The sequence below is a fragment of the Zingiber officinale genome, chromosome 1B, assembly GCF_018446385.1.
Source record: "Zingiber officinale cultivar Zhangliang chromosome 1B, Zo_v1.1, whole genome shotgun sequence".
NCBI lineage: Eukaryota > Viridiplantae > Streptophyta > Magnoliopsida > Zingiberales > Zingiberaceae > Zingiber > Zingiber officinale.
The window spans coordinates 140,854,192-140,926,280 of NC_055986.1; the positions used below are offsets into that span (position 1 = coordinate 140,854,192).

Here is a 72,089-nt window from a genome sequence, read left to right on the forward strand (position 1 = left end):
GTTTGAGGGGTAATCTTGAAGGGGAAATTAGGTATTTCAAGAGGGTAGGATAGATTGTATACATTAATCTTTATATCTAATGAGGTTGAGAAGTAGTGATTTCTATGTTGATTTTCCGAGGGACGCACGTGACAGACAAGCCCATGTAAGGATAATATAGGGTTCATTCCTAATTGATCGCATTAGATATATTTCAGTCCTAGGCCGGTTGTCTATTGCAAGAGGGAACCGGTAACCTTCTACAAATGATGGACAATTGAAAAATAAAATTTGGTAGATCATTATATTGAATAACATTACAAAGAAACCAAAACTCCTAGAACATACTGATTAAGGCCCAATTTTGTCGCGAATTGGGCATCAAATGATGAAGTACCAAACCCCTCCTACACTAATGTAGCATAGGAATGACTCGGGTCGTCCGCCAACGAAAGTAACGATAGGATGGTAATCTAGGATCATATGTTATTTCTATTTTTGGGATTTTCAATATTAAAATGGGGTTTGGGTTTTTGATTCTAAATCTAACAAATAAAAAGCAAGACAAGTAGGAAATTACTCTAATGCGGAATGAAATCTAACTAAGTGCGAATAATTAATCCACAATGCATTGTCACACTACACTATGGATTAATCATCAACACGATTAAACTAAGGATTGAAATAGCAAAGCATCAAATAAAATCTAACCTACATAATGAAAGACAATGCAAGTAATAACGCTATGTCTACCCTAACTATCCATTGAAGATTTTCCTACATCGTATTGTCACGCTACGATACAAGAATATCCATCAATGGGAATAACATGAAACATAATAAAGACTCAAACATGCACAAAGAAAGCAATGGTTAAACAAAAGCAATTAAACTAAACACCATAACAACGATTAACCAAAACCTAGTTATACACAATTGATAAACTTGCACCACATTGTCATACTATGAGACAAGATTAACAATCATGCATAAATGAAATACAAAACTAAACAATCAAACATAGATAAGAAAAATAACACCTAAGTTAAACAAGAAAGTAAACTAAATTAACTGAACATGAAACATTCAAAAGGAAAGTAAACTTAAACTATCCAAACCACTCTCCTACGATCAACCATCAATCGACTACCTCCGTCATCACACGGAGACCCGGATTTGGAACACCAGCCCCGGTGGACAGCAACACAATGACAGAACCTTTGATCTATAACTCTCAACAGCCACACAAAATTAAGAAAGAACAGTGATGTACTGTAAATTGACACACTGAGATGCCACTTGCTTCTGCCGGAATTGTAGACTGAAGTTGCTAGAGTTCCTGCCTTCGGAACACCGTCCGCAGGAAGCCACAACACTGCTCAGTGATGGAAGCAGAAGAAATTCGCCGGAGAAGAAGGGACAGCCGGCTTCCTCTGTTGGAACCCGCTGCTTTCGGAACACCGTCCGCAGGAGAAGCTACACTGAGGAAGGGATGAAGAGGGATGCTTGCCGGAGAAGAACGCCTCGCCGAATAGAAACCCTTAGTTGAGGTCGTCGCTTCAAAGGAGCCACCGGCGTTTGCTGCCGTCGCCGCTTGGAGCAGATCGCAGAAGAGGAGGTTGGGAAGAGCTGGCCGGCCGGCGGCAAGGGAAGAGAAGAAGCCGCCGGCCGGAGAAAAGGAAGAAGAAGAGAAAGGGGCGCTGTGCCCTAGCAGACGCGAGAAGGAGACGCGAGCAGTGAAGGTGGCTTTTCGCTACTGTGCCGTGCGTGAGGTAAGGGAAGTTTCTTAGTGGATCGGGTTTGGGAAGGAATGGGATTTTGGGTTTTGGGTTTGGATTAATGAGAAGATCCGGATCCAATAAGATAAATAGAATTGGGCTTTAAGATTAGGCTTTAAAAGTTGAATTGTTGGCTCAAATTGGACTCTTCTCTTGATCTAAATTGGAGATGAATTGGACTTGGATGAGGATGATCTTTATGGACGTTCCAGATTACTTTAAATCAAGATGAAGGGCTAGATCACTTGATCTGACTGAAGGGGTAGGATCTCTCTAGATCAGGATCAACGGTCCACATTAATTCAGCTTGATCTTCCTCATTTTGCCTCCAAATCAAGCCAAATTCAATCCAGTTCGACCCAAATCTATGACTCTTTGAATTTACTACAAAATCACATTCAAAATATAAGAAATAATGTCATAATGTAGGAAAATTATAATTAAGTCCAAAATATGTCCCTATTCGCAAATCATGATATAAACACAACAATAAATATGCGAAAAGGTAGAAAATGTTAAGTACAAGAGCCAAAATAATGTATAAAAATACTCATTATCACATACCTTTATCATTGCCCTTATTCTTGTTTCTTATTCTTTTATTTCTTTGTTTACCTTTCATAGTTACACTTAGACTTTGTAAATCAATTGATTGGTTGTTTAGCTAACTCGCTTTGAGACATTTTTAGTGCTTATTCCAGTCCCTGTGGATTCGATATCTTTTATTATTACGTGCGACATATCAGTACACTTGTGGAGGTCAACACCGGTGCCTCCCTCCGCTGCCGATGACGCCTCCAGTAGCTGCCAACACCGCCTCCAGCGGATGTCGCCTCCGGCAACCGCCGTCGCCTCCTCCCGAGGTCATAGTCGCCGTCTCCAGTGGACTCCGTCACCCTCCGAGCAGTCGCCGCCTGCGTATTGTTTGTTTGCTCCAACCTTTGAGTCGAGATGGGGTTTCGTCCATCGAGCCGTGTTGTGTTTAGCTATTCATATTGTTATCATACTTGTGAGTTACTTGTATCATCCAGCCTGCGAGCCGCTATCATGTCCGGCATGCGTGCCGTGTGCCGGCCTGCGTGTCGTTATCATATCCGGCCTACGCGCCGTCTTTTTGGATCTTTGTTGTACCGGATTCTGTATTGCCGCCTTCAGATCAGGCTTCTCAGCTGGCTCACATCCATCTACTTGTTAGGGCCGCGGCGGCTCGATCAGCACTGCGATCAGCTCACCGACCCATCCGAGGGCGCCCCCCCCCCCCCCACCCGGGGCCAGGGTACGTCACCGTTTTCATGCTTTTATTCATTTCATCGTCCTAATGTTCAACTGCTTATATATTCATGGGACTTGCCTCGAGCATCGGGGTACCAGAGACCTAGGTAACCCGGTCGCTGGCTGTAGGTAGCGTTGACCGGAGGTCCTCTAATGACTTCGTCAACCCAGAAGACAGCTCACCATCCGAGTCATGGAGATGCGGTCAACATTCCAGACACGTCGTTCCAGCAAGTCCGTCTTCTCAGATTCCCGACAGGAACAAACTTGACGGTAATTATTTGAGTTTAACTTGTTTGACTTTATTTTATCATTTGATTTATTTGATTCTTTAGTTTTAAGTTAATGGATTTGGTTTTAGATAATGAATTTCAATTTTGAGTACATAGAATTTATTGAGTTCTACTTGTGTGGTAAGACACGCTTTCGGAACCCAAGCTTTAGTCAGGTTTTTGTTTTGACTTATCAGTGATATAAAAGTTTTGTTTGATAAGCTGGACTTGTATCCGAGTCCGGATTTATTTTATACAACCTTTTGGATTTTAAAAATTAAGTCCAAGTTTTTTGATCTGGTTGTAAAGGATTCTAATAATCCTTTAAGATTATTAATTCCATTTTTTAAATTTGTATTTTCCTCCTCAAGTTTTATATCTTGATTTGGATTCCTTTTTTCAACTTGTTCCTTGAGACGTTGATTTTCCTCCAGACGTGATTCAGATTATTTTTCATGTTTAATTAATTTTTTATTTAAATATGATAATTCTAAAGAACTTTGAGGTTAGGATAGAAGATACCTTGTTCGAACCTTCGAAAATGAGTGCGGACTCGTGGCTTGATCCGTCTTTGGACTCGTCATCTTATTCCGACTCACTTTCTGATTCCGATCCTGTTGCAATCAGCGTGAGGTGGTTGTGGTGCTTTTGATCTTCGGCATCCGATTCTTCTAAAGATGATTTGTCCCATGTCTCCTTGAGTGCCTTTTTCTTTCTAGTTGTTTTGGATTTGTTGTCTTTCACCTTTGGGCACTCGTGCTTATAGTCTCCTTTCTTGTTACACCCATAGCATGTGATCTTCGCCTTCATGTCATTTGACTTGATTATCATTTGTAGGTCCTTCTTCGATAAGTTGCTCTTTCTTCTTGTGGAAATTTTTCTACCATGTTCACAAGTTGTTGTTCTTCGTCTTCTGAGTCAAATTCAGATTCTGGCTATGGTTTGTTCTTCTGTTTAGCTTCTTTTAAGGGACATACAAAAAGAGTAATACCTTTCTCAACTTGTTTTGAGTTAATCTGTTCATGGAATTCAAGTTCACAAAACAATTCATCGAGTTTTAATTTAGATAAGTTTCTCAAAATTTTATAAGCATCCACGATAGATGCCCACAGTGCATTTCGAGGAAACGCGTTTAGAGCATACCTTATCAAGTCTCGGTTCTCCATTTGATGACCAATTGTATGAAGCACGTTGAGGATGCGCTTTATCCTTGCATGTAGTTAACTTGCAGATTCTCTTTCCTGCATTTTTATGTTAAATAATTTACTTAAATAAAGGTCCCTTTTTGTTATCTTTGCGTCGTTGGTTCCCTCGTGAAGTTCAATAAGTTTATCCCACAGCTCCTTTGCACCAATTTAGTTTATATCGAAAAAGATTAAAACAAAATAGAAAGAAACAAATATCACCCCTTTTGCCTGATTGGTGGTTGTACCAATTCAGAGTAATACCTGCTCTGATACCACTTGTAGGATCAGAAAGAATGCTAGAAGGGGGGAATGAATAGCGATCATCAAAAAATTGATTTTAAAATAGATACGAAACATAAGAATAAAAAGCAATGCTAACACAACCAAGTTTTTTTCTTGGTTTGGAGCCTTCAAAGACTCCTACTCCAAGGCCCGCACTCGTCAAGTGCTTTCATTGGGCAATCCACTAATAGTTCAAAATGGTTACAAATTGCAAGTACAAGAACTATATATAAAAATTATTGATAATAAGAAACTAATTAAAGTTGAAGTTCGGTTGTCAATGGTGCGTAGCAGCTTTACGGGAGCCTTTTCGGAGCATCGAGCAAAAGAGAAATTCGTTGCAGTTGTTGTTCTAAAGATCCGTATTGAAGGCCTTTAAATAGGTCCATTCCGGGCGCTTGGAACACCTCTGAGCGCCTGGAACCCCTCCGGGCGCCTAAACCACGTGGCTCGGTCAATCGACACTCTGCACATAAGCTTATGGATCAATTTTCGGGTCCGGGTGCCTGGACCGAGTCCGGGCGCCTGGATCACTTGGGCGCCCACGGCCCTGTCTAGGCCAGCCTCGTTCAGGCACCCGTACCTCGGGCGCCCAAACTCCTTCCAGGCGCTGGACCCCTTTTCTTCAGCCTTTCCACCTGCAAGAAAATATTAGTCCAGGCAATCAAAATATATTTTACCCTACAAAACAGAGTTAGCACAACATAATAGATTATGAGTAGTAATTAGATCCTGTCTCCCCAAGACCAAGATCTAGTCAAGGTCTCAGCTTAGGTTTCCTAAATGGACCTAAGTTGGACCGACACCTACAGTTCCCTCAATGGGGAACGCATCTTCACTGGATCTCTCCTCTAGTTGCTTACCTTTACTTACTACTTACAGTCACTCGACTTACCTCTGATCCATCAAGTCTTCCCGCCAGTTGTCAGGTCCGCATAATTAATTAGACTTCGGTCGGTTGTCAGGTCCCGCGGACCCAACCGGACTTTCTGCTAGATATCGGGCCCCACAGACCTATCTGGACTTTGCACCAGCTATGGGCCCCGTGGACCTAGCTAGATTTCCCATCAGCTATCGGGCCCCGCGGACCTAGTTAGATTTCAGCCTAGTGTTAGGTCCTTCAGACCAGTTAACTCCTGCACACTTGGTAGAAACGTTAGACAAACAACTTATCTAACTTTAACCTATTTGTCATATATCAAAACTAGACTGTTAGTGCAACCTGCACCAACAGACTCAATCATCTACTTGGCATACTCTTCGCATTATCCGATCATCCGTCTGTTTGCTCGGCCCCCGACTCGGCACTACCTGCCTATTCACTCGGCACCATTCGACCACCCACTCAGCATTCGCCTGATCGCTCATTTGGCATTCGACTGATCGCCCGCTTGACATTCGTCTAATCATTCACTCGACATTCGTCCAATCGCCTACTCAACATTTGCCCGATCGCCTGCTTAACATTCGCCCGATTGCCCATTTTACATTCGTTTGATCGCTCACTCGGCATTCGTCCGATCGCCAACTCGACATTCGCTCGATCGCCTATTCGGCATCCGCTCAGCACTGCTTTTCATTACTCATTCAACATCGCTACCACCGTTCGATCAACACAACTTCCATCGCTTGCTCGACATCATTTTTTGTTGTTTACTAGACTCCATTTTTCGTCACTCGTATGGCACCACTACTATCGCAATCATGTGCTTGGCATTATATGATGGACCCAATGATTTGACTCTGTAGTCAAGAGTGATTCAGGCTTTACGACAGGTTGTCTAGTTAGTCGGACATGCGCCTCCTTCGACTATACTTGAAGGGGAGACTTGTGATTTAGATGCATCGGAGGGACCCCACATGAATTAGGGAGAGTGGGGGAGGGCATTTTGGTCATTCTACTGTACATCCTCTTTTTAGGTCTTTGGGCTTGGACAAAAGGGGGGTCTTTGTGGTTTCAACCACCACCACCACAACGCAAGCTAATGCCACCTTCATCATCTACTAGCATCCACGTCGCCAACAATAGCCCCATTCTTCTCCCTCTTCCTAATCTCCACTGCCTCTCACGCAAGAGGCCGCTACTGTGCCGCCTCCCTCGGACGTCGTTGCCACACCCTCCTCTCCTCTCCACCACCCAGCCAAATTCCACCGCCTTTTTGTTTCCACATGGGCCCAGCATAGCAGCCGCATCCTCACAGGAATGCTGACAACCTCTCGCCTCAACTAGCGGTCGCCGCCATCTCACCGCTACAAGCCACTACCACCACCAGCGGCCACCGCCTCCGGCGCCACCTCCAACGGTCGCTACCACCCTCTAACACCGCTTTCAAGTGGCCAGTGCTTACCTCTAGCAGCCTCTACACTGCTGCACGCTTTTAGCATCAATCCAACCCCCGATCCGTGTTGGCATGCACTTTTGATATGATCCAACACCACGGGCGTGCACCTCGCTATTGTGTTCTGGTCTTTAAGTCGATATGATGTTCCAACTTTCGATCTGATATTGTGTTACGGCCTTCAAGCCGAGGCTATATTCCAGTCTTCACGTCGTCCAACCTGTTGGAACCCCAAGGTAGTTTTGATGTGATCAAACAAGTTAGGTTAGGTCCTATTGGATTTAACCATGTGTCTAAGTGTATAGGAACTTAGGAGCACAGGAAGTCGAGCAAAAGACGCAGCTAGCAAGAAGGACGGCACGGGAGAGAGCCGGTGGGGTTGGTGCGTTTAAGGAATGAGGTGCTGCGGAAGAGTATGCTGGCGAACGAGAAGGGCGCGTAGCATTTCCGACGGACGAAAAGCCAGAGCGGAAGGTTGATTGAGAAGGCCGGAACTTGAGTTCGGGTGAACCCTATTTTGGATGGTTGAAATCACCCAAGCGAGTGGAACCGGAGCGGAAGACCTTAATCGAGGTGAGCCGAATAGGAGCGGAAGACCCGGACGAAAAAAGTCAATTGTGTTAACTTTCCTGGTCCAAGCGCTCGGACCAGGTCGGGGCACCCGGACTGGTTGGGGCACCCGGAACCAATCCGGGGCACCCGAACCATCCGGGCGCCCGGAACTCAAACTTTACCCGAATCAACGTGTCGTTTAACCGTTGCATTGGGGATAGAATTCTATCCCATTCCAGTCGCCTGGAACTCTTTCAGGCTCCCCGACCAGGGCTATAAATACAACCCCGATTCAAGAGGTTCAATAGAACACTTGTGATTCATTCTAGATTTGTTTTGTTCTGTAATTGAGTACTTCAACTGCTATAAGAGGCTTTTCTGCTAGAAGGAGATTATTTACTAAGCTCCAACTTCCTTGGATTAACAACTTCCCCGGTTGTAACCAAGTAACTCTTCCGTGCCTCTTTTTTTCAGCCATTTATTTTATTTATGCAAGTGTTAGATTAATTAAGCCGTAAATTCAAGAAAGGTTCTTTTTATTTGTCAGGGTTATTCATCTCCATCTAGTCGGCCGCCAATGGTCCTTCACGACCTGTGTGTCGTGTTCCAGCCTATGTGACATGTTCCAACCTGTGTGTCGTGTTTCAACCTGTGTGTCATTATCATATCCCGGCCTACGTGTCGCAATCATATTTCGTCTTACATGTTGCCTTCCGGATTTATGCCGCATTTAGCTTCGTGTCGTCAAATCTAGCTTCTCATCTGGCTCACATTCATCTATTCTTCACTACAAAAAAATATAGTTTTACCAACGGGCTTACCGACGGAAACAATTTCCATTGGTAATATTGGAAATCACTGACGGAATTAAATATTCCGTCAGTATTATTTCCATTACCGATGGAATTAAATATTCCGTCAATGATTTTCAGACATTACCGAAGGAATATTTGATTCCGTTGGTAATCTTTTTTTAAAAAAAAAAAAATTGATTCACCGACGGAAAAAGACTTTCCATCGGTAAAAAAATCTTTACCGACGGAATCTAGATTCCATCGGTAAAGCCGACTAAAAAATGAACCCTAAACCTTTCCTTTCTTTCCACGCGCGCACGGCAGCAACTTCTTCCTCCTCCCCGATTTCGCCGGTAAGAGCTCTCCCTCATTTTTCTTTTCCTCTCTCTGTGGCCACCAGCGCCCGGCTGGCCTTTGTGGCGGCCGGTGCTGGTCATTACCTGCCACCAGTGGCCTGCTGGCCGCTGTGCCAGCTAGCAACAGCCTGCTGGCCTACTGGCCGCTGTACAAGCCGGCAGCGACCTCCTGGCCATTGTACCGGCCGCCAGCGGCCTGCTGGATGTTGTGCCGACCGCCAGCGAAATGTTGGCTGTTGTGCTGGCCTGCGCCGGTTGTCTTTCCACTTGTTAATTTTTTGATAAATTTTGTGCTAAATTATTTTTATTCTGTAAACAGGTAGCATTTGCTGCTCTTCTCCGGTAGACTTTCACATCTTCAGGTATAATTTATTTTATTATATTTTATATTATTTAACATGGTTTAATTTAGATATATGTTATGTTTGTATATTAATCTGTAACATAATATCATTCTTTTGTTTGTTTTGTGTTTGTACGTTAATCTAAGCTAATTTCTAATTCTCAATTTATTAGTTTTAGGTGAAAATATCTATGAACAAAGCTTGGATGTATAATCGATTAGAAAATGGATTTATTAGAGATGATTTTATTGTTGAAGTTGAAGAATTTGTCAACTTTGCTAAAAGTCATCCAGAATGTATGAATGGTGCAGAATTAAAGTGTTCGTGCAATCATAAAAATTGTCAAAATAGAACTTTCCGTGATAAAGATACTGTAAAAATGCATATATGTAGGAATGATTTTGTGCCAAATTACTATAATTGGTACTGTCACGGAGAACCTTATTTGTATGAACCAATTGGGCCTTCCGGTGGTTCATCATCTGGCACAACTTTTACTGCGCATGACTCATCAACTTATGATATTGGAATGCAATCAATGGTTCATGATGCAATGAATGCCGCAGTTGATTATTCCAATATAAACGAAAGACCTACACCTGAATATCAGCAACTATATGAAATGTTAAAGGCTAGTGAAAGAGAAGTGTGGGAAGGCATTCCCTCAGGTCATTCGTAATTATCAGCTACTGCAAGGTTATTGAATATGAAAGCAAAACATCATTTTTCTGAAAGATGTTACGATGATATTTGTCAATTGATGTCAGAGTTACTTCCTGCTGACAACATAATGACAGATAGTTTTTACAGTACCAAGAAATTGGTTAGAGGTTTAGGTTTGCCGGTAAAAAAGATTGATTGTTGTGTAAACAACTGCATGGTATTTTGACATGAAGATAACGAACTGGGTCAATGTAAAATCTGTACTCACCCTCGTTATAAGAATGGTACTCGCATACCAGGGAAGAAGAAGAAAAATATTGCTTGGAAAGTGATGTATTATTTCCCTTTAATTGCTAGACTTCAATGTTTGTATGCATCTGTCGCTACAGCTTCTCACATGACGTGACATCATGAACATGAGCATGAAGGAGGTATTATGTGTCATCCTTGTGATTCCTCTACATGGAAACATCTTGATACTGTATTTTCCTCGTTTGCAATGGAATCACGTAATGTGAGATTGGGACTTTCCGCTGATGGATTTCAACCATTTGGTCAATCGGGATAGCAATATTCATCCTGGCCAGTTATATTAACATCATACAATTTACCATCCTGGATGTGCATGAAAGATGAATTTATGTTCCTTACTGTTCTTATTCCTGGTCCAACCAATCCTAAAGAGAATATAGATGTTTTCTTGCAACCGTTAATTGCATAATTAAATGATTTATGGAATATAGGGTCAGTGACTTATGATGTTGCAAGTAAATCTAATTTTAGATTGCATGCTGCATTATTATGGGCGATCAGTGATTTTTCAGCATATTCAATGTTGTCAGGATGGAACACGGCGAGTAAATTAGCGTGTCCACACTGCATGACAGATTCTGATGCCTTTTCATTACCTTGTAGTCAGAAAGTATCCTGGGTTGATAATCACCGAAAATTTTTACCTATTGATCACCCTTTCAGGTGGAATAAGAAAAACTTCCTAAAAAATGTTGTAGTCAGAAAACCTCCTCCAACATTCCATACATCAAGTGAAGAAATCATTGAACAAATAGACAGTTATGGATTTCTACCAGTATCTCAATCTGGTTCTGATGAGATAAATAGATACATTATTAGGATGTGCCAGTGTGGTTGGAAAAAATGAGTATTTTTTGAGAGCTCCCCTATTGAAGTATCTACTCATTCGACATAATTTAGATGTCATGCATGTTAAGAAAAATTTCTTCGATAATATCTTTAACACTGTGATGAATGTGCCTGGAAAAACTAAAGACACTGCAAAATCTCGTGAAGAATTAAAAGAATTAGTAAACAGACTAGAGTTGCATCAAAATGAAACAACTAATAGATTTCCAAAGGCTTGTTATACATTAGACAAAGACAAGAAGCAGACTTTATGTAGTTGGTTGAAGGAAGTAAAATTCCCAGATGGGTATGCCTCAAATATGTCTCATTGTGTAGATATGAATAGGTTAAAGATATTTGGGATGAAGAGTCATGACTGTCATGTATTCATGCAAAGACTTATTCCAGTAGCTTTCCATGATTTACTTCCGTATAATGTTTGGCAAGCTCTCACAGAATTAAGTCTATTTTTTAGAGATTTGATAGCGAGGTGTATTACGATGGATGATATGCTTCGGCTAGAAATAGACATTCCTCTCATATTATGTAAGTTAGAGCACATATTTCCACCCAGTTTTTTTGATTCAATGGAGCATCTGTCGGTATATTTGCCATTTGAGGCACAAATAGATGGTCCTGTGCAATATAGATGGATGTATCCATTTGAACGGTTTTTGAGAAAATTAAAGAATAATGTTCATAACAAAGCAAGAGTTGAGGGCTCAATATGTAATGCTTATCTGGTTGAAGAAGCATCTTCTTTCTGCTCCTATTATTTTGCTGATAATGTCAAAACCAGACATCGCAAGGTTCCAAGAAATTATTATAATGCTCAAGCAATAGACCATTCGATGCTTTCTATTTTTAAGTTTCCTGGCAAACCAATGGGTGCATCTATTTCTAGATTCTTAACTCTAGAAGAATACCATGCTGCAAGAATATACATACTCTTAAATTGTGAAGAGGTCAAACCATACATAAAGTAAGTTGACTTCTCTAATTTAAAAATGATCCCCCGTTTAAGTTGTTGCTTGATATCCCATTTACCTTAAATTTACCTTCTTCTCCAGCTTATATGAACAACAACTATATCTACAAAATCCATCAATGGATACAGATGTCGTAGCTGAAATGTTAGAGGTTGAATTTGCATTATGGTTTGAAATATATGTAAGTTGGAGATTTTATCAAATATTTAAGTTTATGTGGGTTAAGTAGTGTTCTAATGTCAACTAATTGTGTAGGTTAAAGACCGTAGAATTTCAAATGTGAGAGATGATAGGATCATGAATCTTGCATCAGGACCCCTTCGTAAAATAAAGGTCTACTCTGGTTTCTATGTTAATGGCCTCAAATTCCACATGGCACTACGAGATTCACGGAGATTAACCTATAATTCTGGTGTTTACGTCAAAGGATCTATGGACAACAATAACACTCAGTATGATTACTATGGTAGACTTGAGGAAATCATAGAAGTTGAATATCCTACATTACCTATTAAGAGGTGTGAGCTATTTAAATGTTCATGGTATGATCCTACCCCAAGAATAGGTACCAGAATACATCCAAAGTATATAATTTAGTTGAGGTTAATACAAACAAAAGGTTCAACAAGTTTGAACCTTTTATTTTCGGGGTACAAGCAGCACAGGTTTTCTAACTTGAATACCCTACGAAGAGAAGAAGACCCAGTGAATGGTTGTCTGTTTGTCGAATGAAGCTGATGTGCGTAGATTGTATACACTTATTGGCATGTTTTGACGCACATTCACATACTTTGAGCAAGCTTGATCTATGCATTTTCATACTTTCAGCTTTCCTTTTTAGCATATTTGCTCTCTTTGTTCGGAAATCTGCTTTTGTGCATTTTCTGTACACAGGAGTTGAAATTAGTGAAGATTTCATGTTCGAAGCCAAATCTATGAGCAAAGCAAGGGAAGAAGGTGCCCTACCTGAACCACACACTGCCCTGCTCTGGGGGGTTGCCCAGGACGTGTGGAGATCACGGGCCAGAAGGTTGCAGCAGGAAACGAAATGGTCATGGCCGTGTGAACCTCACACGGCCGTGCAAGGATCTGAAGAACCTAAACATGAGAAGAAGCCTAGGTCGTGTGCATCACACGGCCATATGAGTTTTCCAGAGACAGGAGAAGTCTCGGCCGTGTGTCTCACACGCCCGTGTGAGGTTCTCAATGGCAGGGAAGGAAGCAGGTTGTGTGCATCACATGGCCGTGCCAGATTTTCAGAGGCTAAGGCAGTTCAGTCCGTGTAGATCTACATGGCCATGTAAAGGGGCCATTGTCGGATGTTTTCCACGGTCGTGTCTCACACATGGCCATGCAAGGCTGGCAGAGAGGAGAGTGGACAGGGTCGTGTGAACCTCACACGGCCGTGCCACGGGGTCGTGTGACACCCAAACTTCACCTCTATTTAAACTCTTCTTCAAGATTTGAAAAGGGATCTTCTCCCTCTTGGGAGAGAGCGAGATTTGAGTCTTTACTTCCAATCTTGGGAGGATTTCTGGGTGATCTAAAGGTAGATCTTCAACGGATACAACTTCGGCAGCGTGGATTTGATCCGAAGACCAAGCTTCATCTTAGATAAGTTTTCTTTCTCTCCTCTTCTTGGATTGGGGATCAAGAAATGCTTGTAATCTTTGTATTTTCATATTTCTCTCTTCGATTCATGGAGTAGATATCTTTGTTTTAGGATGAGGGAGTATTTGTATGATGAATTGATGTAAACTCTTGTGGATTTGTCATTGTCTTGCTTCTATGATATTGTCTTGTTTGTATCAATTCAATCTTGAATGAATTGTTGTGCTGTGGATCTAATTCTCATTTTATATTGATTGTTTGAATGTCATATGGATCTTATAAAGATTATCTCCTACTCGATTTTTCGAGGAAAGCACGCGAAAGGTGCAAGCCCGTGTAAGGACGTTTGAGGGATAAGATTTAGGGAAACATAGGGTAATTCAAGAGGGTAGGATAGAATTAGGAATTAATCTTTATATCTTATGGGTTGAGAAGTATGATCTTTGTGTTGATTTTCTGAGGGATCTTCGTGACAGGAACATGCCCGTGTAAGGACAACATAAGTTCATATCTAATCGATCACATTTAGGTATAGATTTCAGTCCTAGGTCGGTTGTCTATTGCAAGAGAGAACCGGCAACCTTCTATAAATGTTGGACAATTAAGAAATAAGATTTGGTAGATCATTTACATTGAGGAATCTTACAAATAAACCAAAACTCCTAGAACATTCCTTTATCATAGCTCATAATCTTGTTTGTTGATCTTTCATTTCTATGTTTACTTTTCATTAGTTACATTTAGCTTTTGGAAACCAATTGATTAGTTGTTTAGCTAACTCGTGTTGAAACATTTCTAGTGCTTATTCCAGTCCCTGTGGATACGATAATCTTTTATATTACTTGCGACATTTCCGTACACTTGCGGAGAGCGAACAAGTTTTTGGCGTCGTTGCCGGGGACTGCGCTATAACATTAGGAATTATCAATTGAGTTAGACTAAACATAACTTTTCTTTCTTTCTTTTCATTTACATAGTTGTAACTAATTGTTAGAATTCTATTTCTATAAGTTTTTCATTTCTTGTATAACATTCTTGTCAATTTTTTTCTGTTGTGATTCTAATTCTGCATTTTTTATTCTAACGTCTTGTCTGATCTTTTCTATGTTTTTGAAATTCCTTCGTGACCTTCCTAATTCTTTCTGAATTCGGTAACTGTAACTTGTATCTCTTGTACCTCTTTTCTTTTGTACACCAAAAATAGTTTTCAGGTCGTTAGGAGATTATGAAGCCCCAAGGTCTGCCAAGGGATTAGGACCCGTTGTTTACCTTGAAATTCAAGCAAAAAGTTTTACGCTTAAACCTTCCTTCATTTCAATGGTTCAGAAAGTCCAATTTGGAGGCCTAGAGATTGAGGACCCTTACTCACATCTCATGGAATTTTATAGATATTGTTATACTTTGAAATATGAGGATGTTCCATCTGATATTATACAACTATTGGCCTTTCCTTTTAGTCTACAGGGTGCTGCAAAGAGATGGTATAATTCCCTGAAATCTCAAAGTATCAAAACCTGGGATGAGTTAGAACAGAGATTCTTGGGCAGATATTCCTCCCCCCCCCCCCCCCAGAAAACTACTTATTTGAGAAGTCAAAGTCTGAATTTTAAACAACTTGCTTGGGAAGAGCTACATCAAGCCTGGGAAAGATATTCATCTCTTTTACGGTCATGTCCACATCACGGTATTGAGGGATGGTTAATTATGCACTTATTCTATGAAGGGCTTTCTCTCTCAAATAAGAGTCAACTAGATATAGCCTCTAAAGGATCATTTCTTAAGAAAAATTTAGAGGAAGCCAGTGGGATAATCTGCAGGGTCGCATCAAATTTTAATGATTGGTTAGGACAAAACGACGCAATTCTAACGGTTAATACAGTGGAAGAAAAGGAAAATAGGGAGAAAGGAATCACTCTGAATCAGAATGATCTTCGAGTATTATTGCCTTGGTGTTTTGAGTCTTTTTTAAAAATATTCAATGAAGAAGCAGTTTCAATGGAGGAGAAGAAAGGGGATGATACTTTTCTAGAAGATGAAGAAGATTTGGAGAAAGGATCCCAAGATGAAGAGATTAAGTTGATAGAGCAAGAGCTAACTGTGCCAGAAATAGTATCACCCCAACCTGAGCTTAAGCCATTGCCATCAACTCTAAAATATGAATTCCTCGGACCAAATTCCACTTTTCCAGTTATAATCAATGTTAGTCTAACTGAGTCTGAAACACAAAGGTTGGTCGAAGAGTTCAAGCTGCATAGAAAAGCAATTGGATACTCTATTGATAATATAAAAGGGATTAGTCCTTCCCTTTGCATGCATAGGATTTTACTTGAGGAGGGCTACAAAAATTCAATTGAGCACCAGAGGAGGTTGAATCTAAATCTGAAAGAGGTAGTAAAAAAAGAGGTGCTCAAACTTCTTTATGCTGGTATCATTTATACAATTTCAGACAGTGAATAAGTGAGTCCAGTACACGTAGTCCCAAAGAAAGGGGGAATGACTGTTATCAAAAATGAGGATAATAAATTGATTCCAACACGAACAGTAACGGGGTGGTGAATGTGTATTGATTATCGAAAGCTGAACAAGGAAATGAGGAAGGATCATTTTCCCTTACCTTTTATTGATGAAATGCTTGAGAGATTGGCTAAGCACTCGTATTTTTGCTACTTGGATGGATATTCAGGATTTTTTTTCAAATTCCAATTCATCCCCAAGATCAAGAGAAGACTACTTTCACATGCCCCTACGGCACTTTTGCTTATCGTCGTATGCCATTTGGGCTTTGTAATGCTCTAGCCACTTTCCAGAGATGTATGATGGTAATTTTTTCAAATTTAATAGAGAAAATTATGGAGGTATTCATGGATGATTTCTCAGTATACGGGAATGACTTTGACACTTGTTTATCTAATCTCTCTACAGTTCTTCAAAGATGTGAAAAGGCGAATTTAGTGTTAAACTGGGAGAAATGTCATTTCATGGTTAGAGAAGGAATTGTTTTGGGGCATAAAATATCAGAACATGGGATTGAAGTGGATCAAGCAAAAGTAGAAGTGATAGAAAAACTACCCCCACCAATTAATGTAAAAGGAGTGAGAAGTTTCCTAGGGCATGCCGGATTCTATAGGCGTTTTATCAAGGACTTTTCAAAAATTGCTAAGCCTTTAACAAATTTGCTAATCAAGGATGTTGAATTTTGTTTTGACAAAGAATGCATGGAGGCCTTTAGTAAAATTAAAAGTGCCCTTATTTCAACCCCGGTAATTCAAGCTCCGGATTGGAATCTTCCATTTGAGATAATGTGTGATGCAAGTGACTTTGCAGTAGGGGCAGTGTTAGGACAAAGAAAAAATAAGATTCTACATGCTATACATTATGCAAGTAAAACGCTTGATGCAGCTCAAGTGAATTATTCCACTACTGAAAAAGAACTTCTAGCCATAGTATTTGCATTTGATAAGTTTAGATCATATCTGGTGGGTTCAAAGGTAATAGTTTATACTGATCATGCAGCTATCCGATATTTACTAAGCAATAAAGATGCTAAACCACGACTTATCAGATGAATTTTATTACTTCAAGAGTTCAACCTCGAGATTAGATATAAGAAGGGAGCGGAGAACGTAGTGGCTGACCACTTATCTAGAATTTGGTAAAATAAGGAAAAGGATGCAAATTTTGACTTACCTATTGATGATATTTTTCCTAATGAGCACCTTCTAGCCTTATCGAGTGCTAAAATACCATGGTATGCGGATTTTGTAAATTTCCTGGCAAGCGGAGTCCTACCCCCAAATTTCTCCAATCAGCAAAAGAAAAAAAAAATCAGATGTGAAGAATTATATTTGGGATGAACCCCTCCTTTATAGGAAATGCAATGATGTGATTTATCGAAGATGTATACCTGAGAAAGAAGTCCGGGATATCCTATTTCATTGTCATTCTTCTTCTTATGGAGGGCATTTGGGGAGCTCTAAGATGATAGCAAAAATCCTTCAAGCAGGCTTTTATTGGCCCACTTTATTCAAAGATGCCAAGAAATTTGTACAATCATGTGATCAATGTCAGAGGACTGGAAATATTACTAGGAGGAATGAAACGCCATTGAATTACATACTTGAAGTAGAATTATTTGATGTATGGGGAATAGACTTCATGGGGTCATTTCCCTTTTCATATGGGAATAGATTTATCCTTGTAGTAGTGGATTATGTGTCCAAATGGGTAGAAGCTATAGCCTCTCCTACAAGTGATGCGAGAAAAGTTATCAAATTGTTTAAAAGCATAATTTTTTCGAGGTTTGGCGTGCCTAAGGCAGTCATTAGTGATGGGGGATCACACTTTATAGAAAGACAGTTTGAGAATTTACTCAGAAAATATGGAGTGAACCACAAAGTAGCAACGCCATATCATCCACAAACTAATAGGCAAGCTGAGATCTCCAACCGTGAAATTAAAGTCATACTAGAGAAAACAGTATCTACTTCACAACAGGATTGGTCATTGAAGCTAGATGATGCCTTATGGGCATATCGTACTGCCTACAAGACTCCTATTGGGATGACTCCATTTCGGTTAGTTTATGGGAAACCTTGTCATCTTCCAGTAGAATTAGAACATAAAGCCTATTGGGCAATTACAAATCTAAACATGAATCTCAAGGAAGCAGGGGAGAAAAGGAAGCTTCAGTTGAATGAGCTTGATTAATTGAGATTGGATGCATATGAATATGCTAGATCTTATAAGGAAAGAATAAAGAAGTGGCATGATCAACACATTCTCCGAAAAAGTTTCAAGGAAGGAGATCTAATTTTATTATTTAATTCAAGGCTAAAGCTTTTTCCAGGAAAGCTTAAATCAAGGTGGACAGGTCCGTTTGAGGTTAAAAAGGTTTATCCTTTTGGAGCGGTAGATATTTGGAATAAAGATCTTGAATTGATTAAGGTAAATGGCCAACGGTTGAAGGAATATGTGCACGGTATGAAATTGGAAGAGAAATAAAGGTTGTATTTTTCTGAACCTCGTCCTCCAGATTGACTTTTTAGTTAAGTCCTATTCTAGGTTTCAATTCTTCATTAGTAGTGTTTTACTTGGTTTTTTTTGTTTTCAGGTTGAATTTCACTTCCATGAGTTGGCCATAACTTCTTCATGGGCATGGAAGTGTGAGAGGAGCTAGAATGGAGGAGAAGTGTCAATTGGAGCAAAACATAGCATGGTCGTGTGCTGCCCATGGCCAGGCTTACGGTGCAGAAAAGGGAGATGCTTGGGTCGTGTCTACATGACACGGCCGTGTGGAGTCTCCAGAGAAGAAAAGGTAGGTGGTCGTGTCCCAGACACGGCCGTGTGAAGAATCCAGAGGAGGAAAGCTTCTCGGTCGTGTCTCACACACGGCCGTGTGAGGGAACCAGTGCGAAAGCTTGCACTGGCTGTGCCATCTGACACGGCCGTGTGAAGAATCCAGAGGAGGAAGCTGTTGGGGTCGTGTCCTAGACACGGCCGTGCATGGATACCAGTGAGGAAGAAGGAGATGGTCGTGCCAATTGGCACGACCGTGTGACTCAACCCGAGAAGGAGAGGGATAGGGTCGTGTAGATCTACACGACCCGTGTGGGGAAACTCTGCCAAGCCGTGTCTGCTATACACGGCCAGATCTAGGTCGTGTCCCCCACACACCCCCTTCATCTTTGCACCCCCTTCTCTCCAAAACTCCTCTTTCCTCAAACCTCTCCTCCAAGTTCTCTCAGATCTAGTTCTAAACCCTTCTTTTCTTCATAAATTTCATCTAGATCTAGATCCTTCTCTTCTCCTAGATCTAAGATCTCCATTTCCTTAACCTAAGATCTTGTTCTTTGAGACCCATTTCCTCAAGATCTAATTCCTTTAAGCATAAATAGTACCCACACCTACTTAAGCTAGATATTATGTCCAATCTTTTGAAGAAACTACGCAAGGGAGGTGGTGGTTCAAGTAAAGACAAAGGGAAGGAGCCAAGCAAGGATAAGGGGAAACAACCAGTCAAAGGCAAGGGGAAGAGGACATCACGCGATGAAGGTAATGACAATGAATTCAATATTGTATTTAGAAATGATGATCATATAACTAGATTTGCAATTCTTGTCAATAGAAAGATTGTGTGTACTAGGTATATGGACTCAACTATTTTAGATATGATGGGAATTAGGGATGATGTAGATTGGATGATAGGGTTCTTAGATTGGAGTGATATGTTGTACTCATATCTACCAACTTATCCTCGCCTTGTTCTGGAGTTTCTAAGTTCGTTAGATGTCCATTTTACCAATGAGGACGATTATGTTGGCAAAATAACTTTTAGATTAGTGAATCAAGAATTTCAATGGACATTTAGTAGCTTTAATACTTGTTTTGGATTGTCTTCCGGTAGTTCTCGAAGGTTTGATTCTAGATTTAATTGGAACCATTTTTGAAATTCAATTACTGGATTAGATCATCCTTATGAGCCCTCTAGAGCCAAGGCTTCACATACAAAACCCTGTTTTTAGATATCTACATAGAATTATGAGCAAAACTATTTTTGGTAGGGGTGATAGTGATGGAGTCGTCAAAAAGGTAAAACTTTATTCTCTATGGGCTATGCTATATAAGGTTGATTTTGATTCCGGTTTTCATTTCCTACAAACCTTAATGAGAACTGCGAGGACATCTTCGGGATCAATAGTGCTTGGTGGTTTGATTACCCAAGTAGCCATTAACTTGGAACTTGATTTAGAAGGGTTGGAAGTTATTCATGGCAATGATATGATTGACATGAATACATGTCTTGCCATGAAGATGATCGTTCGGGTTGAGAATGGGTTTGCATTTCCTAGGAGGAATGATTTTCCTCTACCTCTTCCTTGTCCCGATCGAACTTCAATTCGCAACCCTACTAATTGGGTAATCACCGATGTCAACCCCGAAAATGTTCCCTCTATATCCGGAGACACAGAGCCGCACATTGAGCCCTCGACATTTGGACACCCGCAGCCTTCCGAACATCCGGATCATGCTAGGCATTCTTTTGCCTATGGTACGGATCCCTCCAGATTTGACTTTTCTGATTTTCGTACTTCTCTAGAATTGCTTCACGAGAAGCATGATGCCCAACGAAGAATGTTGGAAGGTTGCTTCTCTTTATCGGATAATCAATTTAGAGAAGTGCAAGAGCACTTTCAGTTCACGAGGAACTTTCAGGGTTAAGTGGCCGAATTTGTCCAGGATTATGATACGAATCAAGCTAGAATGAGGGATTTTATGCAAAGCATGAGTGTTACTAGTCAACAAGTAGATGCTTTGTTTGAGTATCATATAATCCTGAGTGAAACTCCAGGTTTCCCTAGTTTTCCCATTGGCCAACCACGTCGTAGGCACCCTTTTCCTCGTCCACCTCCACCTCCACCATATTGATTTCATCGGGACGATGAAAAGTTTGAGTCTTGGGGGGTGTCAAACCTGATTTCTTTTTGCGTTCTAGTTTTCAGTTTTTGCTTGTTTTCTTCATGTCTAACTTTTGTTTTGCATTCTATTTTGATTGTCTTGCTTGAGTGCTTTGTGGCATACATCTTGAGAACATCAAAACTTCACTTATATGCTTTCTTGTCTTCAAGATTAAATGTTAGCACGTTTATTATCTAGATTCATGATGTTATAAATGATGCTAGTAGTATGCCTAGTGTACCTCTTTTCTATATCTTGAGTAGCATGAAATAAATTAAGTATCTTATGGAGATGAGTTTTAGTTTTGGCTTGACCTTAAGGATCCTACTTTCACTACACTTTGACTTGATGCTTGAATGGTTGATATCATTGAAATAGTCATGATTCATCTTGTTTGTTTAGTACTTGGTTTCCATGGTGATTTTTCAAACTTCATTTTGGTTACTAGATGAGGCTCAACTCATGCAAGCTCATTTGGAAAAATCAAAATATCCCAACATTTGTACTAAAAGTACACTTGTGAAATAAGATTTGCACAATGCAAATGCTTATGAAAAAAAAAATTGAAAAAAAAAAGCAATGAAAAAAAAAGTGAATATGGGATATAAAAAATAGTCGTCGTGAGTGGAATCTAGCAAGTCACCCCTTTGAGACCGAGTTGGGTTACTGGGGAAATGACTGCTTAGCTTCTCTTGAGATTGAGCACACCTTTGAGACCTTAAGTTGATTGAGAAATATGAACCAAGTGTGTGGCAAGTAAGTGCCTATCACTGGTTACTTGTCTATCACTGGAAACATTAGGAATTCAAATTTGATGACGACTTGACTAGAACATAGATTGAAACTTGAAGGGTTTTAAGTACTTTTTGCACTGAGCACAAGATACTTATGCTTGAGCCATACTTGACTTTGTTTTCATGATTATGCTTGTTAGTGAAACTTTTTGATAGAGTTAGGAAAGTACATTATGGTTTATGAATGTGTTGTAGAACATATGAATGTAGATTGCAGCATTTTGCTTGAGAACAAGCAAAGGTTTAAGTCTGGGGTGTGATGTGCGTAGATTGTATACACTTATTGGCATGTTTTGACGCACATTCACATACTTTGAGCATGCTTGATCTATGTATTTTCGTACTTTCAGCTTTCCTTTTTAGCATATTTACTCTCTTTATTCGGAGATCTGCTTTTGTGCATTTTCTGTAAACAAGAGTCGAAATTGGTGAAGATTTCATGTTCGAAGCCAAATCTGTGAGCAAAGCAAGGGAAGAAGGTGCCCTACCTGAACCACGCACTGCCCTGCTCTGGGGGGTTGCCCAGGCCATGTGGAGATCACGGGCCAGAAGGCTGCAGCGGGAAACGAAATGGTCATGGCCGTGTGAACCTCACACGGCCGTGCAAGGATCTGAAGAACCCAGACATGAGAAGAAGCCTAGGTCGTGTGCATCACACGGCCATATGAGTTTTCCAGAGACAGGAGAAGCCTCGGCCGTGTGTCTCACACGGCCGTGTGAGGTTCTCAGTGGCAGGGAAGGAAGCAGGTCGTGTGCATCACAGGACCGTGCCAGATTTTCAGAGGCTAAGGCAGTTCAGGCCGTGTAGATCTACACGACCATGTAAAGGGGCCATTGGCGGATGTTTGCCACGGCCGTGTCTCACACACGAGAGAAGAGTGGGAAGGGCCGTGTGAACCTCACACGGCTGTGCCACGGGGCCGTGTGGCGCCCAAACTTCACCTCTATTTAAACCCTTCTTCAAGATTTGAAAGGGGATCTTCTCCCTCTTGGGAGAGAGCGAGATTTGAGTCTTCCCTTCCAATCTTGGGAGGATTTCTGGGCGATCTAAAGGCGGATCTTCAACGGATTCAACTCCGGGAGCATGGATTGGATCCGAAGACCAAGCTTCATCTTAGATAAGTTTTCTTTCTCTCCTCTTCTTGGATTGGGGATCAAGAAATGCTTGTAATCTTTGTATTTTCGGATTTCTCTCTTCGATTCATGGAGTAGATATCTTTGTTTTAGGATGAGGGTGTATTTGTATGATGAATTGATGTAAACTCTTGTGGATTTGCCATTTTCTTGCTTCTATGATATTATCTTGTTTGTATCAATTCAATCTTGAATGAATTGTTGTGTTGTGGATCTGATTCTCATTTTATATTGATTGTTTGAATGTCCTATGGATCTTATAAAGATTATCTCCTACTCGATTTTTCGAGGGAAGTACGCTAAAGGTGTAAGCCCGTGTAAGGACGTTTGAGGGATAAGATTTAGGGAAAAATAGGGTAATTCAAGAGGATAGGATAGAATTAGGAATTAATCTTTATATCTTATGGGTTGAGAAGTATGATCTTTGTGTTGATTTTCCGAGGGATCTTCGTGACAGGAACATGCCCGTGTAAGGACAACATAAGTTCATATCTAATAGATCACATTTAGGTATAGATTTCAGTCCTAGGTTGGTTGTCTATTGCAAGAGAGAACCGGCAACCTTCTATAAATGTTGGACAATTGAGAAATAAGATTTGGTAGATCATTTACATTGAGGAATCTTACAAAGAAACCAAAACTCCTAGAACATTCCTTTATCATAGCTCATAATCTTGTTTGTTGATCTTTCATTTCTATGTTTACTTTTCATTAGTTACATTTAGCTTTTGGAAACCAATTGATTAGTTGTTTAGCTAACTCGTGTTGAAACATTTCTAGTGCTTATTCCAGTCCCTGTGGATACGATAATCTTTTATATTACTTGCGACATTTCCGTACACTTGCGGAGAGCGAACAGAAGCCTCGCTCGATTATAGAAATATCGAATACGACTCAGGCTACTGATGCATTTCAGAATGACGAAGTGGAGAGACATTCAATTGATACACAACTTGAATCAAGATCTCAATTACTTGTCGATGTTAATGTTATTTATGAGGAGATAGATGATGGAGAGATGTCCAATAGTGAAGATGAATTTGTACTACCAGAGTCTAGCGATGAAGAATTGGAAACTATTAATGTTGATTAAATAGTTGCTAATGTGATGTCTGAACTGTTATTTTCTATATAATTTTGTAATGTGTTGCTAATGTTAATGTTATGCATGTGTGTAGATATATTCTTGTATTGTGATGTTAATGTTAATATTATGCATGTTGTAGATATATTATGTAGATATATTATGTAGATATATTATTACTAGTACATGCATGCTATGTTATTGTGCAGATATATTATTATGGCTGAGCAGCAGACAGTAGCACCCCGTGGCTACAAGGTTATTAGAGTTGTCGGAGATACGTATGTATTTTTGTTATTAGTAATACAAGTTCATTGGTTTTTTCAATATTTTTCATATCTTTTTTTTTCCTTGCAGATTTGTCCCTGATGGTCATCGGGTAGCCTCTTATATCACTAGTAAGTTTGAAGAGCGAGTATGTACTTCTGGTACTACATGGAGGCATGTAGACTAGGAGATGAAGACATTTTATTACAATGAATTCGTAGTAAGTAAAATTAATATATTTGGTATTCAATAATATATTTATCCTTTTATATACTAAAATCTATACTTATAATTGCAGAAAAGATATACATGGGAAGATGGCCATGAAGAACAGTTTAAAGTTACATGAAATAGTTATTGTGCTAAACTTTACAGAGATCTCATGTATTATATCAGGAAAAAGGGCACTAGGCCAACGTATGTTTCAGAGACGACATGGAGTGCATGGACAACCACTTGAGCTACAGAAAGATGGTGAGAAAATGTTGAAAAAGCTCGATCTAATAGAAATATAGAGCCAGGTGGCCCGAGCATCGGAATCGCTCGGCATACATCAAGATCGAAATCTATTGTTGAGCATGCTATGGATTTGGTAATTTAATTTAAAACTATAATTTCTAACAATTTTTTATTTAATTATCACATTAGTATGTATAATTATGTCCCAAATTATTTGTGTATGCAGGAACATGATCTTGCTCGACAGCCCACATGCATGGAGGTATTTCTGAAGACCCATAAGAAGAAAGATGGGTCATTTGTCGATTCTCGATCTCGGGTCCTACACGTAAGATTATTAACTTTATTACAATTGTTCACGCATTTCTATTTTGATTAACTTTAATAATTAATATCAAATTAAATATTGATCAATATTAGAATTTTGAACATAGGAGCAAATGACAGAAAGAGTGGCTCAGGCCTCTCAGCCACCATCAGAGGGGGAGGAGTCATAGTCTCTATCCACCGACGCGCTAAATGAGATATATTATGATGTTGTCTGTGGAAGGACAAAAAACTCCACCCTCTACGGCCTTGGCTCTCAGGCCAAAGTGACATTTGATCGTTTGAGGACTCCGAGGGGTCATGCTAGTTCCTCTTCTTCTAGTGAGGTGCAGTCATTAAGACGCGAAAATGAAGAACTACGCACTCAACTAAAGTCAATGGATGAGAGGATGGCTTTTATGGATTAGTGGAGGACCGAGCAGGATACTCTCTTTGCCATTATACGACAGATCGTGGCAAATTTTGCTCGCACCTAGATGCCACATGGTCCTGAGTCACAGGAGACTCAAGACCCATCAGACCGTGGTGATTAGCATGTTTCGAGGTTTGTTCAACTACTATTTAAATCTTTATTTATCATACAAGTTACATGTAAAATATATTTGATTGTTTTATTCTACTCTGCTTATTTCTAAATATTACATTATTATATGTTTCAGGCATCAGGGTGTACATATTCAGCATCATCATCATCTTCTTCTTCTTTCTATCTAGGTATTTATTTTTTAAATGTAAAATTCAGTATATATATATATGTAATATTTTGAATTATACATCAATATCAATCTCATCATAATTTATTATATTTTACCTTTTGCAGGATTTTACAATCGTAGTTACGTTGTTTTGGATTATATGTTATCATGGTATGAATTTATATATTTGAGCACGGAAATGCTTTGTATATATTATGTTTGATTCTATATGTTTTTATATGTATGGAGTGTGTTGTTTCTATATGTTTTTATATATATGCAGTGTTTGTTTCTATATTATGGATTGTGTTATAAGTTTGTTTGTATCTATATATGGTTTGTTAGATATGTAAACTGTGATTGTGTTAGTTTATTTGTAAACTATGATTGTATATGTGGTAGTATCTGTGATTGTATGATTGATTTTATATGGATATATAATTTGTATACATGTTTGAATGGGAAAACAAATAGGGGCTGACAGTTTTTTTTTATTTTCCAGACGGAATCGATATTCCCGTCGGTATTTACCGACGGAAATACCATTTCCGTCGGTATTTACTGACGGAAATACCATTTCCGTCAGTATTTTACGATACAAGTCTCCAGTCCCCTGCTCCGACGGAAGTTATATTTTCGTCGGAAAACTTGGCGCCAACTGTCTAACGGTGTTTACCGACGGAAATATATTTTCGTTGGTATGTTATCGACGGAAGCTATATTTCCGTCGGAAAAATAGGTTCCGACGCATATTCTCGCAACAGATTGATTTCCGTCGGAAATCTGTCGATAAGTCCCTATAGCGACGGAATACCGACGGATATTTCCATCGGTAATCTTGGAAATTGTTATAGTGCTTCCAGGTCACGATGTCTTAATCAGTGTCACAACCAGCTCATCAATCTACTAAAGGGCACCCTCTTGAGCCAAGATATGTTTTCCATGTTTATTCTCCACACACTTCATTATTCTACTATTTATTTAGCTCCTAATATATTTTTGAAACCTGCTTCGAGTATCGAGATACCAAAAATCGAGGTAACTTAATCACTATCTACAAGTAATATAGACTAAAGACCTTCTGATGATTTTATCAATATAGAAAATAGCTCATCGTATCCTCCTTCCTTCAAATTATGACGATTTAATCAATATTTTAACTACATTATTTCGATCATTCTATCTTTTTTTTTTAGATTGTGTGAATGATGATTCTTCTAATAATTATTTGGGCCAATAAACCTGTGCCGGTGTCAACCAGTCTAATAATTTAAATTTAAAATAAAAGGACAAATTTAAAAATTAAAGTTTTCAAAATAAATTTACATCAATTAAAATTTTAATAATCAAATTGATATTTTATTTTTTTAAAAAAAAATATAAATTCAATAAAAAATATTATAATATAAAATATAGTATTATCATAATTAATATTTTTATTGAATACTATTTAAATTATAATAATATTATTAATTTATTAAAAAATTTAGAATATTAGAATATTATTAATTTATAAAAGATTTAGCGGACAATGGATGAGAATATGAAATGAAGTGATTAACTATCTGTTAGAATCGACGGTTCCGATTAATTTTATAAAATTTCGATTACGGCTCTCCGTGGCCCGGCCCCGGCAAAATATAACTAACCGCGAAAAAAACTTAACCGCTCCCCTCCCACTTCTTTAAACCGGCAGTTGTTCTTTTGCAATCGCTCTCATCTTCTCCAGCAATCGAGCAGGATCCGCCGTCATCATCCAGCGGTGTTATTGCAAAGGAGAAGAGGATGTCTTCCTCTAATTCGTCCATGATCTCCGGGATAATGGCGATCTTAGCCGCGAGCTTTCTGTTGTGCACCGTCACCGGTATTTTCCGCATCCTCTTCTCGTTTTTGTTGCCGGTCCTCCTGGTCGTCGTGGAAAGAAGTGGCGACTGCGAAACGGCAGCGGCGACCGTTGAAGCAGTTCTAGTGATTCCGTTTGTTGTGTGCATGTCGATAGTAATCGTCGCTGCTGCTGTTCTGCTGAACTCGAGAGATTATTACGATTCTGGTTCGGAAACTGTCTCCCTCCTCGTCGCGCTTCCGGAAGACGAGGACACGATAACTATCGCCATAGAATGAAACATTGAATTGTTGATTTTGTAGATAGGTTTCAATGTGTTAATTTTAGCAGAGAGTTTGCATGCACAATCCTTTTGGGTTGGTTTCTTCTTCTTATCGCTATCAAAAAAAAAATCGATTATCTCAAATTTATCAAAGTGTAATGGTTATTTGAATTGAAATCATGATTTCCATTGCTACCGAATCGTAGAGAAGTGTATAATTCTTCTATTCATGGAGGATTTTCGCGTGAAGATCCCCCCGTTTTTTTTTTTGTTCTATCAACAGCTTTGGTACCAAATAGAACAATGGTGAAGATTTCCTTCATCAGTGTCGTCCATGAGTGTTTTTTTTTCTTTCAAAACCGTTAGATCTAAGCAAAATCCACTCTCACCGTTGATTATCCAGTGTTTATGATTGTTTCCTCGCATATCTGTGACTCCTAATGAGCATTTATTCACCAAAAATAGCATGAAGATCCTTTTCACTGTAATCATCGCCACCATTTCACTTGGATTCGGCTAAAGAGATCTATTTTGTATATTACAAATTTATTAAAACTGTTAATAGAGATTAAAAGTGTGTATAATTTAGTTCTATTAAAAAAATCAATTGTTATAAATCTAAATCACACTATCTGCGCGCGGCTAACGGGAAAAAAAAAGACACACGTTATTTGACGCTTGCCACGACATTTTTCCTTCCATTGGGCGATCATAAACTAAGCGTGATCAAGTCAACTGTCAACAAGCTGGAAGATCGATAGAAGTGTAGAGAAAGAGAATGGAATCAACATGACAGCGATCCCACATGACTGGATAAAAAAAATTCAACGATACTAATTGCGGTTGATGTTCTTGATCGAGACGAAGAGCTACGTCGCTCAGACTACGCCGCTGCAGGGCTCACGGGCGAAGCCGATCCTGCCGTTGGGCACGTCGAAGAGCACCCTGTGGTTCTGCTGCTGCATATTCGCCACCACGTTGATCATTGAGTTCGTGTTGTCCGGCGACGCAGCCATGGCGAGGCAGGAGACCGACCCTGCCGTGCTGTGGATCATCACATTCTCCGGCGGCAGGGTCACGTTCATCCCGGCGAACATCAGCGTGATAGCCGGCGCCACCATTGGCCCGTCGTAGCACGTGTCGAAGCCTCCGAGCGTTGTCACCGGTCCAGACGCCTTCACCCGCCGACGAAACTCGTCCCGCACAGCGTTGTACGCCGGCGTAACTAGGCGCGTGAACATGGTCCCGGAATCGACTATGGTGCCGGCGCCGGTGGCCGGGTCGAAGGCCAGCGCGGAGGGGGGAATGTCGACCACCTTCCGCCCTACGCGGACGCCGACCATATTGACGTAGTAGAGCGAGGAACGGCGGGGGTTGGAGAACAGAGGCGTGGTCTTGATGTGCTTCGGCTGGCCGACGGGACCGAGCCGGAGCGTGCCGGTGAAGTTGAGGGACTTGAAGCTGGGGAGGCAGTAGGAGAAGGTGGAATCATAGAGGCTCTTTGTTTGGGACAAGAAGGAGAGGGGGCCGCGGCCGAGGCCGAGCAGCCCCTGCGGTGGAACAGAGTTGCCGCCTGTGACTTTCTGGAGGCACCCGAAGGTGTAGAATGGCACGACGTCGGCGGCGAGGGCGAGAGAGTCCTGTACGAGGCCTGCCTGGATGGAGGAGCTGCCGTAGGTGAGGTTGAAGGCGCAAGAGGAAGCGCCGGCGAAGCAGGAGGGGTTGGGGACCTGCCTGCACTGCGGGGAGCCACAGGGGAGGGGGCGGTAGCTGGAGGAGCGGGCGGTGGCGAAGGAGGAGGAGGCGGAGGGACAACCGACGCACCCGGCGCAGGGGAACCACGCAGCGTCGTTGCTGTTGTCGAGGGCGACGAGGAGCGACTGGGGCGGGGAGCCAACCTTGGCGCGGACGACGTAGTTCGGGATCTGGAGGAGCTGGCGGCCGGGGGAGAGGGGGACGAAGGAGCGGCCGGCGGAGGCGGCGAGAGAGGAGAGGTAGAGGAGGCGGGAGGCGTCGCGGGAGAGGAGATCCATTATGGTGTCCTCCCACGAGGTGAAAGGGACGGCGCCGAGAGGGGAGCAGGGACCGAAGGCGTGGAGGATGTGGACGGTGGAGCCGTCGTCAGGAGGGATGGCGCAGGGAGCGGCGACCTTGATGGCGGCGGCTTTGACCACGAGAAGGAGGAGGTTAAGGAGCAGGGCGGCCATGGCCATACGGGGCTTCGAATCCGATCCTTGAGAGATTTGAGTGGGAAGAGACGATGGGGAGGGAAGTTAAATATCAAAAGGCAGATCACTAGAATAGTAGGACTGTTTAACCACAACTTGAGTTGGCCACTATTAATTATTCGGCTTTCAAACACTGTGAGTGGTCAATATGCAAGGTTGCAAGAACTGATGTAGTTATCGATCTAGTAGAGCAAGCAATGCAATTGTCCATTTTGGAGTAGTAGAGGATATAATGCAGTAATTACATTAGGTGAGATGGTGAATGCATGCTATGTTATCCCCGTGACCTGGGTATGTACCACTCTTACCAGACTGATTGGATGCCAACTCTACCAGACTGGGTACCTACCACTCTACCAGAAGTGAATCACTATTGCAGTAAATATTAAGTGTAATTGTGAACTGTGTTCTAAATCCTGTTCTAAAAAGCTGCCACTGATTGCTTTCTGGAGTTGAAGATTGTTTATTCCTTTTTATTGAAGCAGATCAAAAATTTAATCCAACTTCTCACTATTTCAGATACACTAATAGTGTCATGTTCATCTCAGTTGGTTTGGTGCAATTATACTCCAACAGCAGGAAGTATGATATCATAAAACAACTGGCGAAATAACTAAATCTGATAAGTCTAAATTCGAGATTATTTTTTAGCATGCAAAGACTGATCTTAACATTTACTGCACGCAAACAAAGCCAAGGTACATTGACACGGCACATCTGACTCAACTCAGGACGCTGCTCCTGGAGCGCGTACTCGAACACTGCAGGTTCATGTGCTTTTTTCTTCCGGCACCGACAACCTGAAGCTTCATCTAGCGATGAAGCATGTCACGAGTTGCTTCACGAAGGCCATAGGCCGAAGACACTGAATTCTGCTTGTTCTCTAGCGAGTGTCACGGGTTGCAACTCGATTCGATTAGCATATCTACTTTGTGTTTTCGTTGCTTTTTCTGTTTTTTCCATGTACGTTATATTGTCAGATTCCACAGTTGAGGAGGTGCTGTTGGACTGGTGTTAATTAAATTAAAGTCGATGCGCTTTCTAAAAGCTTTTGCCTTTTTATATTACACTGCAGATTTGTAAAGTGTGTCTATTTGCATTACTTTTCCTTTTACGATATTCTGTTCTTTCGGTGATGGTGTTAAATTAGCTGGTAGAATCAAAAGTGTGGTGCGACGACGACCAAGCTGTGTGCTTGAGACAAGGAGTCATGGTAAACAAGCTGGAAATAGCAACCTGTGCTAGAGTCAAGGACTCATGTTGTTTATTGTCACCACACCTTATTTCATGCGCAATGGTTGGGGTCTGTTTCACATTTCTTTTAAATATTCAACCAATAAAGTGACGGTTGCTCGAAATTTTGCCATGCTTCATTATCAATTTACAAACATTAGGGGAAAGAAAAAAGTGTTCGAGTCAATAATACGCTGGCAGCCATTCCTTTCCATCGATGAAATCAATGCTCAAGAAAGGCGAAACCTCTTCCTTCGTCAGCTGCTGCGACCAGGAAACTCGAGAACCCAATTCGCTTCCCGGACCATGGCACTCGTACTCGCCGTGCAGTAAATTGCTGTTCCACCCGAATTTAATCAGCAAAGATCACCAACAAATTGCGGTAATCTAAAGAGAGGACTTGAATTCTTACTCGGTTTCCCCATCGTAGCTCCAATTAGTCCACCCTCTTGGAGTGATCGTCTTGGAGAGGTAAGTCTCCGCAAAAATCACGCGAGAGTAAGCTCCTTTTGCTCGACCCAAATACACATCGCCGACGCCATAAACTTTTGCCTTGTGGAAGACGAAGCCACTGGTTTCATCAGCAGATTCCCTGTTTTGAGCTGTGATCGAGCCGAGTATCTTCTTCCTGCTGTCTTGTAGAACAAATATCTCGCAACTCTGTATCAATCAAGAGAACATGATTTTAATGGAGAAGAACGTAATCTAGATACAAAAGTCAGGATACTTGCCTGGAAAATGGATTGTCCTCGGCCGAAGATGAAATCGATGTTGCCCTGAACATAGCAGCTCTCGTAGTAGTGCCTGCCTCTGTAGTCGAAGAGGGTGTTGTGAGCGCTGTAAAAGGCGCAGTGGTAGAAGGCGGCCTTGTCGCCAGCCACCATGGCGGCCACCGACTGGTTGTAAGGCGTGTTGGCGACGCCCATTGTGGCATCATTCTGCCGTGGATGTGCATGTGGAAATTAGTTAAGTTAATGTGGTTGAGGATTAATGGAGAGGAGGTAGGAAAAAGCTCACCTTGAAGCTAATGCCGAAGGCGACGAAGTTGTCGGCCCAAACTATGAAGGTGGAGGAGAGGGTGTTGTTGGTGGAGGAGTCGTCCCAAACGATGGCGGTTCTTCCTTTTCCACTTCCTCGAAGGAAAATGTAATCTTTGTCCTCCGGGATCACTACTTTCTCCCTACGTACGAACACAAATATGTTAATCAAACCATGAAATTCGACATGGAATGCGGATATATGGTGAAACCTGTAGATGCCGGCCCTGAGGTGGACGACGATCCACTCCTTGTTGCCCTCCGGCACGGCGTCGATGGCGGCCTGCACCGTCTTGAATTCCTCCGACGGGCCGACGATGATGGAGCGATTCGCGGCGATCTTTGAAGTGAGCAGGGGAGCATTAATGCGGTCATGGCTCTTCTTGTGTGCGGCGACGATGGGGAAGGTGAAAGAAGAAAGACTGAGGCTGAGGAAGGCAATAGTGAAGACTGTACCCATCCTAGAGGTCAGCATCGTTGTCGTCTTTCTTACTGCGTTGATGGGATGAGGAAGAGATGGAGAGAGATGGCTGATAAAGGAGAAGGAGATGCATTGTTCTGTTCTGCCTTTGAGGTCCGGAGGTAGAGCAGGAAACGGTTAGAAGACAGTTGAGCACTTCGGAGGCAGAGAAGGAGATGCATCGTTCTGTTCTGCCTTTGAGGTAGGGAGGCGCATCGCATCGTTGTCGTGTCGCCGTCTTTTCTTCTCCTTCGATCCCTTCTGTAAGCTTATATTTCATCCAGCTTTCTGGTCCATTTAAATGCGACATTTATGCTTCATGTCCAAAACTTGTTTAGCACAAATTTTAATATCTATGTAGATTAATTGGAATAAGAATATTCACCAATTCAAAAACATTAATTTTAATTAAGTTTGCAAACCCTGGCAACTGGCAGGAGCCTGAGTACGTAGTTGATATGCATCAAGATCAAATACGATAGTTGAGCAATTCGTCAAGCCACGTGAATCAGTCCATTAAATTTGCAACCCCGCAGCGAAGGACCTAGTTTATGATCACAATTAAAAGTCACAATTAAAAATCACAATTTGTTCCCTATCAAAATCCATCGCCTTCCAATTCAATCAATGTGGTGGCTGAGGCTCTATAGAAATGGCGACGGGTCGATGCTTCAATTCCTCTAGGGCAACCATGGCGAGGAAGAAGGTGAAGCTCGCGTGGATCGCCAACGACTCCACGAGGCGGGCGACGTTCAAGAAGAGAAGGAAAGGACTGATGAAGAAGGCTAGCGAGCTGGGCACCCTCTGCGACGTCAAAGTTTGCGTGATCGTGTACGCGCCGCAGGAACCACCGCCGGAGGTCTGGCCGTCGGTGACCGACGCCACCTGCGTGCTCGCGCGCTTCAAGAGAATGCCGGAGACGGAGCAGAGCAAGAAGATGGTGAACCAGGAGGCGTTCCTCCTGCAACGCGTCGCCAAGCTCCGGGAGCAACTCCGGAAGCAGAAGCGCGAGAACCTGGAGCTCGAGACCTCGATGCTCATGCGCAGGGGACTCACTGACGGCGCCGGCTTGTGCGAGGTGGAGTTGGAAGCCATCACGAGCCTTGCGTGGATGGTGGAGGCGAAGGTGAAGCTCGTGCGGGAGCGGATGGAGCAAGTGATCAGGAACCAACGCATTTTGATCGTCGGCCTCCGGAAAGCGGAGGAGGAAAGGCCGTCGCGGTGGTCGGAAGGGAGAAGGCGCCGGCAGAGGCAGCCAGTGAAATGTGGAGTTCGTACCCGGAAGATAACACTGGCGCAAGTGAGAGGAGCTTGATGTTCGATTCGTATTCAGTGGTTCGATTCCTTCTTTCCTTTTAATTGACAATTAAGTGATATATTTTTAATTAGTAAATGTAAATTCATTGATAAATAAAAATTTGAGATGATAAATTAAAGTTACAAAGATAAGTGAAGTGGCTTCGTATGATTGCATTAGTAGAACTATTAAAAAACTGAATTAAATAGGAGCATTTACTTTCACATTTGTAGGCTTTAGCTATTTTGCACGGGATATGTTATATTTTTTTATTTCTTTTTATATATTTATATAATGTATTTTTGGATTTTGTGTTGACATACGGGTAGAAGGATACACAAATTAAAGATTGATTGGATGGTTATTAAATTATTGTTGAAAATTATCTTCTTAAAAAAAATAAAATCATACAAAGAATATATAAATATCTATATTACTATGTTTAGACTTATAAGCTGCATAAAATTGAGAGTTAATTAAAAAAGAACTTTTTTATTCAATTCACTTAAATATTCTTTAAAGATTTTTTTTCACACCATAAATTCTAACATTTTTTTTTTATAAATTCTTAATTAAGAGATGTAAAAAATGATATCAGACATCTCAAATAGTTTGGTACAATAGATAAATTTTTTACCCTAACACATTAATCCTTTATATGAAAGCTCATGTACTAATGACATATTTTATATATAGAGAGAATAAATACTGATACATGTATGAACATATTATTGTTATTAGAGATGAATGTATAGATTTTTTTTTTGTTAATAATAGATTTTTTTTAAAACACTAAACTAATGGTGAATTTCGATATACTTTAACCGTTTATTTATTTTTCAACCTAAAAATAGCGTTTGTTTATGTTTCCAAATTAAATTGCTAACAATATTTAATTCTAAACACTTCTATTTCAAATATGAAAGATGGATAATCGTTTGGCAATATGAAATTTTACAATATAATATTATCATCACTTTTCAATCAAATTTAAAAAAAAAAATAGATTGTTATATATTAATATACTTTTAAAAAAGTCCTAAAAAATAATTTAATCACTTTTAGATTTAAGTTGATTATAAATCAATTTTAACCTATTTTTTCTTGGGAAAAAACATTAAATGAATATCAATTAGATTTATAACTGAAAAAAAAGCAAATACTTTGTATTGAAATAAAGTTTTTTTAAAAAAAAACTATACATTACATTTTAAATTACCAAATTATACATTAGTTTCCTAAAATATCCCTCCAACTTAGGGATGACAATTTCACCCGAACCGATGGAGGATTTGACATCTGACCCGAATGGAGGAGGGTATGGAGGGACTATCAATATCCGATACCCGACCCGAATACCCGATTAAATAATATATATACATATATTAAAGAAAATTTTCTTTTTCTAAAATCAACTTACTATTTTTGTTTATATTAGAAGGACACTATATAGATGTTTAATCTATTTTTTTAATTATATATATATATATTTTAATAGGTTGCTACTTTTAATATATTTTTGTTGAATGATAATAGTTGGATAGAAAAAAGAAAAATTATAACTATAGAAGATATCCGATCATTTAATGGGTATGAGAATACATATCGGAGATCTTATACCCGATGGGTATGAGGACGGAGGATATAGAATCCGATCCGAACCCGACCTATTGTCATCCCTACTCCAACTTATCCCATATCCCGTCCTTTGTTTGAGTAATGGCCACTCCAAATAGGCAAATGCGGTGATACAAAATTCATAGCTAGGCGCCGGAGTTGCCGTGAGGATGCAAAACTTTCCGCATAGGGTTATCACCCCCTATAACCTAGGGTTACCACCTCCTAGGGTTTTCACCTTGCCTAACCACAGTTAGGGCTTTTGCCTAAGTACACTTAGGACTTTCATGCAATCTCATTCAGACTGTTAGATCACCACACACCTTAACTTTGAATCCTTTGTCATTACCAAAACTTAGGTTCGATCGTCAGATGCTTCCCGCACCAACATGTCAGTCATGTGTTACAAAAGATGATACAATATTTTTACCGAACCATGTTGGTAAATTTATAAAATTATCGAATTTATGTAGTTTAATTTTAAAATTAATAAATTATATATCTAATTTCTATTTTATACTTAATCAATCAATTGATAAACAAAATTAATCGAATCGATTTCTATTTAAAAATCAATCGATTAATTTTTAACACCAGTATCTGTACTAAAATTTTAAATAAATTAATCAATTAATAATAAAAGTCAGTCGAATTGATTTGCTTTTGCATCAAACTCGAATTTGGGCAAATCAGTTGATAGATCAAATGACGTTGAATTGATATGAAACTAGTTCATATGTGTACATCGATTAGTTCTTCTCATTATATATATGTCTTTAAATATCAATTTGATCCAATATATTAAGAATAGTGATTTTTTAAACACAACTATATTTTAAAATTTTAATTCATGATTACTTCCCGAGGGTATACTTGTCCATTAAATCAGATAGTACACCCTAATGATAATATAATAAATTATTGGTACCAAACCAATTAAAATTAACATAAATATTAATACAATATAAAAAAATCACTAAGTAATTACTACAATGCATGTGACAATGTTGTATACATGAATATGTGAAGATACTAATCTATACGAGATAACAGTTATACTACTATAACAAAACTTTATCAATTCGACGAGGGAAAGAAAATAATAAACAGCGGTAGCATAACAAAAAAATAAAATAACTTGAACAAAAATCTGAACTCGAGTGGGACTAGCAACCAGGACCTCTAAGCGACACAGCACATACTATATCTGCTAACCTGGAAGTCAAAGAAAATAAAGAGTAGTGAGAGTACAAAATACTCAGTGGGTATAAGAAGGTAGTGCATAGTGGCAAAAGGCAATTCGCTCGTCCCCAGCGCCTCCGTCAGCCCGTCCCCAAGCCAACGAGGAAAAGGTAAATCAAGGGTGGCTACTACTAGCCTTGGGCAGTTGAATAGCTAACGCATGGGAGAGGGCAGACACCTGATTACTAGCCGAGATTTAACCCCAAACCTCATGGTGGCAACACCACCATGCACTAGCCAACTATCCATCCCGAGGGGACTATAAGAAGGTAGTGCGTGATACTACTATAAGAAGATCAAAGGGATGAAGTTTCAGAAAATAATACTTACTACACAAGTAAAGGCAACAATGTCATCATCTGCTAACAAAAACATAATAATAATATAACCATCTACTAACCTGCTTAGCCATATACAATGTAATGAGCAATGATAGATAATAATCAACATGAATACTGAACATCATAGGCATATACAAATGCAAATAATAGAAATAAATCATCGTATACGGGAGCAATCGCTCTACCATAAAAACTACAAATAATTAAGACATCTAGCTATCTAACTATGGACTACAGGAGAAATGCTTTGCTATGTCACGTGGGCAGTCTAAAATGTCAGAGTCCCTGTTTGCGGGAGAAATTCTCTACTACGAATAGTCTCGTGGGCAGACAGGTATTAGCTATTTAGTTATAGGCTACGGGAGAAACACTCTATTACGAATGATCTCGTGGCCAGCCTAGGGTGTAGCAATCACTGCGTGCGAGAGAAATGACTCAGACATAGGGGTGTAATCGAGTTGAGTCGAGCCGAACTCTTGAATGTTTAAATTTGACTCATTTATAATTGAACCGAGCTTGAGCTTTATTTAATGAATATATATTCATGGTTCATGAGCTTATTCGAGCTTTTATCCAGCCTAAACGAGCTTAATAAATATAAATTATAAATTTAAATATTCATTAAAAACTAAATTATATATTTAGAGAAAATTATAATATTCTTATTAAAATTTATAATTTTATTCTAATAAATAAATTTAATATATTTGTCTATATTTTTCATAAGTAGAGTGTAAAATCTATAAATTAAATATTAAAACTATTATTTTTTTATTTAAAAGTTGATTGATGAGCTTATGAGACGAGTATTGTGAAGTTTGAGCTTGGTTTGTTTATCTTAACAAGTTTCGTTAAATGAACTCAAACGAGCTTTTATCGAATTGAGCTTTAAATAGCTCATGAGCATCTTGGTTCATTTATACCCCTACTCAGACATAGACAAGATGTATACAAAAAAACAATGAACAAGTAATATACGAATGTGATAACAACATATAACAAGTACTGACTATCTGGTCTCGTGAGTAGTCAGAATATACAATCAGTCACTGCCCGCAGGAGAAACGATCTACCAAAGATGGTCTCATTGGCAAACAAGATGAGGTAGTTATCTAGCTCCTCAACAACTAACTGCAAGAGAAACACTCTACCACGGATGATCCCGTGGGCAAACAGGGTATATACGTATACAAAGTCATAATTGTTGGACAATCTGTTGTCGGAAATATTAGAAAATTAAATGAATTAAAATTACACAAAATTAATTCTAACTCATCTGTCGAGATTGTTGGAGCAATCTAGGTGCCCTAAATTTTGATGTTTGGGCAAAGGTTTAAGTTAGGTTTATTGTTGTATTTGATATGCATTGTGAGTGTGCAGGATACAGGTACAACAAGGAAAGTCCAAGTGTGATCTTGGCAAAGGAGGAAAGTCCAAGGATGAGTCTTGGCGGTGTAAGTCCAAGCATGTAGTCTTGGCAACGTAAGTCCAAGTGTGACTTGGCAATGGATGAAGCCCCGAAGGTGAGGAGCCTCTTGGCAAAGAAAGACCCGACAATATGGACAAAGCCGAAGGAAGCTCCAGAAGGCAAGACGTGAAGGATGGGGAGACATCCGAGGGACGCGAGGCTGATGGAGGAGGCTAGAAGGCCAGGTCTAGGTTGGTCGGGCGAGGACGAGTGCATGAGAGATTGTACTCGAAGTAAAATCCTAATTTTAGGGTTTTACTGTAGCAATTACTGTAGCATTACTGTAGCAGTCGACTGGTGCATGGACCAGTCGACTGATGCACTGTAGCAGAGAGCCGTTGAGAGAGTCGTTGGGCTGACACCAGTCGACTGGTGCATGGACCAGTCGACTGGTAACGGGCAAATCATGTTGCTGATTTGTTCCTAGCTCTATAAGAAGGAGCTTGGTATGGCCGGCCAAGGTGACGAAATTAGACTTGGTTAAAGCCTAATTAGTAGTCACCAAAGTGCTTAAGAGATCTTTGTGTGCCAAGAGGTCTTGGTTGGAGTTGTGGTGAGGTTTCTCCACCCACAAGGAGGTTGAGCTAGCCCGAGTTTGCCGGGGACTAATCCACCGACGGATTGAGGGATCGTCCACCTTACGGACACGCCGTGGAGTAGGAGCAAGTTATCTCCGAACCACGTAAACGCCTTATGTTTGTTAGGGTTTGTGTTTGGTTTGTTGTCTTCTTCCTTCTTGTTTTAGGTTAACTTTCATATTTGTTAGTTTGTTTTTGTATTTCGCTGTGCACTAACATTATAGGAAGTAAAGTTTTGGGTGAGACGCTATTCACCCCCTCTAGCAGACATCAAGGTCCCAACAAGTGGTATCAGAGCGAGGTCGCTCTTCTACGGACTAACCGCCAAGAGAGCAAGACGCTAGAGGAAGAAGAAGATGGAGTCCGAAGGACCGCTCGGATGGGATATCCGAATTCCACCTCCGTACGACAAAGAAGACTTCAATTATTGGAGGAAGCGGTTGGAGACATGGTTCCAAATGGATTGGAACCAATGGGTTGTCTTGAGTGACCCATTTGAAGCTCCTACGGACAAGAAGGGTAAACGCCTCCGACCTCGACATTGGACCGAAGAGCAACGAGAGCAATCGGAGGCGGACAAGGAGGTAACGAGAATTTTGCATAATTTACTACCTTCTAATATTTTGTTGAGTGTAGGTGAAACCACAAATGCAAGTGATCTTTGGAAAAAGATCATTGCCTATCATGAAGACCCTATAAAAATCCAAGGAGTGGAAGAGCCCAAGGAGAATGGCTCATTGATCCAAGAAAAGAAGGATCAATCCGATGTTGGCAAGAGGTCAACATTCGAGGAGGAAAAGGAAGAGAAGGAAGAGGTGGAAGAGGAGAGATCTTCCACATCCTCAAGAGATGAAGAAGTGGAAGAGTCCACGTCTTCAAGTGAAGACGAAGAAGAGAAATTCGAGGAAGAGGAGATCTTGGAAGCTCAACCCTCTACCTCAACTACCAAGAAGAGCACAAAGGACCACATCAAATGTTTTGAGTGTGGTAAGATGGGGCACTACAAGAGTAGGTGTCCTTCGCTCAAGAAGGTAAAGGAGGTAAACCCTAAACTCACTAAAGTTAATTTAGAAACTAATGTGAGTTGTAGGAAGAAGAAGAAGGAGAAGAAGCACATTAGGTGCTTTACATGTGGTGAGTGGGGTCACTACCACACAAAGTGCCCAAGGAGAGGAGAGCTCAAGAAATTGGTGCACTTGAAGAAGTGGGAGAAGAAGGGAGCTTCCAAGGTAAAAACCAAGGTATCATTTAATGAATCCATTCCGTTGACACATGATAAAAAGCATGCTAGAAATAACTCTTATCATCTTAATGCTATTTATCATGAGAATAGGAGGCATGATAACCTTAAGGATAAATATATTCCTCCTCATGCTAGATTTACCACACCTAAGGTTAGGAAGGTAAATAACAACTTAGGCAATAACACCAAGAATTTTAGATATAAGCCTAAAAATAGAAATGCTCAAAGATTCAATGAAAAACCAAAATCTAGGGATTTATGGAGTGAAAATCAAGTCTTGAGGACAAGACTTGATAATTTAGAAAGGACCTTAGCAAGAATGGAAAACTTGCTTAAGGGGCAAAGTGAGCACAACCTTGAAAAGCTAGAAAAGAGTCATCCAATGGCTATAGAGGTTTGGGATACAAACCCAAAGCCAAGAAGGATGTGACTTCCTTTCATAGGGTTCCATATAGCTATGGAACTAAACCTAGGACTAGTGGCCAAGCTAAAAGTACAAGGGAAGTTGTCCCTAAGAGTACTTTTGCAAAGACCAATGTGACTAAGACGTCTAAGAAGTCTAATAATGTCACAAAGAAGGTCACAAGGGAGACCATCCCTAGAGTTGACTTAGTAAAGGTGACTAAGGCTCCAAAAAGGCCAAACAAAGTCACAAATAAGGTTACAAGGGGAGTTAGCCCTAGAAGTGACTTAGTGGAAGTGATCAAGGCTTCTAAGAAGTCTAGAAAGGTCCTTAGTAAGGTATCTAGGGAAGTTATCCCTAGTGAGTACCTAGAGCATCCAAGGGGCACCAATAGGTTTTGGGTTCCTAGGAGCATAGTCTCTACACCCTAGATGGGTTTAGAGAGTGTCAACTCCAATTGGAAGGGTAGTTAACCCAACCTTGATAAAAGATTGACACTTGAGAGCATTTTCAAGGTTATTGTTAACCTTTGAAAATGAAAAGGATTATTAAGTGTACTCCTTAAGAGGAGTAATACGTGTAAAAATTTGAGGAGTTGAATCTAATTTAAATTGACACACTAGAGAGAAGCAAAAGTAATGCCAAATTTGAAATTCGGTATTTTCTTATGGAATTAAGGGAAATGTAAACCTTAATCCAAATTGTCACTCTTGGAAAGAGTAACATGTGCCAAATCTTAAGGAATTATGTTTGAATTAAATTGGCACAATGTGGAAAAACATAAGAAATACCAAATTGGGGTTTTGGTATTTTCTTAGGGTAATTAAAGGAAAATCTAGGTCCTAATGTAAGATGTTTACTCTTTGGAAGAGTAAAATGTGTCATAGTTTGAGGAATTTGTTTAATTTAAAATGACACAAATTTAGAAAGAAATTAAAGAAATGTCAGGTTGGGGTTTGACATTTTCTTAATGAAATTGGGCAATCTAGGGTTAAATTTTGAGTTAGCTAAGGTTAAGAATACTTAGATAGGTAATCTAGGTAAATTTTATTTATGCTAACTTGTCATGATTGTTTGTTCATCATATGCCATGACATCATATTTAGCATTCACATTTTATTATGAAAAATATAAAAATACCATGTCATGTCATACATACATCATGTAGCTATAACATGCTTTTTGAAAATTGCTTATTTTGATGTATGCCATTAATCATCATGCAGTATGTCAATTTCCTTGTAATTAAGGACAAAATGCATTTATTATGTATGGAAGTGTCCCAACAAGAGGGATCATATCAAGTGGCATCCTAGATGGATGATCATGATTTTTACAATGCCTAGATAGAGATGCATGATCCCTTAGTTTAGGGCAAGACCAAATATACATCTCACAAAGAACTATAAGGTGACTTGTATGTGTTTTAATACACGTTAGATACAAGTGAGATGTTAAGATGGTGAACTAAACTCAAGATGTTGATTTAGTGCATCTTGTTGAGTTTTAGGTTCATCAAAACACATAGTTATGTGTCTTCCAATCATTGGGAAAGCTAATGTACAAGTCATGTGCATCGAGCCCAAAGAACATGGTTGGATATTGGTTTTGAAAAAGATTTCAAAATACTTTTGAAAAACCTTGGTGAAGACTATCTTTTGATAGTAATCATCATTGGAAAGTTAGACACAAACTAGGAGAAAACATTGAAGTTTTCAAGAGTTTTCAAATTTATGTCAATCTTTAAAAATAGGAACTATTTTCATAGAAAACTATTTTTCCTTGATAAAGTATACCCTAAATAATGTCTACATGAATTTTCATGATGAAAACAAGTATGGATTGGTTAAGAAAAACCAAAGTGAAGTTTCGGTTGAGGTTTAGTTTCATTATTGAATTTTGAATTTCAAAACTTCGAGTTTTGATTTTCCTAATTATTTAGGAACCCCAAGTCATTGTTGGTGCAATGATAGAAGTTTGACCATGTTTTTAAGGGGAGTTACTCTTTGAAAACATAAAAATCTTTTCCAAGACCAAAAGGAGGCCAAGTGTTAAGGTAGCACATGACATTGGTATGAGAGGTGTTACCAAGGACAAGGGAGAGTCATCCAAGGCCAATAAGAAGGCATATGCTAGGGTAGCATATAATTATAGCAAGGATGAGGTGTCCAATATTAAGGACAAGAAGAAATTAATCAAAGACAAGGTGTCTAAGATTAAGAAGGTGAGTTTAGTAGGTCAAGTGTCACCCGAGGTGCATCGAAGTGACCTAGCCATAATGGATGAGTCACCAAGGGAGGTGACTAAGGTTAAGATTCCTAAGGATAGGAAGAGCTTTTGGGACCCATGATAAATGGGTTATCAAATGTGCCAAGTGGTTAGGAGATAGACTTAAGTCTCTAACCTAGTAGGTTGACACAATTGGGATGTGTTTCATGCATGAAAATATGACATTGGAGGTCATATTGCATAAAAATTAGTTTTTGATGTATAGATGTCATATAAACCCATGCTAAGAAAGTATTGTGATTTAGTATGGGCAGATACATCAAGAGGAAGCCAAAACTAGGACTTTAGGTCAATGTTCAATTGAACTATTTAGCTAGTTTTGAATTTTGTATCAATCTTAGGATCTGTGATAAATATATTTTTATACATATTTTTCCCAAGTAGACAAGGGTACAATAGACCTCTCCACAAAATTTGGAGATTTTTGGAGGTCTAGGGAATTTCTGGTGCATTTCTGAAGTTGGCCTAAAAAGGTTAATTTTTACAGAAATAGGGTGCCAGTCGACTAGTGCAGATACCAGTCGACTGGTAACAGTGTTTTTGAGCACAAAATGTTTCTGTAAGCTCATTTTGTCGATACCAGTTGACTGGTGCCGATACCAGTCGACTGGTAACAGTAGATTTCGATCACAGAATGCTTCTGTAAGGTTCTGTCGAAGGGGGCAGTCGACTGGTACCTAGTTCAGTCGACTGATACCAGCCTAAAAGTGTTTTTCAATGTTGTTCTTGACCGTGTCAACTCGTTTAAATGTATGAGATCCATGGGCGATAAATACATGAGTTTAGGGTCAATTTGGATGACATGTTTTCAACAATTGGGATATTGTTGGAGCTCTTTTTGATGTATGGCAAAGGGGGAGAAGTCTAGGTTTAAGTGGGAAATCTATACACCTTTGCAAGAAATCCTAACTCGAGGGGGAGCTTAGGTGAAGGGGGAGCGATTGTTTAGGCAAAGGGGGAGAAGTTTACCTTTGCGGGAAATCCTAGCTCAAGGGGGAGCTTAGGTGAAGGGGGAGCCTAGGGATTTAGGTTCCATTATTTATGCACGAGTTGATTTGTATATTTATTTGCATATGTATTGTATTTATGTTTCTCTAACTTAAACAGGTTGCCAAACATCAAATAGGGGGAGATTGTTGGAGCAATCTAGGTGCCCTAAGTTTTGATGTTTGGGCAAAGGTTTAAGTTAGGTTTATTGTTGTATTTGATATGCATTGTGAGTGTGCAGGATACAGGTACAACAAGGAAAATCCAAGTGTGATCTTGACAAAGGAGGAAAGTCCAAGGATGAGTCTTGGCGGTGTAAGTCCAAGCATGTAGTCTTGGCAACATAAGTCCAAGTGTGACTTGGCAATGGATGAAGCCCCGAAGGTGAGGAGCCTCTTGGCAAAGAAAGACCCGACAATATGGACAAAGCCGAAGGAAGCTCCAGAAGGTAAGACGTGAAGGATGGGGAGACATCCGAGGGACGCGAGGCTGATGGAGGAGGCTAGAAGGCTAGGTCTAGGTTGGTCGGGCGAGGACGAGTGCATGAGAGATTGTACTCAGAGTAAAATTCTAGTTTTAGGGTTTTACTGTAGCAGTTAATGTAGCAGTACTGTAGCGTTACTGTAGCAGTCGACTGGTGCATGGACCAGTCGACTGATGCACTGTAGCAGAGAGCCGTTGAGAGAGTCGTTGGGCTGGCACCAGTCGACTGGTGCATGGACCAGTCGACTGGTAACGGGTAAATCAGGTTGCTGATTTGTTCCAAGCTCTATAAGAAGGAGCTTGGTATGGCCGACCAAAGTGACAAAATTAGACTTGGTTAAAGCCTAATTAGTAGTCACCAAAGTGCTCAAGAGATCTTTGTGTGCCAAGAGGTCTTGGTTGGAGTTGTGGTGAGGTTTCTCCACCCACAATGAGGTTGAGCTAGCCGGAGTTTGCCGGGGACTAATCCACCGATGAATTAAGGGATCATCCACCTTACGGACACGCCGTGGAGTAGGAGCAAGTTATCTCCGAACCACGTAAACGCCTTGTGTTAGGGTTTGTGTTTGGTTTGTTGTCTTCTTCCTTCTTGTTTTAGGTTAACTTTCGTATTTGTTAGTTTGTTTTTGTATTCCGCTGTGCACTAACATTATAGGAAGTAAAGTTTTGGGTGAGACGCTATTCACCCCCCTCTAGCGGATGTCAAGGTCCCAACAGAGATGACCTGAGCTGATAATCTCAGGCTGCCAGCGGAGCTAGTTCTTCCAATCTTTCGGTGGTCCGAGTCACGGAGTCTATGCGGTGCATACGAAAATTGAGAGTCAATCGTCGAGTCGAAAAGAGAATTCACCGAGTAAAATGTCGAGGCGTGCGCTCAACGCAGTTTCCTTGAAATAGATTTGCCCCATCTCTGGCTGTGCTTCGAGGTTCTCTCGGGTTGTTTATTTCCAAGGATACAATGGTAAAACCATGAACACAACCAAACACTGGTTGTTCGTGGCGAACTGAAAATGCACCTGAGTGCTATCACGAGTAGTTCAGCCAAGTGGATGCACGACTGAGTTTTGTGGGAGAACACGAGTGGACAGAGGTTCGCTCCCTACTCTTCCTCTTGCTTTCTCTTTCGCTTATCCTCCGCTCTACTCTTTGCTTAAGATCCAGCCTCCTTATATAGGAGCTCTCACCTTGCCTACAATAAATGATCAAATTATGGTCATTTAATGCTGGGTTTAATGTCACCATTAATGGGTTTAATGTTTTCATTAATGTTGAGATGTTACGAAATTATTATTAATGGGTTTAATATCGCCATTAATACTGAGATGTTATGAAATCACCATTAATGAGTTTAATGCTGCCATTAATGTCGAGACATTACGAAATCACCATTAATTTTACATTAATGCTTCCGTTACACTCTTGAACATGTAGCAAAAAGTGATTCAAGTGGAAATATGTTGGTTCATTCTTTTGGATAGATTTTGCCTCGACCGATCTGATATTCAACATACGCAAGTCATGCTCGCACATGAGTCAACCTTGGCTCAGTACAATCCGAGCCCTAGATTTGCACCCTCCCCTGCGTACTCACGCGTAAGAGAGTCTCTGCCCATGCATTTGTTTACAACATCAATGTATGTGTCATAATTTAAACCAACAATAAAGTCAAGAGACTTCTAACGTAGGACTAAACTCATGCACAATAGAGTCTCTTTGTCTCCACCTCTTTATTCCATTCACATTTCCAACAATAATAACAAGATAAGCAATAACAATCCATTGGTATGCAGTCATTAAATTCATATGGCAGAATAGTTTGTGTCAATTTGGCATCCCGCGCAGGCTCATCTTCGACAATGAAAGGTAGTTCTCCGGGCGAAGGTTCAAAGAATGGTGCGAGAGTTACGACATCGAGCAATCATTCACGTCAGTGGCCTATCTGCAAAGGAACGACCAGGCGGAAGTCACCAACCATGAAATTCTTAGAGGGCTTCGCACTCGGCTCGACCATGCTGGAGGAAGCTGGGTTGACGAACTCCCAAGTGTTCTGTGGGCATATCGCATTACTCCTAGAGAGGCGACCGACATAACCCCGTTCCAACTAGTTTACGGGGGAGAGGCAGTCATGCCGGTCGAAGGGGGAGTAGAGTCCGACCGGGTGTCACTCTACGATGAGGCTAACGTCGATCGACGATTGATGGAGCCAGATTTGGTAAATGAAGCTCGGGATAAAGCGGTTGTATGGCTAACGACGTACCGACAGCGTATGAAGCAAAGTTACAATCACTGAGTCATTCCAAGGTCATTCCAAGTTAGCGATCTGGTATGAAAAAGAGTAAAGTCGGTCGGGGATGTCACTAAGCTCGAGGCGCCATGGGGAGGATCGTACAAGGTGATTCAGAAACTCAGGTCAGAAGCATATTATCTGGAAGAAGAACATGGGCAAGCCCTTGAGCGGCCCTAGAGTACAAATCATCTTCAACCATACCGAATAAGCTAGAGGTTCGTGAATGTGTTAAGTGTTGGTGTAATCGACCTTTAGGGTTTCGATGTTTGACAATATACCTAAGTTTGGTTAATTTGACCAAAGGTTGACCCAAACAGGACTTGATATTTGGGAGAGAGAAATCTAGTCAGGGCTAGATGACTAGCAAAGGTAAGTCCTAACCAAAGGTTAGGCAAAGTGAAAGTTCTGGTGAGTGAAGCTAGGTGGTGGAAGTCCCGGTGAGTGAAGTCGGGCCCTAGTGAGTGAAGCTAGGTGGTGGAAGTCCCCGTGAGTGAAGTCGAATCCTAGTGAGTGAAGTTACATGGTGGAAGTCCTGGTGAGTGAAGTCGGACCCTAGTGAGTGAAGCTAGGTGGTGGAAGTCCCGGTGAGTGAAGTCGGGTCCTAGTGGGTGAAGCTAGGTGGAGGAAGTCCTGGTGAGTGAAGCCAGGCAATGGAAGTCCTAAGGAGTGAAGCTAGGCAACCCTTGGGAGGTAACCCTAGGTTTATTGTGCTTATTTTATCTATTGTGCTAACTCAGTGTTGCTAGGTCGATGGGATGACCGGGTAACTGTCACGAAGTCCATACGGGTCGACGGGCTGACCGGACATCTGGCAGGTAAGTTAAGGTAACTCACTAGATGAGAGTGACTGTGAGGATGCGTTCCCGGGTAGGGAACTTAGGCGTCGATCCAACTTAGATCCATTTCGGAAATCTAAGTTGAGATCGTGACTAGATTTCGGTCTCGAGGACACAAAATCTAATTACTACTCTATTTTTATTTAACTGTGCTAACTTTTGTTTTATAGGGTAGTATAACTTTTATTTTACCTCAGACTAACACTTTCTTGCAGGAAAAGGACCTTCTGGAGAAAGGTGGTTTGGGCGCCCGGAAGGGATCCAGGTGCCCGGAGTTGGTCCGGGCGCTTGGAACTGGTCCGGGCGCTCGAAAGGCAAATTTTATCCCGTTGAAATCATCGCACATGGAGCTCACTGGTTGGCTGGGTTACGTCACAGTCCAGGCGCCCGGAAGGAATCCGAGCGCCCGGAAGGGATCCGAGCGCCTGGAACCTTTTATATAAGGAGGGTGAGTCCTGAAGCAAAGAACAACAACAACATCTGCTCTACTGCGATGTGCTCCTGCGTCGCTGCGAAGCTCCTCCAACAACGTGCTGCCAAGAGTTTTTTCTTCCTTTATTTTGTTGTCAGTATTTTCTTTTAAAGTTCCTGTACTTGCATTTGTAATCTTTTGTGAACTGTTAGTGAATTGCCCAACGAAAGCATTCAACGAGTACGAGCCTTGGAGTAGGAGTCGACGAAGACTCCGAACCAAGTAAAACCAGTTTTTGTTAGCGTTGTTCTTTTACGTTTCCGCTGTGCACTCGACTACAAATTTTTTTGTCGAAATTCACCCCCCCCCCCCAAATCAACTTTTACGATCCAACAAGTGGTATCAGAGCAGGTACCACTCTGAATTAGTGCAACCACCAATCAGGCAAAGGAGGTCTTTTTTAAAAGAAAAAATTAGATATCATTTTTTTTTATTTTTTAATATATATATATATATTTCACGCATATTTATTTATCTCCCACATTGCTTACATCAAGACAAAGTCTTGGAAATTGTTTCTTGTCTATTCTTTGCAAATATACCAATGTCTATTTAAGAAGGACGGAGCATCCACGAACCACCACCATACGATAAAAAAGATTTCAACTACTGGAGGCGAGGAATGGAATGATTCTTAGAAAGCCTAAATTTCGATAATGTGCTGATATTGAGAAAACCTTTTCGGGACTCAGAATTGAACGAAAATGTAAGTAAACTTATTTGTAATATTTTACCTAACAATGTTTTATGCAGATTAGAAAAGTACAAGAATGCACATGAGCTTTGGACCCAGTTGATCAAGCTACACGAGGAGTCGTTATAGCTAGAGGATCAAGTCAAAATCAAATCTGGACTCGAGTCAAATCCAATCGAAAAGCCTACTGAATTAGGGGGTTCGCTCAAGGTTAGTAATATTTAGCAAAATACCCCTGCTAGTAGTCGTTTAAAAAATATGCATGTTAATTTGGATATTTCTGAAAACATACGTGAAAATAGTATATTTGATAATACATGCAAAAATACTCCTAGGATATTATCTGATAAAATAAATCTAATTAATTTAGAAAATTCAAAAAATCTGAAAATAATTAATAACCTTAAAAATTCAAATGATAACCGAATCAATTTGAATGACTCTACCTAAAAAAATTTAACTAATAATATTAAAAATATTACTTTACACAAAAATTTAAATAAATTAACAAATTCAAAAAAAAAGGTTAAATATTAAAAATTCAAATTTAAACTTAAATAAATCTGAAAATTCAAATGATAATTGACAAATAGGGATGACAATGGGCCGGGTTCGGGCCGGATTCTATATCCTCCGTCCCCATACCCATCGGGTATAAGATCTCCGATGGGTATTCTCATACCCATTAAATGATCGGATATCTTCTATAGTTATAATTTTTCTTCTTTCTATCCAACTATTATCATTCAACAAAAATATATTAAAATTAACAATCTATTAAAAAATATATATATAATTAAAAAAATAGATTAAACATCTATATATATAGTCTCCTCCTAATATCAACAAAAATAGTAAGTTGATTTTAAAAAAAGAAAATTTTCTTTAATATATGTATATATATATTATTTAATCGGGTATTCGGGTATTGATAGTCCCTCCATACCCTCCTTCATTCGGGTCGGATGTCAGATCCTCCATCGAACCGGGTTCGGGTGAAATTGTCATCCCTAATGACAAGGTCAATATTGATCTAGATAAAATTAATAAATTTCTTAATAAATTATTTAATAATCTAGACAATATCAATCTAGAAAATCCTATCCAAATCTAAGATAATTTAATTAACAAAAGATTAAATTTTAAAGATAAGACTAACATAATAAATTCAACTAATAATATAAACTTAATAAACAAAGAAAATATAAGGATAAATTCAAACATTTCAATAAAACCAAAACCGAATTTAATATATTCAAAATTAAACATTAAATAAAATTCAAAATTAAATATTAAAAAAATTAAAATTAACAATTAATAAAAAATTAAGGGATAATCCTTTAAAGAAATATAATTCAAACAGTTTAATCAATTCAAATTTAAAAACTAATAAAAACTTAAATAATAAATTTTAATTTGATAAAATTAAAATTAAAATTAAAAGAAAATTTAAATATTAAATACACTCCTTTAAAGAAAGAAAATTTGACCAATTTAATTAATTCAAAATTAAAAACTTAAATTTAAATTATAAATTAAAAAATCTTAAAAGGAAAATCAATAATTTAGGGGAGGCTCTAGACTAGTTGACACTTCCAAAACTAACCTACCCGGCAAGGTAACTAGGTTTAATTTAAAAAGGAACTAAGTTTACCTTGACCTACGGTACTGGTGAAGTTTTGGATGATAATAAGTTAGGGAAGCTCAGTCTATGTATGTCTAGGAAGATATGACTTCAACCTGGTGCATTTGGTTGAGTGAAACTAACTGAAGCTACTCCTTACGGATCCTAACTAGTTAGACCAAGATTTTGTACTAAGTTCAGTGGATAGGATTATTTGAAAAATCTCGAAGACATGATTACTCTAATGATGTCAAAGTGACTCACCATAGCCCAGAAGTTTATCCAAAGAATGCCTATTTGTTGAGCCCAAAGCTAAACCTGAATCAAACACAAAGTTAAACCAAATCCTAAAAATTGAACTTAACTTCATCTCACAAAAATTATAGGTTTCGCTGATTGAAAACATAGATCGGGTGAGATGACTAAGGACTTTGAATCGAACCAAATCGAATCAAATCAAACCAAATCAATTCAAATCGAACCAAATTAAATTAAATCTAATCTAATTAAATTAAATTAAATCTAATTTAATTAATTTAAACCAAATCAAATTCAATTCAATTGAAAATTCAATTTATTTTAAAAATTAATTTAACTTAAAAAATTATTTTAACTTAAAAATTTATTTTAAAAATTAAAAATTTATTTTAAAAATTTATTTTAAAATCATTTTAACTTAAAAATTTATTTTAAAATTTATTTTAATTTTAAAAATTATTTTAAAAATTACTTAAAAAAATTATTTTAACTTAAAAATTATTTAACTTAAAAATTATTTTAATTTAAAAAATTATTCTAAAATTCTATTTTAACTTAAAAAAATTTATTTTAACATAAAAATGATTTTAACTTAAAATTATTTAAAAAAATATTTTAACTTAAAAATTATTTTAACCTAAAAATTATTTTTAAAAATTATTTTAACTTAAAAATTATTTTAAAAAATTATTATTTAAAAATTATTTTAATATATCTATTTTAACTTTAAAAATTATTTTAAAAAAATTAAAATATATTAAATAAAATTAAAATAATAATTTTAATAAATTAAATATTACAAATATACATAATAAAATTTAAATATGCTATTAAATACATTTAATTTAAATTTATAATAAATAATAATTACATTTAATTATAGTATAAATAAAGATAAAGAAAATAATAATAATTAATAAATTACATTTAATTTTATAATAACATAATGAAATTTAAAAAAAATCTCTCCATCACCAAATATGGTGATGTTGTACTATTCATTTCACCATATTTGAGGTGGGATTTAGTGTATGGGTTGGATTAATTTGATGTTAAATTTACATCAAATTTGATGTTTTAATGATGGATTGGAGATACCCTAAGTGTAGTCGGGAAGAGTATTTGAAATGCTTTAGGATTTGGTACGGTGGTAAAGATAGAGTGCATTTTTAAATAATCAGGGTTTAATTTCAACGCATGACATATGTATCACGATTGAACTATTGATGAAATCAGGATACCACATCAAAAACTACTATATGTCTTCAAACAAAATATAGATTCAGACCATCTACTATAGAATTAACCATCTACCATAGAATTAATTGAGATGTAACACCGAGATACTTTTTAAAAAAACATATTTTTGAGATTGATAATTTAAAAGGTTAAATGAATATTAGATTTATAACTTAAAAGGAAAAAAAAACTAATATAGAAATAAATATATATTTTTTTAATGAATGATAAATCTAGACATTCCCACCTCACAAAGTAAAAACCATTACACATTTCTTTACTATAAAAACAATCTCTTAAGAACTCATCAATCTCATACTTTTTAGTATATCTTATCTAATATATAATTAAAAATTCCACGACCCTACATCTCTCCATTATAATTAAAAAAACCTCATACTCTCCATTATAATTAAAAAACCTCATACTATAAAAATTAAATTAAAAAATTCATTTTATTTTTTTTTTTAAAAAGAAAAAACAAAAATGGCAAGGAGCGGCTCCCTGTTTAGAGGGTCGATCCCTACCGAAGAGGGAACCCTCCCCTATGCCACATCTATGCGCTAACGATTTGTATGGGGTGGGACGATATGTTTTTTTTCATTAAAAAAAGGAGCGGTCAGATTTCCTTATTTACCAAAACAAGTACCCTAGTTTCAAAATTATCAAAAATAGCACCTAAAACAGTGTCATTCCCTTCCTACCCCTCCCGCCAACCTCTTAAATCCCCTCCCTTAGGGTGTCATTTTCCAATGCATCCGAGCCACAATTTAAGATATTTAAATTAAAAGTTATTTGTAGGGTTCGGATGCACGTCACCTCATCATAGGTCTCACCTTATCTCTCTCTTTCCTCTTCATGTTCTTATATTTACAACTTCAACATGAACCTCTTCCTGCTTTGCTATATCTCTTTCTGCATTTATGCAGCGGATTGCAATAGAGTAAGTAGAGAGCTTGGGTTTGGTCGTAAGGCATTAAAGAGTGCTACTTCGAAGGATTACCACTTTGAAGAAAACCGGCATGGAAGGACAAATTTCAAGAAAGACTATATTTGGTAGAAGAAGAGAGATACAGTTTAGTTATGTACATATAGTATTTGCTACAAATTGGTCTATAATATCAAGAAAGACTATAGTGTTATTCTTTAATCAAATATAAGGTTTGAAATCATATCTACCTTCACCTCGCTCAACCCTTCCTATTATAAATTGTAATTATGTTGATATTCAAAAACCTAGGTCTATTCAGTTAAAGATGTCAAGTTGCACCCAAATCAATTCCTGTAACTTTCTGATGTATCAAGGACTCCATCAATGTCATCTATCGTTGATTTAGATCTCTCCGGAGCTAATATAATGTTACGATAAAATTAAGCTAGAACGTGGTCTGATATGGAAAATATTAGGCCCACATCGGACCTGATATTGGACCATATCAGGCCCTTTTTAATCCTGATATGACAATTATATAGTTGAATTATCTCCTGAATAACAAATAAGGTTGTAAATTGAGTTTAAACTCTAAGTTAGTTAAAACTCGAAAGTGTGTGATGTTCATTAAATTCCAGCAAGTGCACTGTTCCGTGCCAAATGACACGACACAAGAACTTCATTAACAGTAGTTAAAACCTAGGTTTGACACCATATCTGCCTTCTCCTCATTCAACGCTTCCCATTGATCGATGTTTTGGTGAAATCTGACTACTCTAGGTCCATTAGTGGATTTTGGTCAAAATTCACTGATGGATCTAGAGAGGTCAGATTGCATCCAAATCAATTCCTATTGCTTTCTCATGATTCAAGGACTCCAACGATGTCGTCTATTGTTGATTTAGATTTCTCCAGAGGCGATCGAATCTTACGATACATTTCAACTAGAGCGTGGGCCTGATATGGAAACATATCAGGCCCAAGGTGGGCCTGATATGGAAGCATATCAGGCCCATGATGAGCCTAATATGGGAGCATATCAGGCCCAAGTTGGTCCTGATATAGTGTCATATCAGGCCCTTTTTAATCCTGGTATAAGAATTGTATAATGAATTATTACATGAATAACATATAGACTTGTAAATTGAGTTTAAAATGTAAGTTCTGACCTAAAAAATTGGGTTTTGTTAAGCTTATTAAGTGAAACTCCACATGGAGTAGGTGATTGAAATCCAACAGCTGCACTCCTCTATGCCAAATGACATGACACAACACCTTAATTAATAGTGGTTAGAACCAAGGTTTGACACTATATCTACTTTCTCCTCGCTCAACCCGTCCTATTGATTTTTATTTTGCTCAAATCCAAATACCCTTGGTCCATCAGTGTGTTTTGTTCAAAATCCACTAATCAATTATGAAAATCTAGTATGTACATATACTCTAGTGTTGGTTGCTTTTTAAATTTTAGCACCACTGATTCTTACATTGTAACTTTGCTAACTTAGTTTAGAATTGATTTTTCAGGGATGATCATATTGCTAAAGAAATTCTCTCTAAAATATGGAATACGCTTGATGCAAATTTTGTTGTGGAACATGGAGCTAATATAGTATAACTATCTAGAGCTAATACTCAGTCTACTTCTAAGTATACTGGTGTGGCTAACACAAATAGAAATACAAGCAATCTGGCCTTTGATTTAAATGAAGAAGGAAGTCACCTAGAAGATAAGGTTCAAAATTCTGGTATGACATTTGTAGAATACTTTGATTCTACTTGGAGTGAGGAGGAAGAGCATCATATCTGGATTTTAGAGGAATTACAATGCAATATATATAGTATACCAAAGTTCTTAGCTGATGATATGCAGATTCAACAAGATAAATTTCCCCCAGAGAAGTACCGTGACTTAGAGGAGGAGTTCACAATTATTGATGATCCATATATTTTGAATTCTCGATTGCTACAAAGGCCTATTGGAGAGGCAAGAGATGAGGATGAATTCGATGTTGGACAGATTTTTTCTTCTCGACAAGAGTTCAAGAATGCACTTGTGAAGCATGCCATGAATAAAAATATGAGATATAACCCAGTTGAAACCTGGATAAATAAAATGAAAGCAGCCTGCTTTAACCAACCATGTACATGGAGAGTGGTTGGGCGGGGTGATTTAGAGTTTAGGGTTACAAAATATGTAAAGTAACACCAATGTAGTATCATAAGGGAAAGTGCTAATCATCAAGTCTGCTCTTCCTCATTTGTAGCATCTTTTATTGAAGAGCAAATGGTTTCTAACGAAGAGTACAAACCAAGTATGATTATATCTCATATAAAAGCTAGGTTTGGCGTGACCATATCATACATAAAAACATACATAACCCGGGAGAAAGCGATGAAAAAGGTGGTAGGAGATTATGATCAAGCATATAGAGATCTTCCACTACATCTGCATGAGTTGAGAGTCAGGGATCCTGAAACTTATGTGGCACTATACATGACTGGTAACAATCAGTTCTAGTGATATTTTAGACTTTTGGCACATGCCGAAGAGTATTCAGGTCGTATCTACACAAATTGATCAGAATTGATGCCACACATCTAAGAGGAAAGTATCAGAGTGTGTTTTTGATGGCTATATCGATCGATGGTAATGGGAATGTCCTCCTAGTTACCTTTGGAATCGCTAAAGTTGAATGTGCATCTACATAGAAGTGGTTTTTGGATCATACAAAGAAATTCTTAGCTATCGATGCACAATTAATGAATATAGTATCAGATAAACATCGTGACATTATATCAGTAGTTAAGAAAGTCTACTTGACCACCCATCATGCTTTTTATTGCTAACACATGTCTTGCAACATGGTAACAAATATTGGCAGTAGATCATCTTTAGGCTTGTTTTGGGTGGCAGCACGAACAAATAATGATGTTGTCTATTGTTGATTTAGATCTCTCTGGAGGCAATTGAATCTTACGATACATTTTAGCCAGAACGTGGGCCTGATATGAGAAAATATCAGACCCACGGTTATTCTTGATGTGAAAATTGTATGATTGAATAATTTCCTAAATAACAAATAGGGTTGTAAATTGGGTTTCAACTCTAAGTTACAATTAAAAAAATAGGGTTTTGTTGTGCTCGTAAGGCAAAACTCGAAAGTGTGTGTTGTTTATTGAATTCCAACAAGTGCACTATTTCGTGCCAAATGGAACGATACAATAACTTCATTGGCAGTGGTTAGAACCTAGGTTTAACACCATATCTACCTTCTCCTCACTCAATCCTTCCCATTACTCGATATTTTGATGAAATTTGACTATACTAGGTCCATCAGTGGATTTTGGTCAAAATCCATTGATGGACCTAGAAATGTCAGATTGCACCCCAAATTAATTCCTGTGACTTTCTCATGCATCAAGGACTCCAACAGTGTCGTTTATTGTTGATTTTGATCTCTCCGAAGGTGATCGAATCTTACAATACATTTTATCCAGAACGTGGGTCTGATATGGTTCCATATGATATTACAAATATATACAAATAATTTTTTTTAACAAAACAACATCAAACTTTTTGACATAACAATTTTTTTTTAAATATATATATTGAAGTATGCATATAGACAACAATCACACTTGCTAGATCTAGTTTGTGTTTATCATAATTTTATGTCCAACTCTAAATCTATAAGATTTAATTTGACTTTGCTTAAATACGGTTGATCTCTTAAACATTAAACTCTCCGCATAGCGCAATACAAAAAAGGCGTAATCAAACCTGTAAGACCAATTTTTTAAGTAGGTAAGAATCATTTGCATTCAAGAAATTTACAGTTGGTAAATAATTACTTATGAATTGCTTTGTGTTAGACCATCTAATTGAATCATTTTAAACTCTCTTGACGAAATAGGTTGTAGATCTTGATGCCACATATCACAGTATAAGTTGTCTATACCCTTAAAAAACTCCACCTACACGTAAATGACATTAGTAATCAATACATATTAAAGGCTTATTGTGTTAAATATATATAACTAAATACTTACAGTTGTTTCAAATGCAGCAGTGTAATTGTTTGTATGTCCGAGAGAGTTATAATGAATGAATGGACCTTCTTGCATGCCAATGACCATTAGATGCCAATGATCATATATGTTATCGAGCGGATAGAAGATATATTTAATGTCTCCATATTCATCAGTTTGACAAGTTTGTTGTAAGACTTCTTCTTTCATCATCTCAAGCATATTCTATGTAAGGAAGATTCATTTCATTTAAAGATTAAAGTTAAGAATTAATAAATAAGATGATTTACGATAGTCAAATACTTAAAGCAAAGGAAACCCCACAAAAGATGGATGACAAGTATGCTTTTCCACAGGTTTTGGCTTCATGTGTGATAATTGAAAAATATGCATAAATGCAATCACCATGTGCTCACTGAGTCCAATCAAAGATTGTAAATAAATCCTCCATATCCAGTGAGAAAATTGAGTTGGACCAGACTGGAAGCATTGTAACCCTTCATAAACAGCAAAATCATAGTAACAATTTTCAACTATTAATATTATTAAACTCCATAAATCATTAATGTTTTACATAACGATGCAACTATGCTACCAACTAACATACTTTAATTGACTAATCTTCAATAATGCATCTGCTATAAATAGGCTTTTATTCTTCTTGAAAGTTGTCTTCGCTTGCTGGCCAAATTCATAGAAAAAAATATCATTGAGAATTAAAAGATGAGTATTTTTTTTCTCACCATATTTAATCATCCTTATTATTTCACAATATGTCTTCAAACCTACCTTTAATAATTTATTTTTCACTTCCTGAAGATGAAGACATTTGATTTCTTGACTTGATGAAACAGTGGAACTTACAGTTGCAGTGACAATAGCTACTGAATTTGTTGGAACCCCAAGGTTATTTTTGGTGTGATCAACCAAGTTAAGTTATGCCCTGTTATTTTCTTATCTCTGCGTCTAAGTGTACAGGAGCTTAGGAGCATAGGAAGTCGAGTGGAAGACGCGGCCAGCGAGAAGGATGGCACGGGAGAGAACTAATGGGCTCGGTGCGTCCGAGGGACGAGACGCTGTGGAAAAGAATGACGGTGGACGAGAAGGACATGCGTGATGTTCAAGGGACGAGAAGGCGGAGCAAAAGTCTGCTCAAGGAAAAGGCCGAAATTGGGTTCGGGTGAGTCTTATTTCGGTTGGCCGAAATCACCCAGGCAATGAAGCAGTGGAAGAGCTCAAGTGGAGTTATGAAGTTGCTAGAGGCGCCTTCTGTTGGTGTAATCGACCTCCAAGGTTTTAATGTCAGACAAATATGTTTAAGTATGCTTAAGTATGGAGCTTGATCAAGGGAAGTCCTAGTTGTAGACTAGGCAAGGGGAGAAATCTTGGTAGATCGTGGAAGCCAGGTAGATAGGTCTGGAGGACCTGATCCCTGGATAACCGAATATTGAGTCCTAGTTGTAGGCTACGTAAGAGAAATCTCGGTATATCGTGGAAGCCAGGTGGATAGGTCTGGAAGACTTGATCCCTGGGTAGCCGAATATTGAGTCTTGGTGAGTGAAGCTAAGTGGAGAAAATCCTAAGGGGTGGTAACCTTAGGTTCTGGTGAGTGAAGCCAAATGGAGAAAATCCTAGGGGGTGGTAACCTTAGGTAACGAGAAGTCTTGGAGGAGTGAACTCCAAGCAAGGTTGATCGGATGGTTTCCGGTCGACCATGCGCGGTCGACCGGACCAGCGGATCTCGGTAAATCTAGGTTTAGGTTTACCATTGTTTTCTATTATTATTGCTGTTGGCTAATATAATATTGCAGGAAAAGTCTTAGTGGATCATGCGATCAGACACTAAGCAGGCAAAAGTCCAAACAGGTCTGAAGGACCATGTTTGGCAGGTAAGTTGAGGTAAGCAACTGGAGGAGCGGCAGTGAGGTCGAGTTCCTGAAGGGAACAATCTAAGGTCGCTGATCCAACTGAAGAAACCGGGTAGGTTTCCAAGTTGAGATCAAGACAGTTCTATTGTCTTATATTATTACTCATGCATTTTATATTACTGTGCTAATATCTATTTTGCAGGATTATTGTCTAACATTATTTTGCAGATTCGACCCGATCGATCGACCAAACAGGAGGATCGGTCGACCAAACTAGGTCAACTCAAAGCAGGTATCAGTTCAGACCAAAACATAGTACAGTCCGGTCAAAGCTTGATCGGTTGACCGAACCAAAGGGTCGGTCGACCGAACCCAGATGACTCAGCACAAACATCAACGATCAGAGCAGAAGGAAAGGACATGGATCGGTCGACCGAACCAATCAGCATTAAAGGCACATTAACTGTTGATCTCGGCAAATCACGACGAACAGGGAAGGAAGCTGTTCGGTCGACCGAACCCTTAAAGAGCATTGATTGTCGGAGATCGAGCCAGCGTCAGACTCCAGCCAGAAAGGAGGGGAGCGTGTTCAGTCGACCGAACAAGAGGATCGGTCGATCGAACGTCCAGTACACCTATAAAAGGAGGCTTGAAGTTTGAGGTTGTATATACTTCTGATCATCGAAAAAGCCCTTCTTTGTGTACGGATTGTGCTACACGTCTTCATCAGCTCAGCAAACCATTCCGTCCGGAAATACCAACCAAGCTACATTCTACGAATACTACTGTCGGTATAATTTTTGTATTGCACTCATTTTTAAATAAGATAGTAGGGTTGTTACTATCTTATACTTTCTGTATCTGTATGATCTGCTTCTTTTTGAAGGTTTCGGAAAGAAGAGTCATAGTGATTGCCCATCGGTGCGGTCAAGGATCGCGGACCTTCGAGTAGGAGTCGAGCTAGGATCCGAACGAAGTAAACGAGCTTGCCCCTTTACATTTTCCGCTGCTTACTAGAATTGTTTTGAAATACAAAAAGAAAAGTTTTAAAAAGAGCGAGATATTCACCCAACCCCCCCTCTATTGCTCGCATCCGATCTATCACCTTCAACAAGAGTTGAAGGCATCTCCGCGACCTTCAGGCAGAAGGCGACTTCAATGGCTGAAGATGCCTTTAACCAGCCATGGAAGGCGTCTTCCATGGCTATGGAAGGCACCTTCGACCAGACAATCTGGCCGTTGGCGGAAAGGATAAAGGTTTGTCCTGTGCCTCACTAGAGGCGCCTTCTAGCCCTATGGAAGGTGTCTTCAGCCTGAGGATAAGTTTTTCCAGGGGCTATAAAAAGGCCCTAAAAACCTAGAACAGATACAACAACTTCTGTATTGATTTTCTAGCAATAGACTGAGCTATTAACGAGTGTAAAAGGTTTCTCCACCTTCAGTGAAGGAGACTTTTTAAGAGCTTCCATTTGGCTTGGATTAACAACCAACTAGGTTGTAACCAAGTAAATTCTGGTGTCTTTTACTGATTTTATTTAAGTTGTTATTTCTGTATTATTTTATTTGCTATTTCTGCTAACCTACGTTAGCAGATCGAGGAGAAAGACACTTTAGTGTTGTAGGCAACTCAACCCTCTCCAACCGGCCCACCGGACCAACAGAATCTACATGTTGAATAATCTATTTACTTGTCTCTTTAACTTCTGATATAACTTTTCTTTCAGTTCTCTTTCCTTTGGGCCCTTGTTCAAATATTGTTGATAGGGGCCTCACACTCTTTCTGGCAAGCCTCTTTACTCTTGTATGTGTTGGTGGTATGACCTCTTTATCCGTGATAGGGTCTGCTTGTGCATCTTCAGATTCCTTCATCTGTAGCTTAGTTTGGAGCTCTTTGATTTTACTTTTGGCATCAACAATTAACTTATCTTTTACTGATAAGAGTTTATCCTTTTCATTTATGGTCGTGGCCATCTCCCTTTTAACAACCTCCAAACTTTAAACATCAGTATTTAGTTGTTGCTTTCAATTTTCAATATGTTCTACCTTTTTCTTGCACTCACTGCAATTGAAACTCTCTAGGCAATGCAATAGACCTTCTTGACCTTGATGTAAAGAAGCTTGGCCTAATATATCAGGTCCTTAAGTTGGAGGAGACCAATCTGGTACCAAACTTAGTTCAAACTCTGCTAGAATTAAATCTACAACAATTTTGTCACCACTCACATGGTCTATCATCTTTTTTACTATGTCAACATAATAGTTAGGCCAACTCTATCGAATGATTCTAGGAAATACTTAAGATGCTTTGGATTAATGAAACAGATGTGCTCCCTCATCCATACCTACAATGTAATGATTAAAAATAATTCAGACCAAATAATGTGAGTCACATATAATCTAACTTACCGCCAATATAGTTGGAAATCCCTTTAGCAAGGGGGCCTTGGGGGCTGGATCAGCAACTTGTGGTTTTGGCTTCAATGTAATCTCTAAACCAATGGCCTCCAATTGAGGAGGTATGAAACTGTAAATCGCATTACACCAGTTAAACCTGGCTAAGTTGTCAAAATCATCTAGGCAGTCAATCAGGGATAGCAGATGAAGTTGTGTTCCTTCGAGTCCTAATTATCAAACATATTATGAACCATAGCTCTTACATAAGGACAATTAGTGAGGTCAAGGACCCATGAGAAGGGCATGCTTCAAATCAACTGTTCTTGTTGTACTTTCAGTTGAACAAAAGAAATAAATTCCGTGAAATGGAAATGACTACTTTTCCAGTTCATTCTTTTACTGTGCCCTCTATTTACATAACTAGGATAACTGGGTCGAGCAGCACCTCCACTTGAAGACTTTGTTTTTGAAGTAATCCCGAACTAAGCAAGTATATCAAACATAAACCATCAGTCACAATTCGGTCGCCCTAAATACTAACGATAACCCCAGGCGAAATAAAAACTAAATAAACATTGGAGTTACGTACATTCGAGAAAGAAGATGATGGCAGTCCTAAGCCACAGGAAGTTCGTGAAATGTTAAGTTTTCGGCCCTCTTACAATTCAGTTGACCTAATTCCGATAAAGAAGATATAGCGAAGCATATGTGTTCTGTAAATCATGTCGGGCCTGATATTAGCCTATATCAGGCATGACTTTCGAGTTTTACTTTATAAGCACAACAAAACCCTATTAATTTAAGTTGTAACTTAGAATTGAAACCCAATTTACAACCTTATTTGTTATTCAGAAAATTATTCAACCATATAATTCTCACATCAGGAATAACCATGGGCCTGATATGGTTCCATATCAAGCCCACCTTGGACCTGATATATGTCTATATCAGACTCATGTTCTGGCTGAAATGTATCGTAAGATTCGATCTCCTCCAGAGAGATCTAAATCAACAATAGATGATGTTGTTGGAGTCCTTGATGCATGAGAAAACCACAAGAATTTATTTGGGTACAATCTGACATCTCTAGGTCCATCAGTGGATGTTGGCCAAAATCCACTTATGGACCTAGTGTAGTCAGATTTCACCAAAATATTGAGTAATGGGAAGGGTTGAGTGAGGAGAAGGTAGATATGGTGTCAAACCTAGGTTCTAACCACTGCCAATGAAGTTATTGTGTCATGCCATTTGGCACAGAACATTGCACTTCCTGGAATTTAATGAACAACACACACTTTCGAGTTTTGCCTTACAAGCACAATAAAACCATATTTTTTTAGTCGTAACTTAGAGTTGAAATCCAATTTACAAACCAATTTATTATTCAGAAAATTATTCAACCATACAATTCTCACATCAGGAATAACTATGGGCCTGATATGGAACTATATCAGGCCCCATGTTCTGGCTGAAATGTATCATAATATTCGATCATCTCCGGAGAGATCTAAATCAACAATAGATGACACGTTGGAGTGCTTGATGCATGAGAAAGCCACAAGAATTGATTTGGGTGCAATCTGACCTCTGTAGGCCCATCATGAATTTTGATCAAAATCCACTAATGAACCTAGTGTACTTAGATTTCACCAAAATATCGAGCAATGGGAAGGGTTGAGCGAGGAGAAAGTAGATATGATGTCAAACCTAGATTCTAACCACTGCCAATGAAGTTATTGTGTCATGTCATTTGGCACGGAACAGTGCACTTGCTGGAATTCAATAAACAACATACACTTTTGAGTTTTGCCTTACGAGTACAACAAAACCCTATTTTTTTAGTCGTAACTTAGAGTTGAAACTCAATTTACAACCCTATTTGTTATTCAGGAATTATTCAACCATACAATTCTCACATTAGGAATAATTGTGGGCCTAATATTTTTTTATATCAGGGCCACCGTAGGCCTGATATGGTTTCATATCAGACTTATCTTGGGCCTGATATATTTCCATATCAGGTCCACTTTCTAGCTGAAATGTATCATAAGATTTGATCACCTCCGGAGAGATCTAAATCAACAATAGACGACACCGTTGGAGTCCTTGATGCATGATAAAACCACAGGAATTGATTTGGGTGCAATCTGACCTCTCTAAGTCCATCAATGGATTTTGAACAAAATCCACCGATAGACCTAGTGTACTCAGATTTCACCAAAATATCGAGTAATGGGAAGGGTTGAGCAAGGAGAATGTAGATATGGTGTCAAATATAGGTTCTAACCACTGCCAATGAAGTTATTATGTCATGTCATTTGGCACAGAACAATGTACTTGCTATATTTCAATGAACAACACATACTTTTGAGTTTTGCCTTACAAGCACAACAAAACCTTATTAATTAAAGTTATAACTTAGAGTTGAAACTCAATTTATAATCCTATTTGTTATTCAAGAAATTATTCAACCATATAATTCTCATATTAGGAATAACCGTGGGCCTGCTATATTTCCATATCAATCCCGTGTTCTGGCTAAAATGTATCGTAAGATTTGATTACCTTTGGAGAGATCTAAATCAATAATAGACGGCGCCGTTGGAGTCCTTGATGCATGAGAAAGCCACAGGAATTGATTTGAGTGCAATTTGACCTATCTAGGTCCATCAGTCACTGATGGACCTAATGTAGTCAGATTTCACCAAAATATCGAGTAATGGGAAGGGTTGAGTGAGGAGAAGGTAGATATGATGTCAAACCTAGGTCCTAACCACTACCAATAAAGTTATTGGGTCATGTCATTTGGCACGGGATAGTGCACTTGTTGGAATTCAATGAACAACACACACTTTCGAGTTTTGCCTTACAAGCACAACAAAATCCTATTGTTTTAGTCATAATTTAGAGTTGAAACCCAATTTACAATCCTATTTTCTCATATTAGGCACACGGTGGGCCTGATATTTTTCCATATCAGGCCCAACGGGGTCTGATATTTTTCCATATTAGGCCCAACGTGAGTCTGATATTTTTCCATATCAGGCCCAAGGTGAGCCTAATATTTTCCCATATCTAGTCCATCGTGGGTTTGACACGTTCTAGCTAAAACTTATCGTAATTTAGTCATACCTTTCAGATGAAACCCAATTTACAAGTATCCACTTTGAAATATCTAGACAATTGTGGCTTTATATTCCCTACCGAACTTTTTTCATATAACAATGGATGTAATACATACAAACATGATCAAGTAACAATACTATACAAAATTGTAGATTTACATTATAACACTAGATGTATTACATACAATACATACAAAGATGATCAAAGTAACATCACTTTAGAAAGTTATAACTTTACACTCCTTACTCAACAATTTTTCTTACAACACTGGATAATTAATCTGATTTTATGCAAAACCTGCCCCTCAAGATTGATGCTGCTACATCAATTCTAATTTTTTTCCATGTCTCCTTGTTGGAAGTTCATCTCTAAATCATATAGCAGACATCGAATATATTGCATCACAAAAAAGCCACAATCAACGATGTAAATAACATCAACAATTTAATCTTTGATATTTAATATACAATTTTTATATTTATACTATTTCTCATTTACTTATCTGGCTTCTTGTTGTAGACATTCTATTGTGAGACAGACCCATTTGTCCAATGGATGATGACTCTCTAAATATGGATGAACAGTAGCAAGTTGCTCATGAGTATATTGTTTTATCTTCAACACTTGTAAGAATGAACAAACAATTTATCAAATAAACATCAACTATAATTTTTAATTTATACTACAATACTAACATACACATGAATATGTGATGCTCACTGCTGATTCAAACTCATATTTTGATTTAGAGCTACTTGCAGGAGAATTATAATGATTGAAAATCCTTGCTTTACTGTCCACCGTCATCAAGTGAAAGTGTGCACTATCAGTGGACAAAAGTATAAAATTATACCTAATCCATTCATCTTCAATATCTGTCTTTATCACTTGTTGTTATATGTCAAACTTCATTGCAGACATTTTTGTCAACTACAAATATGCAAAGGCATATTTACTTAAGAAAATTATAAAATATCGTAAGATATTTTATATTATCAAATTATTTAAATTCCTTACACTGAAGAAGGTGGGGCAATATATAGACTTGTTATATGATCTACCAGAGAATCCCCCTTAAATAAAATTTTACAATAGGTGTCAATTAAGTCCCCTTTTGTAAACACCTCTTTATTCACACCAGATAAGAAGGAAGCCACAGTTAACCCAAAGGGTGGTTCCTCCCAAACAAAATTAGTTACTGTTGGGACCGAATGTGTAGCTAGAGGGGGGTGAATAGCTCGTCGTGCTCTTCGTTGCTTGTTTCTTCAAAGATATGCAGCGGAAAATACAAAGAAAACAAACACAACGCTAACACTAAGGATTTACTTGGTATCAACCTCAAGAAGAGGTGACTAATCCAAAGATCCACACACTCACGCATCCTCCACTATAAAAAATACTCCTTTATGGTAACTACCAAAGGCGGAGAAGCCCTACAAGTTCACACTACAAGAAGAAAGGGAAAGGGAACAAAATACAAGCAAGAGCTTACAAGTTTGCACAAGAAAACTCTAACCCTAGATTTCTTCTTCTACTGTAGATTCGCCTCTTAACTTGGACAAACCTCCAAGAACCCTCAAGATCTGGCGGTGAGAACTTTGTGGAGAAGCTTTGGAAGCCCTGTAAAAATCTGAGATGAAACAGTGTAAGTTCTACTGAGAGAACAGCTCGCCAGCAGCTAAATACGACGCCAATAGTCGGATCCCAATCGATCAGATTGCTCCCAATCGATTGGGGAGGCTTTGGACAGATCGACCGATCGATCCAGAGCACCTTTGTGCTCTCGGTAATTGCTTGGATCGATCACCCGATCGATCCAGGGCTTATCGCGCGAAATCGCAGCTCCCAAGCGATCCACTAATCGATTGGGGGCTATAGATCGATCAACCGATCGATCCAGAGCTGTTCTGTGCGATCGCGCACTCGTCCCAATCGATCCACTGATCGATTGGGAGGAGGCTTGTCGTGAAGACTCGCCCAATCGATCTGTCGATCGATTGGGCATGAGCCAATCGATCGACTGATCGATCTAGCTCATGATTTCTCCCAAAATCAAGTCTAAAGCCTCCTAAACCAACATCTGGTCAACCATGACCTGTTGGTTCATCGTGCCTAGCATCCGATCACCCTTGACCTGCTAAGACACCCTCACCAAGTGTCCGGTCAATCCCTTTGACCCACTTGGACTTTTCTCCTCGTGCCAAGTATCCAGTCAATCCCTTTGACCTACTTGGACTTTCCAACACCAGATGTCCGATCAGCCTTGATCCATCTGGATTTCCTCGTGCCTGGCTTCACTCACCAGGACTTCCTTCTGCCTAGCTTCACTCACTAGGTCTTCCAACTGCCTAGCTTCACTCACTAGGTCTTTCACCTGGCTTCACTCACCAGGACTTTCACCTGGCTTCACTCACAAGGATTTCCTTCTGCCTAGCTTCACTCACTAGGTCTTTCCATCTGCCTGGCTTCACTCACCAGGACTTTCACCTATCTTCACTCACTAGGATTTCCCATTGCCTAACTTCCCAGTTAGGACTTTCCATCTGCCTGGCTTCACTCACCAGGACTTTCACCTAGCTTCACTCACTAGGATTTCCAGTCAAGTATCTAGTCAATCTTGACCTACTTGACTCTCCTTCACACATGAACAATTGTACCTGCAATCTTCATGTATTGACTACATATATTGTCAAACATTGAAACCATAACATCAAGATTCGAGCTTGACTCAATTCAAGCTCAGTCAACACGGTCAACCTTGACCTGGGGAATATTGCACCAACAATCTCCTCCTTTTTGATGTTTAATAATACATTCTTTAAGTTAGGCTAATCTCATAGCCTCAACCTTCTTCATGCCACTAGGTATAAAGACGTAAGTTAATCCTACATTCTCCCCCTAAGAGGGTAAACTCCCTCTTAGATAATGAAGGTCTAACTTAAACCCTTCATTCTCCCCCTATTGGCACACATCAAATTCATTCCCAATCTTTGGGCACTAAAAGAAACAAACTCTCCTCCTAAAGAGTTACCCTTCGTTGTTTACAACTTCACTCATTGCTCACAACACAATAATGAAGGTCTCATACCCTTCATTATTCTCAACGCTCATCCTTGAGCATGCACCTCTTGAACAATGAAGATATCCACTCTTCATTGTAGTCAAATGCCCAACCTTGAGCATTTTCACGAAAGAAGGTTAACCACCTTCCAAAGTGTATGAAAAATAATTTTCATGTCCTTAAATAGTAACTCCCCCTAAAGACATGGTCGTGGCTTCTGTCATTGCACCAACAATGACTTGGAATCCCTAAAACTTTAGGAAACCCAAGGTTAGAAGTTTTGAGGTTCATAAATTCAATATTGAAACCAAACCTCAACCTTAACCTCTACTTAGTCTTCCTTAACCAATCCATTCTTGTTTTCATCATGAAAACTCCCCCTAAATGTATACAAATGTGTTTTGAGGGGTAAGGAATGGTTACCTAGACTAAAGATGGTTTAGAATGTTGAAAATAAGCTTTCCCAGCCAAAATCAGCATTCCCAATCGATTGGAGTTGAGTCCCACTCGATTGGACCATGCTGAATCGATCCACTGATCGATTCAGATTGCGTAGATCGATCGGCTGATCGATCCAGCGAGCTTCTTCTCGCGGGAAATACCCTCTCAATCGATCGCCCGATCGATTGAGGCACTCCAATCGATCGGGTGATCGATTGAAGCCCTGAAATTGCTGAAATATCATTTCATTCAATTTCAGAAACCCCTAGAAAAATCTACAAAATTCTAAAAATCGTGAAACTTGTTGTAGACATTATTTAGGGTATATACTATCAAGGAAAAATAGTTTTCTATGAAAATTCAATTTATTTTCAAAGATTGACACAAACTTGGAAACTTATAAAAAGTTTAGTGTTTTCTTCCAAGTTTGTGCTCAATTATTCAATGATGATTACTATCAAAAGATAGTCTTCATCAAGGTTTTCCAAAGGCATTTTAAAATATTTTCAAAACCAATACCCAACCATGTTCTTTGGGCTCAATGCACATGACTTGTACATTAGCTTTCCCAATGATTGGAAAGCACATAACTATGTGTTTTGATGAACCTAAAACTCAAAAGACTGCACTAACTCAACATCTTTAGTTTTGTTCATCATCCTAACATCTCATTTGTATTTAATGTGTACGAAACCACATACAAGTCACCTTATAGTTCTTAGTGAGATGTAAACTTAAGTTTTACCCTATTCTAGGGATCATGCATATTTATCTGGGCATTTTGAGGTGATGAACATCCACCAAGGATGTTACACATTAATGAATGTCATTAGTCCTTAATTTACAAGGAAAAAAATAATGCATGATGATGTTATGACATACATCAAAAAGAAATAATTTTCAAAAGAAAATTTCCTATAACTATATGATGTATGTATGACATGACATGATATTTTTGTATTTTTCATAATAAAATGTGAATGCAAAAATAAACATGATGTCATGACATATGATGGGCAAACAAAGCATGACAAGTTTTAGCATTAATGAAATATACCTAGATTACCTATCTAAGTATTCTAAAAACCTTAGCTAAATCCTAGATTGCCCAATTTCATCAAGAATATGCCAAAACTCAATTTTGACATTTTCTTTGCCTTTTGCTACATTGTGCCAATTTAAATTAAGCATATTCCTCAAAATTTGGCACAAATTACTCTCTCAAAGAGTAACCACCTTACGTTAAGGCATAAATTGCCTTTAATTTCCTAAGAACATACCAAAATCCCAACTTGGTAGTTCTTATGATTTTCTCAATTTGTGTCACTTAAAATATCATCCAATTTCTCAAAATGTGACACCTTTTACTCTTACCAAGAGTAAGCATTTTATCCTTATCATTTTCAAAGGTTAATAATAACCTTGAAAATACTCTTAGAGTATCAACTTCATCATGATTGGGTTAACTACCCTTTCAATTAGAGTTGACACTCTCTAACCCATCTAAGGGTTAGAGAAAATGCTCCTAGGAACCCAACACCTATTGGTACTCCTTGGATGCTCTAGGTATTCACTAGAGATAACCTCCCTAGATCCCTTCCTAGTGACCTTGTTAGGCTTCTTAGAAGCCTTGGTCACCTTCTCTAGGTCAACTCTAGGGATAGCCTCCCTTGTGATCTTGTTAGTGACTTTCTTAGACTTCTTAGAAGTCTTAGTCACGTTTGTTGCAAAAATACTTCTAGGGATAACTTCCCTTGTATTTTTGACTTGATCACTTGACCTAGGGTTGGTTCCATAACTATATGGAACCCTATGGTAAGAGATTACATCCTTCTTAGCCTTAGGTTTGTATCTCAAACCTCTATGGCCCTTGGATGACCCTTGTTGTACTCCTAGACCTAGGTTTTGCTCATTTTACCCTTTTAGGATATTTTCCATCATTTTTAGGGTCTTTTCCATTTTATCAAGCCTTGACCTCAAGACTTGATTTTCTATCATTAAATCCTTAGTTTTTGGTTTTTCATTAAATCCATGAGCATTTTTATTTCTAGACCTATAACTAAAACCCCTAGTTTTCTTACCTAGATTTTCATTTACCTTCCTAACCCTAGGTGTGGTAGTTTTAGCATGAAGAGCTACATGTTTTTCTTTAATGCTATCATGCTTTCTATTTTCATGGTAAATAGCATTAAAATGATACAAACTTGAATTAGCATGCTTTTTACCATTATTTAAAGGAGTAGGTTCAATAAATGATACCTTTCGTTTTTCCTTGGAGGCTCCCCCTTGAATTATGCTTCCTCCATGAGCCTTGACCGTTTTCTTCCCCTTGGGACATTGACTCCTATAATGTCCCTTTTGGTTGCACAAGAAGCACACGATGTGCTCCTTATTCCTCTTTGTTCCGGGAGCGGTCTCCTTGAGCTTCTCCTTGCCCTTTAATGCCACTTGGCCCTTCATCTTGGCCAATTTGGGACACTTGCTCTTGTAGTGCCCATGTTCCCTACACTCAAAACATATAATATGATTTTTATTTTTAATTGAAATATTTATACCTTCATGTGTAGGGAGGACATCTTCTCCTTTTGTTCCGGAGGTAGAGGCTTCCTCTTGATCCGATAATGATGCTCCTCCAATGGATTTGACTCGACTTGTGGAGGTGGAAACTTCTTCATCCTCTTCTTCTCTTGACCCGGATGTGGAGACTTCTCCTTCTTCTTGATCCGGTGTCACTAAAAGTTGCTCCCCCTCAATCCTAGAGGTGGAGGCTTCATCATCTTCATCTTGTATTTGGAACAAAGAGTATGCTCCCTCTTTGTCCTTTTCATTGTACTCCTTTGAAGATGAAGTTTCTTGGACTTCTTCTTCGGAAGTTGAGCATCTCTCAACCTCGGAGTCCTCTTCCTCTTGGTCTTGATCCAATGAGTCACCCTCTTTGGATTCTTCTTGAATTTGTACAGTGGAGGGGATCTCATGAATCTTTGTCAACTTGCTCCAAAGCTCCTTGGCATCCTTGAAATCTCCAACTTGAGCCAAAATATTGCTTGGCAATAAATTGACCAAAAGCTTGGTCACTTTATCATTTGCTTTGCTCCTTTGAACTTGCTCTTGACTCCATTTGCTTTTCTTGAGAGGCTTGCCCTTGGAGTTTGTTGGAACTTCAAAACCTTCCATAAGAGCAAACCATTGCTCTATCTCCATCATCAAGGAATTCTCGATCTTTGATTTCCAAAGATTAAAGCTTGTTGAAGTAAATGATGGAGGCACCCTTGTATCAAATCCAAGACCGTCTTGGAATTCCATTTGAAGTTGAGCTTTTTGTGATGAAGTCTTCGACTTGTAGAATTGCTCCAACTTCTTCACCCTCTAGCTTTTTCCCTTTCCGGCGATGATTCCGGTGAAGAGCAACTTGGCTTTGATACCACTTGTTGGGACCGAATGTGTAGCTAGAGGGGGGGGGGGGTGAATAGCTCGGTGCGCTCGTCATGCTCTTCGTTGCTTGTTTCTTCAAAGATATGCAGCGGAAAATACAAAGAAAACAAACACAATGCTAACACTAAGGATTTACTTGGTATCTACCTCAAGAAGAGGTGACTAATCCAATGATCCACACACTCACGCACCCTCCACTATGAAAAACACTCCTTTATGGTAACTACCCAAGGAGGAGAAGCCCTACAAGTTCACACTACAAGAAGAAAGGGAAAGGGAACAAAATACAAGCAAGAGCTTATAAGTTTGCACAAGAAAACCCTAACCCTAGATTTGTTCTTCGGCTGTAGATTCGCCTCTTAAATTAGACAAACCTCCAAGAACCCTCAAGATCTGGCGGTGAGAACTTTGTGGAGAAGCTTTGGAAGCCCTGTAAAGATTTGAGATGAAACAGTGTAAGTTCTACCGAGAGAACAGCTCGCCAGCAGCTAAATACGACGCCAACGGTCGGATCCCAATCGATCGGATTGCTCCCAATCGATTGGGGAGGCTTTGGAAAGATCGACTGATCGATCCAGAGCACCTCTGTGCTCTCGAGAATTGCCTGGAT

General features: G+C 39.0%; 4 protein-coding genes across 4 annotated transcripts; 2 read left to right on the forward strand and 2 right to left on the reverse strand.

Moving 5' to 3' along the window:
* Positions 1-8,736: 8,736 nt before the first annotated feature.
* LOC122042829 lies at positions 8,737-27,894 on the forward strand. Its single transcript, XM_042603155.1, has 15 exons — positions 8,737-9,039; positions 9,131-9,153; positions 10,960-11,596; positions 11,648-11,794; positions 12,203-12,290; positions 12,842-12,904; positions 16,274-16,490; positions 17,061-17,114; positions 17,506-18,085; positions 23,858-24,025; positions 24,120-24,145; positions 24,235-24,306; positions 24,383-24,466; positions 24,591-24,766; positions 27,503-27,894. Exons 1-15 carry the CDS (start codon positions 8,737-8,739, stop codon positions 27,892-27,894), a joined length of 3,030 nt encoding a protein of 1,009 aa, XP_042459089.1.
* A 720-nt stretch (positions 27,895-28,614) lies between these two features.
* Positions 28,615-30,209, reverse strand: LOC121982418 (aspartyl protease AED3-like). The gene has a single exon (XM_042535469.1). It carries the CDS (start codon positions 30,089-30,091, stop codon positions 28,757-28,759), a length of 1,335 nt encoding a protein of 444 aa, XP_042391403.1. The 5' UTR covers positions 30,092-30,209; the 3' UTR covers positions 28,615-28,756.
* A 1,245-nt stretch (positions 30,210-31,454) lies between these two features.
* On the reverse strand, positions 31,455-33,151 carry LOC121982428 (probable pectinesterase 67). The gene is made up of 5 exons (XM_042535480.1): positions 32,589-33,151; positions 32,357-32,519; positions 32,071-32,277; positions 31,752-31,999; positions 31,455-31,676 (listed from the first exon to the last, which is right to left on the reverse strand). The coding sequence occupies exons 1-5, from the start codon at positions 32,849-32,851 to the stop codon at positions 31,523-31,525; spliced, it is 1,035 nt and encodes a 344-aa protein (XP_042391414.1). The 5' UTR covers positions 32,852-33,151; the 3' UTR covers positions 31,455-31,522.
* A 174-nt stretch (positions 33,152-33,325) lies between these two features.
* On the forward strand, positions 33,326-34,151 carry LOC122042835 (agamous-like MADS-box protein AGL80). The gene has a single exon (XM_042603167.1). It carries the CDS (start codon positions 33,489-33,491, stop codon positions 34,149-34,151), a length of 663 nt encoding a protein of 220 aa, XP_042459101.1. The 5' UTR covers positions 33,326-33,488.
* The last annotated feature ends 37,938 nt before the right edge of the window (positions 34,152-72,089 follow it).

Excerpts from the sequence above, each read along its gene's own strand:
- LOC122042829 (XM_042603155.1), top strand. The coding sequence starts at position 8,737 with ATGAACCCTAAACCTTTCCTTTCTTTCCACGCGCGCACGGCAGCAACT. Across the intron at positions 16,491-17,060 it reads CTCTCTACAGTTCTTCAAAG|TGATCATGCAGCTATCCGAT; the intron begins ATGTGAAAAGGC and ends AATAGTTTATAC. Across the intron at positions 24,467-24,590 it reads ACTTCTGGTACTACATGGAG|AAAAGATATACATGGGAAGA; the intron begins GCATGTAGACTA and ends TTATAATTGCAG.
- LOC121982418 (XM_042535469.1), bottom strand. The coding sequence starts at position 30,091 with ATGGCCATGGCCGCCCTGCTCCTTAACCTCCTCCTTCTCGTGGTCAAA.
- LOC121982428 (XM_042535480.1), bottom strand. The coding sequence starts at position 32,851 with ATGCTGACCTCTAGGATGGGTACAGTCTTCACTATTGCCTTCCTCAGC. Across the intron at positions 32,520-32,588 it reads CTCAGGGCCGGCATCTACAG|GGAGAAAGTAGTGATCCCGG; the intron begins GTTTCACCATAT and ends GTTCGTACGTAG. Across the intron at positions 32,000-32,070 it reads GAGGACAATCCATTTTCCAG|AGTTGCGAGATATTTGTTCT; the intron begins GCAAGTATCCTG and ends TGATTGATACAG.
- LOC122042835 (XM_042603167.1), top strand. The coding sequence starts at position 33,489 with ATGGCGACGGGTCGATGCTTCAATTCCTCTAGGGCAACCATGGCGAGG.